Source organism: Carya illinoinensis, chromosome 5, assembly GCF_018687715.1.
Source record: "Carya illinoinensis cultivar Pawnee chromosome 5, C.illinoinensisPawnee_v1, whole genome shotgun sequence".
Taxonomy (NCBI): Eukaryota; Viridiplantae; Streptophyta; class Magnoliopsida; order Fagales; family Juglandaceae; genus Carya; species Carya illinoinensis.
Window position 1 is genome coordinate 33,305,618 of NC_056756.1, and position 71,439 is coordinate 33,377,056.

At 36.2% G+C, this 71,439-nt stretch overlaps 5 protein-coding genes and 1 long non-coding RNA gene across 9 annotated transcripts; 3 read left to right on the forward strand and 3 right to left on the reverse strand.

Moving 5' to 3' along the window:
• Positions 1-12,304: 12,304 nt before the first annotated feature.
• LOC122310272 lies at positions 12,305-13,042 on the reverse strand. Its single transcript, XM_043124157.1, has one exon. It carries the CDS (start codon positions 13,040-13,042, stop codon positions 12,305-12,307), a length of 738 nt encoding a protein of 245 aa, XP_042980091.1.
• A 2,382-nt stretch (positions 13,043-15,424) lies between these two features.
• On the reverse strand, positions 15,425-18,638 carry LOC122309271 (probable polygalacturonase At1g80170). 2 transcript variants are annotated; one of them, XM_043122673.1, is made up of 9 exons: positions 18,265-18,638; positions 17,940-18,068; positions 17,597-17,767; positions 17,474-17,503; positions 17,149-17,356; positions 16,817-16,898; positions 16,525-16,633; positions 16,146-16,262; positions 15,425-15,907 (listed from the first exon to the last, which is right to left on the reverse strand). In XM_043122673.1, the coding sequence occupies exons 1-9, from the start codon at positions 18,511-18,513 to the stop codon at positions 15,578-15,580; spliced, it is 1,425 nt and encodes a 474-aa protein (XP_042978607.1). In that variant the 5' UTR covers positions 18,514-18,638; the 3' UTR covers positions 15,425-15,577. The 2 variants fall into 2 exon arrangements, with proteins under 2 accessions (XP_042978607.1, XP_042978608.1); XM_043122674.1 differs by having other exon boundaries at positions 17,474-17,494; positions 18,265-18,637.
• Positions 18,639-27,679: 9,041 nt separating this feature from the next.
• LOC122311596 (cytochrome b-c1 complex subunit 8) lies at positions 27,680-31,018 on the forward strand. Its single transcript, XM_043126201.1, has 2 exons — positions 27,680-27,978; positions 30,747-31,018. The coding sequence occupies exons 1-2, from the start codon at positions 27,809-27,811 to the stop codon at positions 30,793-30,795; spliced, it is 219 nt and encodes a 72-aa protein (XP_042982135.1). The 5' UTR covers positions 27,680-27,808; the 3' UTR covers positions 30,796-31,018.
• A 3,041-nt stretch (positions 31,019-34,059) lies between these two features.
• On the forward strand, positions 34,060-36,897 carry LOC122311909 (RNA-binding protein 48). The gene is made up of 9 exons (XM_043126679.1): positions 34,060-34,501; positions 34,666-34,749; positions 34,832-34,912; positions 35,087-35,226; positions 35,357-35,474; positions 35,557-35,614; positions 36,039-36,101; positions 36,215-36,431; positions 36,599-36,897. The coding sequence occupies exons 1-8, from the start codon at positions 34,440-34,442 to the stop codon at positions 36,284-36,286; spliced, it is 678 nt and encodes a 225-aa protein (XP_042982613.1). The 5' UTR covers positions 34,060-34,439; the 3' UTR covers positions 36,287-36,431; positions 36,599-36,897.
• Positions 36,898-39,826: 2,929 nt separating this feature from the next.
• LOC122310890 lies at positions 39,827-44,737 on the forward strand. The gene is made up of 2 exons (XR_006242698.1): positions 39,827-41,739; positions 44,251-44,737. It is a non-coding gene; the product is annotated as an uncharacterized LOC122310890 (long non-coding RNA).
• Positions 44,738-45,785: 1,048 nt separating this feature from the next.
• Positions 45,786-51,945, reverse strand: LOC122310889 (probable BOI-related E3 ubiquitin-protein ligase 2). Of its 3 annotated transcripts, XM_043125127.1 has the most exons (5): positions 51,711-51,945; positions 51,525-51,584; positions 48,980-49,158; positions 46,987-47,348; positions 45,786-46,440 (listed from the first exon to the last, which is right to left on the reverse strand). In XM_043125127.1, the coding sequence occupies exons 3-5, from the start codon at positions 49,077-49,079 to the stop codon at positions 45,889-45,891; spliced, it is 1,014 nt and encodes a 337-aa protein (XP_042981061.1). In that variant the 5' UTR covers positions 49,080-49,158; positions 51,525-51,584; positions 51,711-51,945; the 3' UTR covers positions 45,786-45,888. The 3 variants fall into 3 exon arrangements, with proteins under 3 accessions (XP_042981061.1, XP_042981062.1, XP_042981063.1); XM_043125128.1 differs by lacking the exons at positions 48,980-49,158; positions 51,525-51,584; positions 51,711-51,945 and adding an exon at positions 48,691-48,941; XM_043125129.1 differs by lacking the exons at positions 48,980-49,158; positions 51,525-51,584; positions 51,711-51,945 and adding an exon at positions 48,038-48,647.
• Between the last annotated feature and the right edge of the window lie 19,494 nt (positions 51,946-71,439).

The following is a 71,439-nucleotide window of genomic DNA, read 5'->3' on the forward strand; positions in this document are numbered from 1 at the left end:
TCGTATGATCAACTCATCATCAACTTAACCAACAACATTGAAGTTCTAGTCTTCGATGATATTGCAGCTGCAGTTCTTGAAGAAGAAAGTCGGCTCAAAAGCAAAGAAGATAGACCAGGAGGTTCACAACAAGCCGAAGCTTTGGTAATGACGAGAGGGAGATCAACGGAACGTGGCCCCAGTGGGAGTCAAAATCAGAGTAGATCAAAATCTAGAAGTAAGAAGAATGTCAAGTGTCATCACTGTGGCAAGAAAGGACACTACAAAAGGGAGTGTTGGCATCTCAAGAAGAATGAAGAAGCTAAAGGAAAAGGCCCTGAGTTGTCAAAAGCTCAGGGTTGTGTAGCAAGCACCTCAGATGATGGTGAAATTTTATACAGTGAGGCAACAACAGTTACTGAAGGTAGAAGAAGATTCGCTGATGTCTGGCTTATTGACTCAGGAGCAACATGGCATATGACTCCCCGGAGAGAATGGTTCCATCAATATGAACCTATCTCAGGAGGATCTGTGTTCATGGGAGACGATCATGCCTTGGAGATTACTGGTATTGGTACCATCAAATTGAAGATGTGTGATAGTACAGTTCGCACCATTCAGGAGGTACGACATGTGAAAGGCCTGAAGAAAAATCTATTGTCTTTAGGACAATTAGATAATAGCGGGTGTAAAACCCATATTCAAGATGGGATCATGAAAATAGTTAAAGGCGCGCTTGTAATGATGAAAGCGGAAAAGATAGCTGCAAATTTGTACATGCTTAAAGGAGAAACACAACAAGAAGGAGAAGCATCCACTGCGTTGGCAAGTTCAGCAGAAGAATTAACAATGATGTGGCACTATAAGCTTGGCCACATGTCAGAACGAGGTTTGAAGATTCTTGCTGAACAAAAGCTTCTTCCAGGGCTCAAAAAGGTTTCATTACCCTTTTGTGAGCATTGTGTTACTAGTAAGCAGCACAGATTGAAATTCAGTAGTTCCTCTGCTAGAAGTAAAGCTATCTTAGAATTAATCCATTCTGATGTTTGGCAAGCACCAGTTTTGTCCGTAGGAGGAGCAAAATACTTTGTATCATTTATTGACAATTACTCCAGGAGATGTTGGGTGTATCCAATAAAAAATAAAGCAGATGTATTTCCAGTTTTCAAAATATTCAAAGCGCGGGTTGAGCTTGAATCTGAAAAGAAGATCAAGTGTTTAAGGACAGACAATGGAGGAGAATATACTGGTATTGAATTTGATAGCTTCTGTCAACAAGAAGGTATCGAAAGGCAGCTCACGGTGGCATACACTCCACAACAAAATGGAGTAGCAGAGCGGATGAATAGAACCTTGTTAGAACGAACAAGAGCGATGTTGAGAACTACGGGAATGGCCAAGTCATTTTGGCAGAAGCAGTCAAGACTGCCTGTTATATGATCAATCGGTCACCATCAATCGCAATTGATCTGAAAATGCCGATGGAGATGTGGACTGATAAGCCAGCTGATTATTCTCACTTACATACATTTGGAAGACCTGTTTATGTTATGTACAATGCCCAAGAAACATCAAAGTTAGATCCAAAATCTAGAAAATGTATTTTCTTAGGGTATGCTGATGGAGTCAAGGGGTATCGCCTGTGGGATCCCAGTGCCCGCAAGGTGCTAATCAGTAGGGATGTTGTATTTGTAGAAGATAAGGTACAAGAAAAAGAAAATGATAGCGCTTCAAAAGAGAAACCAGAAACTACTACAGTTCAAGTTGAAGAAAGACAAGAATTAGAAGTTCCAGATTCTTCTAAAGCAATATCAGAGCACGAAGAACAAGAACAAGCTGAGTGTGCAATTCCACAAGTTCGACGATCAACTCGGGAGAGAAGAGAACCAGCTTGGCACTCAGAGTACATCATGGAGAGAAATGTCGCATACTGTCTACTAACAGAAGATGGAGAACCGTCAACTTTCCATGAGGCTACAAATAGTCAAGAAGCTTCTCTGTGGATGGTTGCAATGCAAGAAGAAATTGAAACTCTCCATAAAAACAAAACATGGGATCTTGTACCACTACCACAAGGAAGAAAGGCCATCGGAAACAAATGGGTTTACAAGATCAAACGAAATGGCAATGACCAAGTGGAGTGGTATCGTGCTAGATTGGTGGTGAAAGGATTCGCTCAGAAAGAAGGCGTAGACTTCAACGAAATATTCTCTCCTGTTGTTCGACTCTCAACGGTTTGAGCAGTCCTTGCGATGTGTGCTACATTTGACTTGTACTTAGAACAACTGGACGTGAAAACTGCATTTCTTCATGGAGAAATTGAAGAAGAAATTTACATGCTCCAACCAGAAGGTTTTGAAGAAAAAGAAAAAGAGAACTTGGTTTGCAGGTTGAACAAATCTCTATACGGTCTCAAACAGGCGCCGAGATGTTGGTATAAGAGATTTGATTCCTTTATCATGAGCCTTGGATACAACAAACATAGTTCAGATCATTGTGTTTACTACAAGAGATTTGGTGATGGTAATTTCATTATTCTGTTGTTGTATGTTGACGACATGTTGGTAGCAGGCCCCAACAAAGATCGTATTACAGACTTAAAGGCACAGTTGGCTAGGGAGTTTGAAATGAAGGACTTGGGACCAGCAAACAAGATTCTAGGGATGCAAATTTACCGAGACAGAAATAATAGGAAGATATGGCTTTCTCAGAAAAATTATTTGAAGAAAATCTTGTGACGCTTCAACATGCAAGATTGTAAGTCAATTTCTACCCCTCTTCCTATTAATTTCAAGTTATCCTCAAGTATGAGTCTTAGCAATGACGCAGAGAGGATGGAAATGTCTCGAGTATCGTATGCATCAGCAGTGGGTAGCTTAATGTTCGCTATGGTTTGTACAAGACCAAACATTGCACAGTCAGTGGGAGTGGTTAGTCGATACATGGCGAATCCTGGTAAAGAGCATTGGAGTGCTGTAAAGAGGATCTTAAGATATGTTAAGGGTACCTCAAATGTCGCATTATGTTATGAAGGATCAGACTTTACTGTCAGAGGCTATGTTAATTCAGATTATGCAGGTGATCTTGACAAGAGCAAGTACAACTCAGGTTATGTGTTTATACTTGCTGGAGGAGATGTAAGCTGGGTTTCAAAATTGCAGTCTATCGTGGCTACTTCTACAACGGAGGCAGAATATGTCGCAGCTACACAAGCTAGCAAAGAGGCAATATGATTGCAAATGCTACTGGAAGAGCTCGGACACGTACAAGAGAAGGTTGATTTATTTTGTGATAGTCAGAGCGCTTTGCATTTGGCAAAGAATCTAGCATTTCATTCAAGGACAAAGCACATACGAGTTCAATATCACTTCGTTCGTGAGAAGGTGGAAGAAGGAAGTGTGGATATACAAAAAATCCATACAAAAGACAACCTAGCAGATATATTAACAAAGCCAATTAATAATGACAAGTTTATCTGGTGTCGATCCTCCTTAGGCCTAGCAGATATGTAAGCGGCATAGAGATGGAAAGTGTAGAAAAGATAGAAGGATTACAAAAGTGACTTTAAGTGGGAGATATGTAGCGGTAAAGCCACTTTTATGGACTTTTATGGGTCAAAAATGGTGGCTAGTTGAGTTTGCATTCACATTTGTTTCCGCCATCTTCCACCTTCTTTAACTCCTATAAATACATGTTTTTGCTTTTAGAAACCTATCCCATTTTGAAAGAAAAATTTAGAGAAAGAGAGAGAGTTTTAGAGAGAAAAATAGTGAGGTTTCTCCTATATATTGTCTCTCTTTTTATAAGAAAGAGTTAGTTTTCTCCTTTTATAAGAGAGGATATGGTCAATTGTGCTCTCCTTATTCAAGAGAGAAATTCTTGTAATCCTTTTGCTATAAGTGAAATTCTTCTACAATTGGAGTTCCTTATTATTTCTTTTATTCTTTCTCATTTCTACTTCAGTTGTAATTGTATGCCCCATACCACAACCGCCTAACACAAGTAGTACTAGTCCAAGTACGTACTATTAATGTTGCTAACAACCAAAATTACTCATGATAATGCTAATTAATTGGAGTGCACGCACGGTGCTAATAGCTAACAATATTTTCGCTAACAGCCTAACGGATTGATGGCATATGATCCAATTTTTTAAATGAAAAATCTGGGTTCGAAACCTCCCACCTCCTGTATGAAACAAAATAATATTTTCATATAAATTAATATAGATTATATATGTTAAAAAAATGAGTGCAAGATGAAATTAAATTGGTCGATTTATAATAATTATAATTATTTAGACCTGCTTACAATATAAATTTAATTTCATTCTTGTCTCAATTAGTCTTTAATTTTTGGGTTTTTGTGGATAAATTAAGGCAATCCGTTAGCCTATCTTAACATTCTCTTGTATTGTATAGGTATCGATCATAGGAAAATATATATATATATATTTGTATATGATAAGTATATCTTCCTCATGTCCTGCTGATCATGATCAGAAGAAACCACGACCATACAAATTAATTCAATAATTCCCAAATTAATCAGCATCCAAATAATTAACTGAGATGAAGTTTGAACTAGTACTGGTCCTAGCTACGTACCATTCCCTCCAATAAAACATGCTATGAAACATGATATCATGATTAGGCCTGTTCAACCGGGTTCCAACCCGGGAACCCGGGTACACCCGGGCCGGGAACCGGGTCTCAAATCCGGACCGAAACCCGGCCCGGATTAATCCGGATCAGACCCGGTCCGAAACCCGGATGTATCCGGGTTTTGAAAAAACCGGATTCCGGGTTCCGGGTTTAACCCGGTTTCTACAAACTTCAACTTCTCTGTCGACGACCCATGCCGCAGCAGCAGCCCATATACCCCGGTCGAAGGCCTGCCCTCCCCGTTCGACGATCCGGGCTCGAATCTTTTGGACTCCGAGCTCCGAGAAACTGCTTATGAGATCCTCGTCGCCGCGTGTCAGAGCACCGGTACGCGGCCGTTGACCTACATCCCGCAGTCGGAGAAAACCGAACGGGCTCCTGCGATCTCGCATTCGGCTTCGCTGCAGAGGTCGCTGACTTCGTCCGCGGCCAGCCTTCAACTTCTCTTTCAACGACCCATGCCGCAGCAGCAGCCCGTATACCCGGTCGAAGGCCTGCCCTCCCCGTTCGACGACCCGGGCTCGTCTTTCGGACTCCGAGCTCCGAGAAACTGCTTATGAGATCCTCATCGCCGCGTGTCAGAGCACCGGTACACAGCCGTTGACCTACATCCTGCAGTCGGAGAAAACCATTGAGAGTGGGCAGACGCTAGGGTTTCGGAGTGACTGCACTGACTGGAAGAACTCTTTCGGCGCAGAGATAAAGAGAGCGGGAGAGAGAGAGTAAGAAAAGAAACTAAAACGAGCCCCGTTTTCGCATTGGACCAAAAAAACCCGGGTAACCGGGTTGTAAACCCGGGTTTCGGATTTAAACTCCGGTACCCGGACCGGGTTCACCCGGTTTTCATAATTTGGGTTTCGGCCCGGTTTTAATCTTGACCGAAAACCTCATCCGGAAACCCGGTTATCCAGGTTCCGGGCCGGACCGGTTAAAAACCGGTCCGGATGAACAGCCCTAATCATGATCATATATAATATGCTTCCCCATTGGGAGTTTGTCGTTGTTGCTTGCTGCTGATGTTAACAGTTGTATTGTTCTTATGCATGTGAATTTTCAGTTGGAAAGGTGACCTTTTTGCTGATTTGCATGATCCCAATAGATTCGTCAATTTTAAAAAAGAGATATGAATTTGTCCCCACCACTTTGTCTGCATCATATATTACACAAGCTAGAGTTCCCTCAATTCATGGCCAACAAAAATTGATCCTTCCAAGCAAGCTGCCATATCACTCACGGATCACTTCGAACGTACATGACCTAGCTTATAAAGTATGTTTGCCTCATTTGTTTTTAGATCGATTCTTGGCTGCTGTAATGCAAACTATGTATAATACAAATGCTTCTTGACCCACACCTGGCCATATTATATGCACGTATGTACATATATAGCAGCAGCTAGCTAGCTAGCACGCACGTACAAGATCGATGGAGCAACGTTTTTCCTCTTCCTTTGTTTGAATATCTCTTTTGCCAGGCGTGACCCGCAATCCGAGGGGCTCTGGGATCATATATGTGTTTGTATGTTGACCGTGCATGCACATGATGATGTTACTTAATTAAGTAATTAGTAGCAGTTTTTCTTCTTAACGATCAGATCGATCGATGGTTGTCCTTTCAAGTACCATCTGTACAAACCCACCACAGAGAATCCGCCAAACACAAAATGATAGGCTGCAATAATAATAATAATAATAATAATAATATATAATTAATAAAGCTTGTTTCATTTCCAATTAATTAATAGATACAATCGATCGCTGTTATTACATAATTTATATATAATATGCATGTATGTATTTGTATATATGTTCGAATCTACCGTAGATCAGAATCGGCCAAACATAAAACGAGGCTTCTTTCTTTTTCTTAAAAGATACATGAATTGTTATATATACGTTAGCTGTATCTGCTTCTTTAATCACTACAACAAATGCTAGTATTTGCTGCGGTCTAATTTCGTAGCAAAAAGTCTTAAAATCACAGCAATGCTTATTTTACTGCGATTTTCAAACCATAGGTGAACTGCCGCAATTTAAGCGTGACTTTTGCCAAAATTTTTGCAGCAATGTAACTGCCAGAAAATTGGAACTATTTCCAGCGAAAAATAATCGCTGAAAATAGGTTTAAAACTCAGTAAATTATTTCTATTTCTGGCAGATGAAAGTCACCAGAAATAGTCCCTTAACTATAAAAAATTATTTCCCGTGAATGTTACTCGCGGGAAAAGTTTTTTTACAAAATAAAAAATAAAAAAAAAATTGCACTAAACAAAAGATATTAACTTGCAACCGGAGTAATACAAGGTTACTAAAGATATATATGTACCATCATATACAAGGTTACCAACTTACCACAGATATACATATATATTATGTCCAAGTGTTATCAATATGCCTAACACAGAGGCCAGAGGTTACACCTAAGTAGGGGTGTAAAAAAAACCGATAAACCGGTAAACCGGATCGGATCAGACCAGACCAAACTGGTGGCATCAGTCCGGTTCTAAGATTGGTTCGGTCTGGTATCGGTTTTAATTTTTTTAAAACCGATCAAAATCGGTCCTGTTCCAATTTTCTTTTTCTAAAATCAGACCAGACCGGACCGAACCGATTTATATATATATTTTTTAATTTTTTATATTGTATATAATATTTATATATAATATATAACTATATATAAAATAGTTTTATACTATATAATAAATTACTAATTAATATAATATTAAATTTTAAAATCTTATATCATTTTGCTTATTGTATTAATAGTTATACTAATATTATATAGTGCATATTAATAGTTATACTTATACTATATCACTATATATTATAATATAATATAATATATCATTATATTATATATTATAATATGTCATTATAGTCTATAATACAATTATAATATATATTATAATATACTACAATATATTATCACTATAATATTATATACTATATTATATATATTATATAATATATAATATAGTACATTAAAACCGATAAAACCGAACCGAACTGGACCAGAAACTGGTAAAATCGGAAAACCGGTTTAGGAGGGTAATCGGTACGTAATCAATTTTGAAAAATATAAAACCGTTATATACCGGTTCGGTCCTAAATTTTGTTTAAAACCGGACCAAACCGAACTCGTTACACCCCTACACCTAAGTTTATTAGCAGTAGGGAAATTGTCAAGGAAATTGATTTTCACCACTATGGCTTGAAGATAGAAATACAAATAACTAGAAACATGCGTCTCAACTCACAATAAAGAAGAGTAAATATAATTGAAATATTATTAGAGGAGACATAAATAACCAAAAACTTATGGTAACTACTTACTCTCGGCAGCACAGAAAGTACTTGCTAATATTGTTACAAAGAAAAGGTGAGAAAAATTATTAAAATCTATTAATTGTTAAAATGAGGCAAATATCAATCTTAAAAAAAGAAGAGAAAGTAAAACAGAAAAGCCAAAATCCAAACCTAGATTTGGTCATGCAGACAGTGTGTTTCTAATAATAGTCTAACCATGGAGAAACTAAGCTTTCTACTATACAAACTTTGCTATTTTTACTCTAAAACATAGGATGCCCATGAAGATAGAGAAAAGAGCATGGAATCAATTGCAATGAATCTAAGTACATGTAAAGTTGCAAAAAAAAAATTCTCTGGAAGGATAGGTTAGTTATAAGGGTAGGCATGCAACCATGGAAGAAGAATAGGTTAGTTATAAGGGTAGGCATGCAATGGCTTTGTTATGAAGTTACAATAATTTTACTTACGAAAAATTATTGCTACATCATGTAAGCTAGCAGCAGCTCCAAAAGTTTGATAGAGAAAGACAAGTATAACTAGAATGTTTGGAAACTCAAAATTAATGGGGTTCTCTATATATCTAATTAATTGGGACTTGTAGCTAGCAAGCAAGCTATAAGCTGGCTAATGCTCATTATTTGTGAACATGAAACTAATAACACTACTCTCAAACCGACTTGATTTCATGCTGCACTCACCACCAAATTTATAAGTTGGTTGAGTTACAATTTTAAGCTACAGTCCACCTTTTTTCTACAAGAAATCTTCTACTCAGCTCTTTATCAACAGTCACATATTTTTCTTTAATTTTGATAAGAAATAAAGAAATATATATATACATACTGAATATATAGGATGTGTGCAATATCCTTTAAAAAAACTACAAACATTAAAATTCAAAACAAAATAAAATCAAATACCACTCAAAGAAGACCCCAGGAACATAAACTTAAGAGTTTCCATTAAGCTTTTATGTCATTAAAAAGTGCAGTTACTTATCAAAAGGAAATTCAAACCAAAAATAAAAAATAAAAACTGCAGTTATTCCCTCTCACCAAATCGTCCACATAATGCAAAGAGGTTGAGTTGTAACCTCTTTTAACAGTGTGATACTTAGGCTATTATTCTTGAAGAGAAGTGTTAAAAAAATACGTTCTCATCCCCACTGGTTTAACACATATAAATAAATGAGAACAGGGCAAAAAATAGGCAGTTAATTCTATTTCATTTCTGAAATGAAAATAAGGCAAAAAATTCCTTTTCACCTCCTCAATGGTTGCACGATTTTTTACTCTATCCACATTTCCTCTACTTGGTTACACACCCAACTAAACAAGTATCAAAGGAAAATAAATGAGAACTCGAATTTGGAAGCTACTACACACAGTCAGCCAATAGCAGATTTTTAGAAAAACAAATAGCATGTCACGGTTTGCTTAAGCATAAATCCAACCACAAGAGGTTTTTAGGAATTAAGAGTGTTACCTGACATGTTCTTCTTCTTCCCAGGGTGCGAATTTAAGCATCAAAGCAAGGGAAATAGAAGTGTGTGATCTGAAGGAATGGAAGAGGACTCTCGGCTGGAAGGAAAACAAAATTTTCAGAGCAACCCTAGGTTGCCATTTGGTGTAGAATCAAAACGCCCAAAATTTAGAAGCTTACATATGTTTATGCCTCTCCTTTAGGAGATTTACGCTAGGGTTCCACCCTTTGGAAATGAAGAGACGAGCTGGAAAGAAGGTCAAGGGTTAGGGTTTGGGCTCTCTGGAAATGGGGAAAAGGAACAAAGCAAGAGAGAGAGGAGTAGAGCGCGAGAGAGAGAGAGAGAGAGAGAGAGAGAGAGAGAGAGAGAGAGAGAGAGAGAGAGAGAGAGAGGAATTCTGTGGTTTAGGGCTTTCTGGAAATGGGGAGGCCGAACACAGAGAGAGAGAGAGAGAGAGAGAGAGAGAGAGAGAGAGAGAGAGAGGAGTAGAGTGCGAGACAGAGGGAGAGAGAGGAAAAAGAAAGGACGGGTTATTAATTCCTTTTTTATTCCGACGACACATTCTCGCCGCAAAAAGTCCTAAAATCGCAGTAAAAGGTTACGACAATTATATTCCCGCCGTAAAATTTGTTAAGCTGATTCATTTACCGGTAGATTTATTACGGCAACATTTTGTTGACATAAAAAGTTGCGAATTGTGGCGATTTTCCTCTCTTAGATGAATTGAAAATGCCGCAACAGTGCAATGATTTGTTGCGACAACAAAAACTGCCACAATAGGTTTTAAGTCGTCGTAAAAAGATTATACAATAAATTTGGAATTTGCATTTCTCAACTTTGAAATGGAATTATGCGGCGAAATGAAAAAAGTCACAAATAAATGTCTTTTTGGGGTGATTTCTTTTGCGGCGAAATGAAAATCGCTGTAAAAAGATTATACAATGAATTCTCCATCAGTATTTCTCAACTTTGAAATGAGAAACATCCAAATAAATACCTTTTTACGGCGATTTTAATTGCTGCGAAATTAAAACCGCCATAAAAAGCCCATTATGTTGTAGTGTTTGTCTAAGCCCAGATACTTTGAAAATTCAATATTATTTCCTTCTAGATTTTTCATGATCATGAGTTATACCCGTTAATGTGTGTGTATACACACACACATACTTTTAAACGAAAGTTTTTTAAAATGTATTATATCAATCTGTGTAATCGTTAAACAAGCTGACTAATGAATACCTAAAATTATTGATATCATCTTTAGCTTTTATGCAAGGCTACCCTGATAAGACTTCCAAAGTGTCTTACAACGGTCAAGTCAATATACATGAAAAATAAGACTGATGCTTTCCTATAAGAAAACTACTTATTTGTTATTAATTATTTTTTTTAAAAATAACTATTTATTGTCAAAATAAGTCTAATTATTGTTATAAATAGTCATTTTTATTGTAAATAACTCGTTATAAATACTTATTTTTCTTGTAGTGTACACTCCAAGAAGTATCAAGACGATGATTATGAGCATGTATGAGAATAGGGTTGGCAATCTTTAACACAATATTATGGCATGCACGAATTCGACAATAATTAGATATGAAACTCTTGAGAGGTTAGTGTAATAAACTAAATAGGTTGGGATAAGGTTGACTCATATATGACCGAAACTCAATTTTACACCACTCAAACTCAATATGAGACATTCAAAGGTGACAATTTTTGTCACAACTTGGGTATTGGGCACGAACCCAGTTTGAGTATAGCAGGCAATAATGGAGAGAATTAACTTGTTTAATTAAACATGTTAGGACGTTAGAATCAACTCATATATGATACAAGTACTTTGACGTGATAAAAACATGGAAACATGAATTACCAGCTAACCCTATATATGTGGGAATGTGTAAATTAATGAGGCTGTTGCATATTCAGTACGATATGCACTTATAAGCTCCATGGAGAGTTGCTATTATAATGTCAAGTGCTGCCATCTAGTTGGAAGGACCCATGGATAGTAAGACTTTTTTTATACAATAATTGGGTATACTGCAACTTTCTCCTAAATCCTATCATTTTCAATATGCAGAAGTGCCTCGTACATATTCTATGAGGCATGCAGCCGTTAGTGATCATGTGGTAGCAAGGTGAGTACGTCGAAAGTTATCATCTACATTCACAGTGGGAATACACCTACCTGATGGCCTGTTTGAACTTATCTTGTGAATAGCGTAGTACTCTTGCCTTGATCAGTTGCTTCGGTACTGTCGAAATGGTTTGGCACATTTCATCATTAGATTAAGCCTAGCTAGGTACGTAGGACTAGATGGCTATTTTGGGTACCACGTACATATATGTATTTTCATTCTTGGTTTGTGTTGTTTGTGTTAAGAAACTTTTTTTTTTTTTTTTTTTTTGGGTTTATGGTCCGGAAATCATGCACACATGAAAAACTACTAAAAATGAAAAGAAATTGTACTGTGGAAATTATACTCTTCTTATAATTATACATAAAAAAAAAATAAAATCAGGGAAAAAATATTTAGATTTCATTTCATCAAATATTAGGTCATGGCAGCCACTTAACGGCTGCTTCTTCCACAAACTAGTACTCTTTCGGAATAACGTACAAACTCTAAAGCCGCTAGCTGTCTAATTGTATGGTCTATTTTATACTCCACATGCATGCAATTCAAATAATTAATGATTCTGTATTCGAACCATCAACCATATTATATGTAAGAATCGAGGTAGTTATAGCCTGGCCACCTGCATGCATGTCCTCGGGAAAAGAGCATTGCCCTGCATTACCCAGGACTATTTTTTTTTTTTTTTTGAAATAAACTTGCTAGTTTATTGATCTTCAAATAGAATTACATCATCTCACTGAGAACAGTGGATAAGATACAGTTAGAAATTTCTTCCAACTCACATAGATCCTCATACAACACGAGAGCATTTCTAGCTAAAGAACTGGCTGCTTTATTGGCCTCCTTGTTGACTAAGTTGGCCGACCATGATAGACATGAGTTGAGGATGGCTTTTGCTTCTTCAACAAGAAGTCCTCCTTGACTCCAATCAGTGGCTCCACTCCCTAAGAGGTTTAGTACTTTTTGAGTTTCTCCCTCCACTATCACTGCTGTGGTACCAATTTCTTTGCTGAAAGTTGTAGCTATCAATAGAGCATATGATTCAGCAGTAAATTGGTCAGATGTCAATTGTCTTGTAGCTTGCAGAGATCCGATCACCTGGCCATTTGAGTCTCTTATAATAGCTCCAATTCCCACTTTTGCTGCTCCTTTATCAGTGGCTGTACCCCAGTTAAGCTTATAGAAATTCTCTGGTGGCTTCTTCCATAAACTGAGTGTTTGATCTGAGTTGTGGACAAGGTTGATCTGTGGCTTACCCGTGGCTTCCTTAAAGTCCTTCATTTCCTTTTTAGCCGCTTGAATTATTAGCCCAGGAGGAGAGTAGGAGTTTTCATGGAGCAAATTGTTTCTTCTGAACCAGATTAATCTAACTATGAGAGCTGCTTCTGCTAGTTCCTCTTTGTTTAATATCTCTATCATTTGTTTCCAAACCTCACTGAAAGAGATTCTATTTCCTGCCATTTTCTGAACTTTGATACATCCCTGTCCCCACACATCCTTGGCTGCTTCACAGTTCCATAGCACGTGAATCCCTGTTTCAGATTTCTGCTTGCCATTACCCAGGACTAGGAGTTCTTTAATTTGCAGTCTCGTGCCTAGCTAAGGACTAGTACTCACTGACCTAGTTACAGGGCGGGGGAATGCAGTCCCAAATGAATGATCGATAAAAATTCAGACTAAGATACAACCACTAGATAATACAAACGGTTATGATCTGGCTTAGCCCCCCTCCCCTAATTGCATGGCATTCATCGATCGATCTCTGTCTGGGACTTTTGTCTATGTCTTTCTGAGTCCTCGGCAATTGGCATGCAATTCTAGTTAGGAAGGTTGTCATTAATTAATTAGATCTTTATCGTTTTATCCTACTTATATTATTAAATATGCTGTATGCAGGTTGAGCTGATCATGAGCACATCATCAAATTCAGATATCTTTTGATTGTATTTCATTTTAAATTAATAGTATAAAACAAAAGCAAAAGAAAAACAATTAATAATGTTTATTAATTAATTAATTAATATATATATATATATATAATATATATAACATGTTCCAGTACGTAGTACTACTAGACCGACCACGTATGATTTCTTATAATATTACAAGCTGTACGTACGTTTGAATTGCAAATTAAATTCAAGCTTTTGTCACTATATATGGAAAGAGACCATACTAATGAGTCTGGTCGTTCTTCATAACTCTTTGCTTGTATTTCTCATGCATGTTCTTCTCTGGCCTATTCCAAACGTAGCTGTTGAGGAGAATTTGTTCGTCTTGGGATCTAAATTTATTGTACCAATTTATCGCTTACCATGGACTGGACTCAAAATGTCTCAGTGGTCCCCAATTGTCCTATATTATATATTATCCAACTGATTATATACATATATATATATATATATAAATATATATGTCTATATCTATGTGTCCTCAGTCGGTTTACAAAAACCAGCCATTAATTAATATTGCTTGTTATTTTCTACCAACTTTGAAGACGTAAAAGATGGAGAATTGTATATATATGCAGTGCTGCCAAAACAACATTAATTTGTTCCTGTTTGTGAGAATTATTGAGGAGAATATCTCGTTGGCCTTAAGAGAATATCTAGTGTAGTAGACGACAGTACTGTTGATGGCGTAGGAATACTACAAGTTTTTAAATAAAATTAATGATGAATTTGACTAATTAATCTAACATATCTTGAGCCATCATCTTTACCCATGATGGAGTATGGGCTTAAATATAGTTCTAGTTAGGCCCTCCCAAAGTGTGGGACTTGGGTCATGACTCATGCTATTCATGATGGTCTGACCCAATGAAAATGCCGGGAATTTAAGAGAAGAGATTGTGACATTGACAATATTAAGTATTGACTTATGTATGTAAGTGATATATGAAATTTTACATTACTTAGAAGAGAAATTATTATGCTTTATTATAATTTCAATGAGGCTCCAATTATACTATTAACCAATCATTTTGGAATATAGGCTCAGGTGTGGCTAAGACCTCTCATGGGGTGTTACAATCTTAATTTTTCTTTATTTGTATACTACTTACAAGAAATCTATTTGAGTAGATTAGAGAAATTAAGAGGCTCTTTATAGACTTTTATCCAAATCTCCATATATAGATGATCATAATGCTTCCAAAATGACATATTGCATGTACTTGATAAATAATAAACTGCTATTGGTGTACTCATAAAATTTGAAAAATTATCTAGTTGAACACAAACATGACACAATTATGTCATCAGGCCTTTATGGTTTAAGGCTGGGCTGGGCCTTTGATTTTGGATTTGTAGCAGAAACCTGAGCCTGGCTCAGTGTTGCCCAACTATATCTCTTATTATTACCATGTTCAATTTCCCTTGGGCCTGAAGCTTTCAGGCTTGCAGAATGTTTTCTTTTTTGTGAGATTCTCTGTTTGGATCAGTAACCTCTTGACCTTGGAGATCAGCAAATAAAAGTCCAACTTGATTTTTCTTTTTATTTATTTACTGAGAAATAATAATACCCATTGTGATGAGTAATTAGGTTTAATCATTTATATTTGTCTTAACACTCCTCTTATGTATAGGCTAAACTCTCCCTCATAAGTGGGTCCAACACATAAAATATTTAATTTAATAAATGAAGTATAAAGTCAGAATGTGAATTCAGGATCTCTACTCTTATACTATGTCAAATTGTCACTAATCTCAAAAACTTGAACGGATGAAAAGAAATAGATTTAATCATTTATATTTATCTTAATTGGCAGCGAACTCTCAAATGTAAAAGAATACATAACTCAACATTCTTAAAATTGACAATGTCTGTATTTTGAGTATAAACTTTATAAAACAAATTCTTTCTATTTTTTTTTCTGAAGTAGTTTCGCTCACAGTTTTCGATACCATAACTATATATGAATATTTACGTGGTTTTGGTATATGCTATGGTTGTACGTCGTTATTTAAATCCTATATAATTTAGGGATCCAAGCGATCAGAGCTCAGTGTGAACAATGTCATGATCCTCTGAAGATGATCTGCTGGTTTCCGCAACTTGAACATCTTCTTGCTGATTGATAAAGACGTATTCCTTGTCACGGGAAGATAGGCAGTCAGCCGAAGGTTGTACAACTCCGTAGCCAAAGCCTTCGGCAGAGTTGCAGTAGGTCTCTACTGTGCCATCTTTCTTCTCTAAGTTGATGTTGCTAAGGACAATGTTTCTGCATGGAACTGTGTCACTGCAAGCAAATTTCATGGCCTTTGCACTCTTTGTTGTCCCTCTAATGTTCCGGTAGACAATCTGGCTTATATTTACAGCGGACGTCTGAAATTAAATGATTGAAAAATTATTTATATGTAAATGACATGAGATCTTGACACGATGAGAAAATGATAGTTAAAATGACTACAGAGTACTATTTTTTAAACAAGAATATGTACAAAAAATCATAATTTCCAAAGATTTTGGTTTGGTTGTCTTAGTTCATTACATGCAAGACATCGATCACAACAGGAGATTTCACATGATCATGCGATGAAAGGAGATTGATGACTGTTATAACCTGGTTTTGACAAGCGGTTGGAGAATCGCAGTAGAACTGATCAATAATGATGGGATTTGACACATCTTCCATCCTCACATTTTGGAAACGAACTCCGCGAACATAACCAGAACCTCCCTATTCCAAACGCCACAGTAATGAGATCACCTCATAACCCAAAGAATTATAGTCTCAAGAATGAAGAATTTAGCCCGACCAAAGGTCTTTGACTTCTAACAAACTCGCTAGAATTTTGGGTCTAGCGAAGTCTCAACTTTTGCATATCTGATCCAATTTAAACTCAGCCTATACTCAAATCTATTCGTAACTAAATGAGACTAAGTTTTATCATTGAATATGCATGCCAACATGATAATTTTTAACTTAAAACCAGCTTTACCTGCCAAGTTTTAATCCTAAGGCCATTGGTAGTCTCCTGAAGGAATGCTGTATCCACGACGACCTTCGAGACTATACCGGTAGAGTTGTCTTTCCCAAGGCTTCCAATGCTAAGAAGAACAATTTTGCAGAAATATAAGTATCGTACAAAAAAAGTTCAGTACTTACAGTTTTCTATTCTATACTTTGAAGTGTGATCATATATAATCTGCCCATTTTTGCTAATTAGTTACTCCTTCTGAGGTAATGGGACTGGAAAATTCAAAGAGAGTAATCCCAACTTAAGATGGTACCTGATTCCATGTCCTGGTCCACAGTAGATCCTCTTCATCTTGATTCCAGTGCTAGCATTCACAATTGAGATGCAGTCATCCCCTGGATATTACATGCAGAATCACCATCATGGAACAGAAATTCTTCGTATGTTTCCCTAGCTTGGAGGCTAGGACATCAACGTAAAGTCTCTAAAGACTAATCAAATCGAAGACAACTATTAGTAAAGTAGGTTCCATTATAATGAAAAAGTATTTGTGTTGTTAACTCTTTTATCACTATATTAAATGGTGTATTGATGTACTAAGCTTGCTAGGAACAGAACCCGTATCGGTCTGGATAAGGTTTGAACCTGTTCCAATTTTGCAGTCTTGGAGAGAAACATCAGTTGATGCACTGATATGGATTCCATCGGTGTTTGGACTGTCTCCTGGAGCCGAGATTAGTACTCCCAAAACTCGTATGGAATCAGACCGAGAAATAACAAAATGCATCTGTTGGCTGTTCTGGATAGTAAGGCCCTTTATCTGTACAGCTGAGCTTGAATCTATCGTTAGTGCCTGCAATAAAACTCGCAAGTCAAAATTATATTTGGCAATCCTAGTCCCACATGCATGTTCAGCATGAATTCTAGACCTCTTGCATGTAGAAATGGTAACAAGGAGATAGATTCTTACTGTTGGTGCGCCTCTGCATGGCTGTAAAATCGGGAACAAGCAAAAAGAAAAACAGGGGTTACTGTTATTTGGAAATGATTTTCTTAGACATATATAAAACCAAACTTTATGTTAAAATATTACGTTTGATTTGTTCTTTTTGCAAGATGATGCCCACCATTTGCTACCTGAGCCATCAATAACTCCACCTCCTTGGAAAAGAACTCCATTTAGTTGGTAAAACTCAAGCCATGTTCGTGGGAACTTTGGATCCCAGTCTTTTGGCTCAGCTGGTGCTCTTATTGTTCCATCAATCTGCCCCAAAACAAAATCACGGTATAATTCTGACCATGATGATATATAGAAACACCTAATTGTTGTAAATGGTTTATAAAGACTTTAAACATATCGGTTACAAAGATCATGAGCAATTTAGAAAGTTAATTTTGATATCATGTGATAGAGTGAAAATAAGCATATTAATTACCTGAATAACTAATCTGTCTGAGCATGGCCCTTGAAATCTTGTCGCATTAACTAGATATGTTCGTCCTTGGGGCACCAAAAATACTGATCCTGGCGTAGAGCATGCAATGTCCCACGCTTTTTGGAAAGCCTGATTGTACAATAGGATTAGAACAGAACAATCAACGTACATCGATCATAAAAATATATATTTTCATTAAATAGTAATGGTTGAATATGTTCAAGTCGGGGAGATCGGAATCTGTATTCAAATGATGTTCATTCACTAAATTAATGCATCTGAATCCAATGTATGAATGTTTCTTAATTAACGAACACAGATTTACCTGGGTGTCATCAGAAACTCCATCTCCAACCGCACCAAAGCTATCCACATTCACAAGAACCTTGGAACCTCGGTCACTGGTCCATGAAGATATTGGGGAAGATTCCATCTCATTCTCTTCTTCCATTTCCCAGCAAATTTGATCTAGTTCTTCAAGCATGCCGATGTCGTCAATCCCCACGTTTCCTGCAACTCCATGATGAACAACTATCAGCATACCAAGAAAGGAGAACAATAGGAATTTGTCCATGTTTTGGATATATTTTTGCAAGACTGATTTATTTGTATAAATTCAATGAACACATTGGATTATAATTTATATGCACAGATTAGTGAAGAAAATGAAAGGTTTTGTGGGATATATGGCTTGGCTTGAAAGTAGATGAAGGTGTTGCATTTTTATACATGCCCATACTTTAAGTTCAAGGAATTTTTTTTCCCCTAGTTCTTTGCTTTACTCTTCAACCAGTGTACAAGCAGCCTTTCCCAAGGAAAAGAAAATATAGAAAACAAAGAAATAAAGAAAGGGTCGATCGGTTAGACCAAACAACAAGCACTCCGAATACAAACCCAGCTGTGCATTTCATGCTCTCCGAATTCTTTAAGCAAAAAGAACTATTCTTTAAGCAAAAAGAACTATATGTTCAATTATTATACTAACATTATTTTAGTTGAATAATTACAAATTTACTTGGGACAAAGTTAAGCTATCATTGCTCGACCAACTATATATACGGTTGTGAATATGAATATGTATAATTAATATTGTTAATGGCATGCTTCATACGCCTTTAGGCCAGACTATGGAGCTTGAGTCTTCACTTACTTGCACACACAAAACCACTTCCAACTCCAGCAGGCTAATGGGTCTCCGGATGGAGCCTGCGATACTTAAGTCAGTTTCGTTTAGAGGAAAATTCTCAAAGTATGGGAGTATCGTTCAGCTTACCTCCCTCTAGTGTTTGAGGGGGACACTAATACCCTATCCCCAAAGCAGCTCCATCCCCTTCCCTCCTTGAGTGGCTTTTGCTAGAGCCCCATAAATGCAACTTGGCTTGAGAAAGGGAGAGGTCAGATCGTACTATCCCATCGAGGTGACATGCTGCTCCTTCCCTGATGGTAGAGGCGCTGAGCGTCTCTTGGGTCCTGGCCCACCCGACCTGTCGGCTTGATCTAAGTCCTCCTGAGCTGGGGGGTGCCTGTAGTTATGTGGCCTGGAGTTAGATGGGCCTAGGTTTGGCCTTGGGCTGGATGGCATCCCGACCTGGGTTAGGCCAAACTCTTAGGGTAAATTTTCCCCTAACAGTTACCCCGCCAATTCCTATAATAAGATTTCGATGGGAATTCCAACAATTAATGGCTCTTCTACTTCTGATACGACTTGGCCGAAATCATTTTCCCTTCCTCATTGCTTGATCCCCGAGGCTAGCATTGATGGCCCCTCGCATGGTTGGGTCCTCAATCGGGTGGATTGGCCATTCATTTTCCTCCCGAGTAATATGCTCAAATAGCCTTCCTATCACACCCATCGTGATCCACTTCGTTTCGTGTGCTCAGTGGTTTGAAACTGCCCTTTCCACATTCCTTTTCTGTCATTTCGAATTCGTCAAGATTGGGTGACTACTCTGCCCCTACCTCCCAGGTAGGCAAACCATCTCTTAGGTCGCGTGATTTGGTGGCAGGCCCTAGAAGAAGCTCGCGATACTTGGCCCGACCTCACTGGCAAGGATTTCTTTCTCACTCACTCAGTGTCAAATAGGAGGTGCAACCTTTGTGATTTTGTTTTTGCTTCCCCCTTAGTTTGCCTCGAGCCGGAATATGACAAGAGGACCTTGGGCTTCAAACAATTCTTTTTAGTTTCTGGTCCCGGGTAGGAGTACCTCCCGGGGTAGTCTGCAGGACAAAGCTATCCCATTTGGGTGAATTGGGAGGTGGTGTTTGAAAGGAAGCTCCCTAAGTCGCTGTCAACGCCAAAGGAGGCCCGCCGCATCGAGATTGTGCTAGAATGGGTCGCTACCCACTCAAATGAAGTCTGGTCCAGCGCACTGCTGAGAGACAGCAGTTTGCGGCAATACCTTCCCGTGCATTTGGCTTTGCACCTAGTTGGGTCTTTGACCCCGTTGGGTCCACCAATCGTTCGTCACGTCAGCAATCAATCAATCCTCCAATGGAAGGAAATGGAAAGAAGTCGCGACAGAGCTCCCCGGACGAGCCAAATTCTGATGACGGTGATGCCCCCAGATTCCCTGGTCAATCTTTAGTAAGGACTTCCACCCACCAGCCCCACCCGCGAAGTGGTTGGGGAGGGATCACCTCTCTCCTGCTTTAGGGAGTGCTGCTTCGTGCCCTATAGACGATTGGAGGGTCAGCATTTCCCTCGCCTAGTCACGCTTCTCCCTCATTTTTCGCGGTTGCAGGCGACATGGCCTTGCTCTCCCCAGAAGGAAGGCACCTGGCTGCCTCGTTTTTCAATGTCTCCCGAAACTACTCATCTAGGAGTCAGTCGAGCTGGAGAGAGGCACCTGAGGTGACCATTGTGGGGTGACCCGAATTTGGGCATCCTTTGGTCGGTGTTTTAGGTTCTCTAGGTCAGATCTGGTCCTAAACTCAGATTTTCTTTTTCCAGGACTCTTTCGATACTTTCCTTACAATTTTACTGGGTGTTTGCTTGACAGGTCACTAGCCGGCCATTGACCCCTGTAGTGAACGATCAGGGTGGGCCCGGCTCTAGGGATCTCCAACCTCTTTTTGCAGTTCTTGCAATCTCCCCTCAACCCACGGTAGACATACGGCTCCCTGAGGGTGACACGAGTCTCCCTGAGAGTGACACAGGTCTCACTCCAGCCTTGGTGGAGCAGCTGCGAGATGCATAATCTAAGTTGCAGGGGTCCCAGGAAGAAGTCACCATGTGTTATCTTGATATGGTGCGCGAGTCAAAGGTACAAGAGACCCTGGAAGGGGTGCTCTTTCATAAGACGGAGGAGCAGGAGGAACTTCGAGCAGCGCATGTCTCTCTCTACAAAAAGTATGATTCTGTGGTGTCTTCCCATAAGTTTTTCAAAGACAAGTTCCTAAAAATCAGCCAGGACTTCTTCAAGCGGGTGAAGACCATCAAGGCCTTGAAGGCTAAGAGGGAAGAGCTAAGGTCGACGCTTCAACAACAACGGTTAAAGCTGTCAAGAGTGCGAGGGGTCAGGGACAAGGCATGGCACCACGAGTTTCTTTTTGGTAGGGAGGCGTTGAGGGTATATCTGTTGACCCCGATGTGAATTGCTTTTGCTAGACCCTGAGTTCTCGGCTCCGGGCCCTGTTGCTTTAGAGGCCGAGGCTCGAATATAGGTGGACCTAGTCCCTAGTGCATTTACGGATGCGCCCGAGACTCTAGCAACAATCAAAATGCCTCCGGAAGTGGACCCCCCGAATTGGGGGAGGAGCCATAAGTCAGCTCAGGAGAGGGGGGGACCCTTCGCTTTGTTACCCCCTTTTTTTTATTCGCATGTATATATGCATTGAATCTTTACTCTTGATATATTGGTGACTATATAGCCTTAGTTTGGGCTGATTTATTTAATCTGATTATGTTTGTGGTGTATGCACCCCCTTGACTCATGCCCTGGACTTTCATCTTTTACTTCCTTTCTTCTTCTTCTCTCTCTTTCTTCTTTCCTTTTCTATGTTTGTTGTTTTTTGTTGTTTTTCTTTAGGCCGCGTTGGAAGCAAACTCCACATGTTTCTTTGCATACGAATTAACCAATAAAGACACGCGTCTTTCTTTTCCAAAGGGACGCTTCAAATTCTGCTTTTCTGTTGCCCTTACTGTACTTGCCTTTCAACCTTCCCGAAGTAGTGAGTTTATGGCTATCGTTTCTTCTACAAACTCGGAAGGATTTTGAATAGTCAGTCATTCATAGCTCATATGTTGGTTGTCCTGCCTTTATAGCATGGATGCCATTTTCCCATGCGTGCCACAAAATATGCTCTGGTGGTTTTTGCGAGATTCGCGTCTCATCTGATAGAGCCCTTCAACGTGCATATACTCTGAACCTCAGGATGTGAACCGTCATTCCCAGCCTATCTTCCCACCAAATCTTCATTCCTGCTTCCTCAAGCGTTCTGAAAGTCCTGCCTTTTCTCTTTCTCCCTTACACTCATATTGGTTGCTCTTAGCTTCGATGGGTACCCTAGTTCAGAGTTGGTCTTGCGATGCCGAATCCTGTGATGAGTTTTATTGAAACACAAGCATGGCAGCCTCCTTGAGACTCTCATGGATGCCCCTCCCAAAGTTATGTTGTTCTTCATTACTGGGAGATGTCTTGAACAGACAGCATGGCCCCCCCAGCTTCACGGGACGGTTGTTCAATGGGTTTCTTGGCCTCAAGACTCCTCGTGCAGTTAGCGGTTTTTCCTTACATCCCAGTTGGCTCCTTTGGTAGGGCGTCTTCTCCTACTCCAGGCCTTCATCACCTAGTGTGGATGAACTCTTCGAGTTGTTACTTCTCTCGAGGGTGGACTCATACCCGCCGAGCCTGGCTTGGATTTTCTTGTTGGCCTTTCTCTTTTGTATCTCTTTGCATAATTTCTCGTTGTTGTGTCGTGATCTTTCGGTTGTAGTTTTTTTGACAATTGATGAATAAAATTCTTTATGTATGTATTTTTGCTTGACTGCCCGTACTTTTATTGCTTCTCATTACGCATGCCTTTCATGGGCAATGATGAATCGTTCGCTTTCTCTCATCATGGTGAATTGATGATTATCCTGCCAGTACCCCGCCAAGCATAATTGACCTTCTACCTTTGCTAGCCTCTGAGGCCATTTGTAGTGCAACCGGCTTGCACATAAGGTTCCCATCTTGCTTGAATTATGCCGCATAGCTGAATTCGTAATGGAAATTCCCTCGATGTGTTGTCATGTAGACTTGGCATATTTTCAATAGGTGGCCGAGGAGCGCGTAATCCAAACTCAACCAAGTTTGCTGCAAAAGTCAATGCACAGGTGTATATATGTAAATTTGACTTGACCATCACCAACCTATCTTACCAACTCAACGCGGCAGGACATTAGGGCCTCTGCGAGCTTAGCTGGTCTCCGGACCATCCACATTTCTCAGAGGGAGAAGCATATTTATTCCCTCGGAGAGCTTTCCCTTGTCAGGGAGGCTTCGTTCATTCCCTCATGGGAGCATTCCCGCTCAAGGTGCGTGGCCTCCAAAGAGGTTCGTCATTCTCTCAGGGGAGCCTTCGTTCATTCTCTTATGGTAGCTTTCCCGCGTTGGAGAGCATTCTTGCTCAAGGTGCATGGCCTTAGGGGAGGTTCTATGGTTGAGTTGGGTAGTCCAAGGACTATCCTTCGAAGGAAAGGTAGGGACGCCTCAAAGCGCACCCTCCTCTTATAGCCCTTTGGGGAGGTAATCGTCCTTTTGCTGCAAAAGGATGGGGTACCGTTCTGGTAGCCTTAAGGTTAAACTCGCGCTCATGCTCAGGGGAGGTTGAGATGGCCCAGAGTCAATCCTGCCTATTGACCCACATGCAGAGGGATTTCGTTAGGGCAATTTGTGACTGGACCCACTCCCATCCATTGACATAGCAAGAAAGTAGAGCTAGGATCGGGTCGGCACCATGTCCACTCCTCGTCATGATAAAACCAGGTAATGTTCAGACAACCTCAGGGCTAGACCTGCTCTCCTTCGCAGGGGAGGCGGTCTAACTGGGGTTAGTTCCATTTGTTGAACTATACATAGAGGTAGTTTGTTCAGGCAATCCCTGACTGGACCCGCTCTCATTAGTCGACACTCATGACGATGGTCAATTCATGCATCGTCTGTTAAGGACAAGTCACTCTCTGCCGCGGGAGGGATCGAGCAGCCTTTTGGCATTATACCCGTCTCTTTGATACCCCATAGGGAGGTAAGTTGGAAGGCCTAGGGCCACTCTTTGTCGCGATGGGGATGGGGTCAATTTGGAATTGCCTCAGGGCCAAGCTCACACTCCTTCGCAGGGGAGGTCGGGATGGCTCGGAGCCACCCTGCCCGTTGACCCATACGAGGAGGGACTCCTTTTGAGCAGTTTACGACTGGACCCGCTCCCATCTGTTGACATCGCAGAGAAGGTAAGTTTGGACCGAGCTGGTGCCGCATCCACTCCTCGTCATGATTGAATGGGGTAATGTTCAGGCAACCTCTGGGCTGGATCCACTCTCCTCCACAAGGGAGGTGGTCTAACTGGGGTTAGTTCTACCTGTTGACCCATACTTGGAGGTAATCTATTTCAGTAGTCCCTGACTGGACCCTCTCCCATTAGTCGACACTCATGACGAGGGTCGCCTCATGTGTCGACTATTAAAGACAAGCCACTCTCCGCCACGGGAGGGATTGAGCAGCCCTTTGGCATTACATCTGTCCCTTTGGTACCCCACGGGGATGTAAGTCAGAAGGCCAAGGGGCCCCCCGCTCTTCACCTCGACGGGATAGGGTCAATTTCGAGTTGCCCTAGGGCCAAACTTACGCTCCTTCCCAAGGGAGGTCCAAATGGCTCGAACCCATCCTACCAGTTGACCCATACAAGGAGGGACTCCATTCAGGCAGTTTGCTATTGAACCCGCTCACATCCGTTGACTTCGTAGGGAAGGTAAGTTTGGACGAGGCTGGTGTTGCGTCCACTCCTCGTCATGACGGAACGGGTAATGTTCGGGTAGCCTTAAAGCTAGACCCACTCTCCTCTGCAGGGGAGACGGTCTAACCGGGGTTAGTTCCACCTGTTGACCCATATGTGGAGATAGTCTATTTGGGTAGTCCCTGACTGGACCCGCTCCTATTAGTTGATGCTCATGACAAGAGTCTCCTCATGCGTTGACTGTCGAAGACAAGCGCCTCTCCACCGCAAGAGGGATCAAGCGGCCCTTTAGCATTACACACATCCCTTTGGTACCCCACGGGGAGGTAGGTTTGAAGGCATAGGGGCCCCATGCTCTTCTCTGCGACGGGGATGGGATCAATTTCAAGTTGCCTCAGGGCCAAACTCATGCTCCTTCACAAGGGAGGTTGAGATGGCCTGGAGCCACCCTGCCCGTTGACCCAAACGAGGAGGGACTCCGTTCGGGCAGTTTGCGACTAGACCTACCCTGTCCGTTGACATCGTGAGAAGGATTATTCATATGAACAATGGGATCGAGTTCTCTGGGGCACAATCATTGAAATAATCATGCATTTCTCATTAACGAAAGCTATACTGGTATCCGTGGGTCAATAATAACAAAGAAATATAAATGCATGTTTTGGGCATTATCGGTAAAAAATTCGTAGATGTTCGATATTCCATGGGTGTTGCAATTCGCTCTCGTAGGAAAATGGCAACCAATACGTCCCAAGGCGGTTGCTGGCGACTACCACATAAGGGCCTTCTCATTGTGGTCCAAGCTTACCTTCTTCTTTGACCGCTACCCCCGTCTTTTTTAGCACAAGGTCCCCTACCTTGAATGACCTAGGACACACCCACCAATTGAAACAACACTTTAACCTCTTTCTATATGCTGCCATCGTCATCTCTGCTTCTTCTAGAACCTCCCCCACCAAGTTGAGTTGCTCCTCTAGGCGTCGATCATTGGAGTGTTGCTCATAGTGGCGCACTCAGTGAGTTGGGATGTCGACTTCCACTAGTGGCATGGCCTCATGACAGTATGCCAAGGTGAATGAAACTAAAAACTTCAAGTAAGCGGGGTTCCTATGCTAAGTTTTACACAAATTATTGAGACTAAGGTTGACTTTTCTAAAAATTTTGCATGCTTTGTTATAAAATGAAAGCTTGGAAAAACAACATTGGTCGTTTATTTGCATTACTCATGAAATCTGTATTATAAAGGGAAAATATTTTTCTGACATGCATTATGTGGACATGAGCTATATGTTGTCATGCTATCTTTGAAATGTAAAAAAGAGAGATATTAAAAATTTGGAAAACTGTGCATTGATTTAGAAAGATACTCCAACTTTTGTTTTCAGAATGTGAGAATGATCTGAATATGCTTTGGTACTATGTTTTCTTTTGATATGGCATTTGAAAAAAAAAAAAAAAACCTTTGGCATGGTGTATTGAATTTGTATCTGACTCTGCTCTATTTGGGTTGATATCAACTTCTCTATCTCTGAGTGCACCCACTTTGAAAACAAAATGGTTTTTATATGGTCCTTTCCATGTACACAATCGAGACTCTGAAAATAATAAAGGAAAAATTTACTTTTGTCTCTGTCCGGTTTGGCCACCAATGATAGCACAATCTTACCACAGAGGTTAAACATGGTCTTCATTGTGTGAGATGCTCTGTTTTGATGTGATGATGATACTCAGGTTATGTTATGCCAAAATACTCTGGGTTTGATGGATTTTAAAACCCTCGCTCTATTACATTTGAAAATATGTTTTGTTCTGTATAATAATCCCGGAAGATATTTTGTTTTATATACTGTACTCTGTAAATGCTCATGTTTGCACGTTAATATATGTCATATGCTTACTGAGTTGTTGATAACTCACCCCTTTATCTCCATAATATTTTTTAGATATTTTTTATGATTTAGCTGAAAAACACGAGTAAGAAGTATTGGAAAAGTTCAATAATCATATAGAATAGGTGTGAAAGGGTACAAGTATTTTTGGGGATCATGCTTTGTAAGTTTCTCTTTGGTGGCTATTTTGGCACATCAAGTTATGGATAGTTCGAGTCTTTACAGAGTTGTTACTCTATTTTATTGAAGATTTTGGTTAATATTTCTGTGAGGGAATAAGGATTTTGGATTAAGCAAATGAATTAATATGTTATAAAATTTTCAGATTTTATAATTATGATATTGGAATTGATATTTAGTAATAATAACTAACTTTTCAGACCTACAAGACTAGTGTTACAACACAAGCTAATCCCCCAAGTTTCATCCCTCATTCTTTCTCGAGAACCTCTCTCTCTCTCTCTCTTTCCGCACAAAATATAAATAATAGTATTTTTCTTCATTCTAATCTTTGACATCCTTAACCTTTGGACCGATTAAACTCGCATTTGGTTTGATTCATTTATTAAATAAAATATTTAGGAATACAAAATTATGATCAATTAATAAATAAATTTGTAGAAAACTCGATCCAATTCGTATAAGCTCAGCAAAATTTGGTTTCTATGAGAGATATTTAAAAAAATTATTTTTACATTACTGAGGTATACAAAATTATTTTTTATCCATATGAAAAAAAAAATCTTTTTTAATAATAAATTCTAATTCTTTCCAAATGAAATGTACGAGGCGTACAGATTCTAGAACTCTATCTAATATTATTTAAAATTAAGAAAAAAAATAAAAAAACGGGTGGGGAAACGTATTTTTGCGATGGCACGTGCGACAAGAAATCTCCGTGTTCGGTCATAGATCGAGCATCGGACTGATTAAAATCGGGTTCTTCAGAAAGGAGCCCCCAAACTCTCTTGACCTAATTACTCCCAGAAGGCAGACCCAGAAGAACACCATCGTCTCGTTCGATCAAACATTTTTGTTGAGAGAACAATGGGGAAGCAGCCAGTGAGGATGAAGGCGGTTGTGTATGCTTTGTCCCCGTTCCAGCAGAAGATAATGCCTGGGCTCTGGAAGGACCTGCCCGGCAAGATCCACCATAAAGTCTCCGAGAACTGGTTCAGTGCCGTCCTCCTCCTCGCTCCCCTCGTCGGCACCTACACGTAATCTTTGTTCACCTCTCCTCTCTGTCTCGTTCTCTAATTTTCGAGATGAACGTTAGAGTTTCTCTTTTCCTATTTTAGATTGGTTTTATTTTTCTATACGAAGTTTTTCTATCTGTGACTTCGATTAGACTGTGGTATTAGATATATGATTCGGAGATTTTCTTTTGTTGTGAAAACTGTGATTCGAACTTTATACGAGGGACTGGTATTGGATTGAAATATGATAGTGGGAGGCTTGTTATTTGGGAAGACTTATTAAAAAAATTTGTTCTTTGGGAATACATAATTTTCACTGGTAGATTCGAGATGTTTATGGCGTTTTAAGGTTATTTAGATAGTTAGATGAGTCGAGATGATTTTAGATTAAAATTGAAAGTTGAATAAAATATTGTTAGAATATTATTTTTTAATGTTATTATTATTTTAGAATTTGAAAAAGTTAAATTGAGATTTGAAAAAGTTGAATTGTTTATTATATTTTGTGTAAAAATTTAGAAAAGTTGTAATTATGAGAGGAGATGAAATGAGATAAGATGGGTTGAGAGTGTTTCTCAATCCAAACGGCCTCTAGTCTCTTTTTCATTTAGATAGACTAAGGAGAAGACTGTTAAATGTATAACTAAACTTGCTTAGAACTTGAACCTACATATTGGGGGAGTATCAGTGGTGGGTGGGATCCTTTTTTTGAACCTCCCCCACCAAGAACATTTTGAAGGCAAAGTTGGGTCAGAAAAGAGAGTTTGATCCTTTTTTTGACAAAGAACCACCTATTAGATTTATTTAAAAAAAAAAAAAAAGAAAAAAAAAAAAAGAACCATCCTACTAGACTAATTTGAGATAGGAATGGCTAAACATTGTTCTAGGAAGCAAGCTAATGAAACCAAAGATCAAGAACATCTTTGTTTAACAAATTTCAGTCAAACAATCTCTTTTCTCCTTTATCCATCATACTATGATTGCTAGATGGCATGTCAAGATCCTTATTCTGGCATGATCCGGCAATTGAGCCTGCCATGTCAAGTCAACTGTAGCCCCAAGGTTACTCATATCTAGGACAAAAGGGTAGCACAAGAAATAGATGAATAGGAAAGGAAGTCAGCTGGTAAGTAGCTCCTGTGGTCTACACTCATATTTATATCGCTGTTCGTCATTGTTGGTAAGGAATGGGCTTCTTACTTGAAGAAACTCTGACTTCTTTGTGTAAATAACCCAACCAAACGTTTCCATCTGAAGTTAATAAAAACGGTTAACAAGTTAAAAAGGAAGGACCCAATGCCATTCACGGGCACTCAAACATATCATTGTGATAGGGTCTGTCCTAACCAGTGATTTGATTATATATCAGGTGTGGGAAATAATTAGTTCAAAATCATTGCAGCTATTGCAATTCTCTGGTATGCTACTTATATCCAGTATACTTTGTTTACCTGAAATTGAGGTGTATATCTCATTGTGGTTGGTACTGCTTGGGAGTTGGTTATACTGGGTTTTTAATGAGCATCTTCTGAGTCTACTGTTTTCTATTGCGGGATTTTCCACTTTAGCATCTTCAGAATCTGCCTTTTTCCAAATATTATGGGTGTATGTACACCAAAATAGCCATATGTATCTGGTAAAATCCTTGTATGAATCTTCAATGGACTAAATGTCCATGATTTTCTACTTTCGGTTGTAAACCCAAGTTAGGTACTTCTCTTGTATACTTCCTATATACTTGGGCTATGCCTTTTTCTCTTATGAATAAAACTTCTTGATTACCTATCCAAAAAAAAAAAAAAACGTGTATGGATCTTGCTTGTTGGAGGGAACCTCATTTCCTTATCAATAAGGTGAACTGGTGTTTAAATGTGGGGTTTGTTGTATCAACTTTTTTTGCTTCGTTCAGATGGTTGTCTGGGGTTGGAGGGTTTGAGTTGTCTGTACACCGAAATTGTCTCGTATGCTTGTGTGTGCATGTGTGTCTGTGTGTGCTTGTATTTGTGTAATCATCCCCCTCCATGAGCTATCGGGTAGTGGTAACAATGGCTCATGTTCACAGTATCAGCCTTGAAGTTTGCAATGTGATCACATAATTTCTTTTCTACTAACAGGTAATAGAAAATGTTGTTTGACATTCTAGGGTGCAAGGTAGACATTTTTCAACTTAGTGGTTTATAATGAGAGAAACATTTCATCTCCCTGCAGTACTTCAAAACTGAAGGTGAATTAGTGCTATTTGGTATGATATATATTTTGTGATTATGTTATTGATTGTAAAATGAATACTCGAATTCGTATGTTGCTACCCTAGTGGATGTTGACGGTGAGGAACTTGTAGGTGTGAGACAAGTTTCTTTGAGATTGAATTGGGCAGAAGTTTTTCATGATGTTGTTCATGAAAGATAGTTGATCAATGAACTGTCTGGAAGCATAAACATATTTTGCACCATTTTAGTGGCTCATGCACAAAGTTACTGCTTTTCTTCTGTCATGCATCATTGTACCATATGAAACAATGCTCAGAAACAGGGAAATGAATATGGACGGTGTGTTTTTAAGCTCAGCTGTTGTTGCGATCTGTAATTGCCTTACATTATTTTGTAATAATATTCATGGAAGTTGATTTAGCAGTGGATTTTGCTTGGAAAATGGACAAACTAATATGCTTCCTGTTCTTCCCCTTTTGTGAATTATATATCTTTTGATAGTAAATTGTGCCCATTAGCTTCCATCTGGTATACCTTGCAATCGGACTATTTTTCTCAGTTTATATCGATTGGATGCAGATATGTCCAACATTACCAGGAAAAGGAGAAGTTGGAGCACCGCTTTTGAAGTGCATAGATGTCCACTTTCACAGTAAAGCTCCTCCTCGTTTTGCTACAACTTTGATGAAGTTGTGTCAAGTGATTTGAGTTATTGGGAATTTTTCGGACAATGTTTGCCTACTATTGCTTGTTAAAATAAATTGGTGGATTCGGTCACCAAGTGTACGAGTCTGATGTAGAATGTGGAACTGCATAATTAGTGAGAGTGCATCTTCTTTAATAATTTCTAATCGAGCCAGTCATCATCAGGTCAATACTTTATATTTCATGCAGCCGGAAAAGTGAGATTCATAAGATGTGTTAGCTATAAAAGAATAAAAGATAATTTGCATTTCACTTACAAAAAAATCACTACATTTGTGAAAGAACACAAATGAAATTTGTAGTTGTGAAATACGTAACGGCCGTGCAATTCCTTTAAGATGTAAGCTTTATAGCACTTGTATCATGTATGGTTTTCAAACTCTCGTACTTTGTTTCTAGTTTGATGCCTGGTCTCGTTTAATAAACAGACCATTTTGAATAGATAACTTGGTTGATCCAAAATGTAGCAGAACCCGAACTTGACACATGCTTGACTTTGGGTCGAGTGAGAATGTAGGAACTGATGCTCAACATACGACTCTGGGCTAGGGTTAAATTGCAATAATTACATTTCTAATTAGATTTTGAGGGTTTAGAGAGAAACCATAAAAGCAATTCTTACTGCATTCATGGAATAAAAATAATTCACAAATACTGAGCAAAGCTGTAGTTTCTCTCTTCACCTTTATGATCTTTTAACCATTGTGTTCTTGGGAATTGATGGTGATATGAGTTGGGAACTCTTCTTGTAAAGCCATTCAAAAGAGAAACGAATTTGACTCTTTGTTTTAAAGGCGCGTACATGTACAGCTTTCCTTAAAATAATTTTTGCCCCCACCAATTTAGATCCATTGGCATGTACTATGTTAAGGAAAAAATTGTATCTAGGAAACAATGAAGTCCATAAGAACTATGTCGTTTTGGTTGCGTTATATGCACTTAATGAAATCAAATTAGAACTCCAAATGTTATTATATTCTGCCAAAATCTAATGACCATTAACTCTGCTGAGTAAATTGGAAGAGACAAACACTTAAAAAAAGGAAAGAAAAATTACTTTTTATCTTGGATTATTATATAGACATTAAAAGCACCTCTCCAATCAAGATATGTGACTTTGGATAAGTGGTTAATAATCGTTAGTCAGACGACATTTATTGTCTGTTGAGCAGTTTTCGGCAATTAAAAATAGTTTATGACGGTTTATAAACGTTTTTTTTTTTTTTTTTTTGAATCTCAACCGTCGAATCGCACTAGGAAATAAATGTCATTCAATATTGACTATTAGATCTGGTTTTACCGGGCAACCTTCATTGCTCGTCCGAGATTTCTCCTCATGATTATATTCACTTTGCTTTATTTACTTCCATGTGAAAGGTAGATTAAGTGCATGTTTAGAGTTGCGGTAGAAAATATTATTTTTTAATTTCAAATTTATAACTTAAAACTTAACGTAATAAGTTTTACTATTAAAAAACTATTTATTGTTTAGAATCTGTATGTCTATAACACTTTTAAACATACTAATTTGTTTGGAAACAAATTTAAAAAGTAATATTTGACATAAAAATGACATAAAAAGGTATATACTTGATAAAAATAAAATATTATAATAAAATAATAATGAAAATAGTTTAATAGATTTTTCAATAATTATAATGAAAACGAAAATTTCTTCAATAATGCATAAGTGATAGGAGAAGAATGAACAATATTGATAGGCAAAGTCTTGAGTAATTATACGGGAATATTAAAAAATATAGATTGGCAAAGTTGTCATTGTACTAAAATGATGAATGTCATTTTCGTAATGTACATAGCACGGTTTAATAAGGATTATTTTTTCTAAAGTGTTTCTGACAAAAAGTATCACTTTGGTGTTTTTGTTAAAACTTAATTTTCTACTTTCTTTTGGTTTAGAAATACTTTAATGTAAAACTATCAAACGGATAAATTTTATTATATAAGCATTTTATATTATTTTACCGCACTTTTTAGACCTCTTACCGCAATCCCAAACAGGCCCTAAAAACACTACTTAATACCGTTATTTCGACTAAATAAAATCACACGTTTGTATTCACATATTTATATGTCAATATAATAATTTTGAGAATTATAACATTTTTAAGTTGTCGTATGCCTTTTATTTTCATCTATCTAAGTTTCCATTTCAATTCAAAGCGAGTGATTCATTTCATATTCAAATTAAGTAATTTGACATTGAGGAGTATAATTGAATTGGTTCGGTCCAATTTTGGACATACCACACCGATTATATTCCTAAATCGATACTTTCGATTTTATCGATTCTAATCCGGTTCAGTCTAATTTTATCGGTATATTATATATATAATTTATATAATATGCTATATATTATAGTATATAATATAATGATAATATCTTGTAGTATATTATAATATTTATTATAATTATATTATAGACTATAATGATATATTATAATATATAGTAACATTGTATTAGTATAACTATTAATACTATCTACTATTATGATAATATATAGTTATTTATATAGGATTTTAAAATTTAATGTTATTTTAATTAGTAATTTATCTTATAATACAAGATTATTTTATATATACTTTTTATATCTAATATATAAAATTTTATCTATATAACATAAAAAATTAAAAAATATATTTATATAAACCAGTTCGGTCTGGTGTTAAAAAATAAAAAAATAAAATTAAACCAATTTCGACCAATTAAAAAAAAAATAGAATCGATATCAAACTAAACCAATTTAGAATTGAACCCAACTCACTGAACTCACTAGGTAGCTTCGTTCGATCTGATTTACCAATTCATCTGTTTCTTTTTCATCCCTACTACAACGTTGATCTACGGGCTACAGGCAAACAAACAAAGGCTAGGTTAGACTACCGCGTAGTAATGATCGTTAGACGTGCCGTTTAGCATAATTTTATATTTTTATTTTTATATTATTTTTTTAATATATTTAAATATTTACAAAAAAAAAATACACCAATATATTAACCATTACTTTTTTAATTATTAATTTTAAAAATAAAAAAATAAAATGAGCGTTCATTCAGAGCGAAGCGGCATGGTAAATTTATTCAACGAACGGAAAATACCATTCCTAGCCTGGTTTTTAACACAGCGACCACGCCTCCACGCTGGTAGTACGTGAAATGACCAAAAGGCCATAAATTGTAATGTTGCAATCTTCTCTCCCCCGTGACCCAGCCTTCCTCGACAAACAAACTCATTTCTCAAAACAGAACTCTGCTCTCACACTCCGTTCGACATCGAGGTTTGGACGACGGCGACTCCTTCAGCTTGCCGCAACCCATCACTCAACGTTGACTTCCTCATTCAACGGCTTTCGTTCTTCAATCCAAAGAAACCCATCACTCCAAGGCTAGGTCACTCGACGATGATTTCCTCAAACCGCACCAACCCATCACTCGACGGAAGAAGGACTGCGCAATACTCATCAGCTTCTGAACTCGACGATTAGCTCTATACAGAAACGGCTCCGCAGTTTCGGAATTCGGGAACCAAAGGAAGAAAGTAAATAAGATGCCTCGTTACAAAGACGAGCCTCCGGCTGTTCGCGTCTACACCGTATGCGACGAATCCAGGTCAGGCTTTTCTTTCGAATATTCTCTTTTTTATTGTTTCTGTGTACCCCAACCCCACCAAAAAAAAAAAAAAAACTGGGGAATAAACGAGTTTAGGGAGTGAGCGAACCCTACGCATAATTTTTTAGTTCCATAAAATTTCCGTCGTTTTGGGATTAAAATAGGTACCTGATTGTGAGGAACATTCCGGCCTTAGGATGTGGTGACGAATTGCTCAAATTGTTCGCTTCATATGGAGAAGTTGAAGAGTACGTAACATTTTCTCCCCCCTTTTCTTTTTTAAATCAATGTTAATTGCCTTGATTTACTAGTTTTACTCTGGTTATTCAGGTGTAAACCAATGGATGAAGAAGAATGTGAGCAATTCACTGATGTTTACTGGATCAAATTCCGTCTGGTCAGCAACGCCAGGTGATAGATCGTATAGTTTCTGTGATGCTCTCATTTTAATGAGTAAAACCCAGATTAGGAACATCACTAGAGGATTTTTTTTTTTTTGTTAGCCTGCACAATAAGTTTAGAATGATATTTGTTTATTAGGTGTTGAACTACTTTTTTTTTCCTTGGTATTTTTGGGGTTCAAAGGTTTGCGAAAAGAAAATTGGACGAGTTTGTTTTTCTCGGAAATCGGCTGCAGGTTTCGTATGCTCCACAGTATGAGAGTCTTTCTGACACGAAGGATAAACTAGAAGGCAGGACAAGGGAAGTTCTGACTCGATTAAATCGTAAGTGTTAATGCCATATTAGGAACATAACTGTTTGTGTGCTGCATACTTGGGGACATCTTCATCTTTCAGAAATGAATCCCTTGTTGTACAATTTTGTTTCTTGTCTGTGTTGTCGTTCTGTTCTCAGCCGGGAGATCAAAAGGGATCAAGGTTTTGGACCCCAGTGTTTCTTCCACTGAGAATTCGTTGATTGTAACTCCCTCACAAATGAACTGCCTCCCCCAAGTGGGACACTCTAACCGAAGGTAATTTCATATTTCCAAATTCAAAAACCTTATGCAGGTGTTTCTGTTGCAGTACTGATGATTTTTCTTTTCTTTTTCATAGGGACTCTGGAAATTCTGTTAATAATTCTTCTCCGCTCACACTGGTTTCCTCTGACCAGGTTTGTCACTATTGACAAACCTCTATTGACACTCTCTAATTTACATTTTTTAACTAATGGAAATTTTTTTTAACCACAGCAAGAAATCCTGCTTGAAATAGAATTTTTATGATTCGCACCATCGTATCCTAATAAGAACATCCATTTTCTGGTATCTCCCTCAGTCAGTTAGCGACTTAAAGCATTTGGCTTACTGTATACTTTGCGGTTGCAGTTTATCCCTCTTAAAAGAAAATGTGTTTTCTTTTGCATCTATATAGCGAGATACCACACATAATCTTTTGTGAATCTATGTTGGATTTTATATCTGGCTCCTATGTTACTAGACTGTTAAACTTGGGTCGTTTCATGAAAGTTTGTAAAAGTTGCCTGATGTACATGCCCCAAGTCTGAGATTTGATTCGGGTCTTATTTTTTACTTCAGGATTATTTTGCATCTCAATCGATGAATCACACAGTTCAGTTGGTAAGAGAGAAGCTCAATAAGGTGATAACCCAATCCATATACTCATGCCTTAAGAAACTTCTCATCAGTGTGGAGTTTTGGAATATGATTTTTGTTTATTTGTTTAATTTGGCAATCAACTTTTTTCTGTTTAGATTCAATCAAGTAGTGAGCATCTACAACCTGCACCAAAGAAAACACGAGTAGACAACAGAAGAAGAATCTAATGGATTGTGAATGGTGGTCAGACTGATTAGCATCCAGAAAAATGTTTTTCTATTTTTTGTTTCACCTCAGCTTTTTGCCTCCCACATGTGCACGTGTTGACTGCACCTGCGAGCAACCATCCATCACATCTTGATAATGTAGATGGTACTTTCTTTCTTCTTCTTCTTCTTCTTCTTCTTCTTTTTTTTTTTTTTTTTTTTGAGTTTATGAGGGTTGTATTACTATCATTTTGGTCTTTCTAAGTGTATTTAGTTATGTAATCCTTGTATTCTTTATGATATATAACGTGGTAAAAATCTTTTTTGTTATAGGTACATAAAGATAGTTTCACATAATCGTAGTATTTTGCTTTTGGTAAGTCAAAGGAGATCATATATTGTCTACAATTTATTCTATATGGAAAATGAAGAGGAATCACCAATTCTTCAGATGTCTCACTTGCTCGAGTCCTGCCTTTAAGCTATATTTTAAGTTCCTAGCACACCTAGAAACTCAGGTGCCATAATCTTTGGGATGAATGCTGTAATTGATTGGCGAAGTTGAATGGTATTTCTCCGGAGCATTTGTTTTCCATTAATGACGTCATGGTATCTGTTCTTCAGCTTTCCTATTTTTTGGTTTTCCCTCTGCCCATCTCTCAGGACTTCATGTTATTACTGTTAAAAGATGTATGCAGAAGCCTAGATATAAGCATAGCTGGAATGCAATTGGAACTGTTATCATGAAAATTATAAGATGTATGAATGCAGATGCCATGATAAGTTGCTTGAGTATGACCTTACAAAAATGGCTGCCAGACTCTAATGATACAAGCACCATAGTATGCACAAGAGTTGTCTAACTTCAACGTTAACTGATAAAAAACAAAATTCTTTACACATGAACCCTAAAAAAAACAAAATTCCTTACACATGAACCCACAAATAATGCAAGAATCCACAACATAGGCTATGTTTCCCTTTATCTCTGTCACACGAAGTTACGAACACTGTATTCTCTGATAAAAAGCACCAAACGTATGCACTTGTCCCTTTCTTATCGTCTCCTTGTTCTCATCTCCCTTCTCTTCTCCTTTTTCTCTTTTTCTCCCTTTTAGCTCATATTCTTGGAGGTTAGATCTACCACTTTCTGTCGTCCTCGCGGCTCACAAGCACCATTAAAATGGATTGATTCCTCACTCTCCATCCAGGAGACCCTCGTCTCTAGTTGCATCTTTCAACCTATTTTGGAGAATCATATTACAACTTAGAATAAATAAGACTATCTTTATTTCACACATGTACATATATAGGAAGTTAATTATCTTTCTATTTAAAGTTTAAGTCAATATAGTTGTCGTGTTTCTTTAGCTTACCTCAACTTTATATATAAAGCAGTTTTGTACTGCAACAATTCAATTCAATACAAATGAATTACTTTTATTTGGAAGCTGAAGTATTTTGACATGGTATTAGACAAAAATTAGGTATTCTCTCTCCATTTCCTTTCGATCATGGCTGATCCTGTTCCTCCTAATCCTTCCATTGCTAATGTTGAATCCGATCCAAGTAATCCCTATTTTCTCATAATTGCTGATCATCCTGGTATTCTTTTAGTTAGTGAAAAATTAACTACCAACAACTATCATTCATGGTTGCAATCTATGTTTCTCTCTTTGAAAGCATGCAATAAGCTAGGTTTTATTGATGGTTCTATTTCTATTCCACAAAAAGATGATCCTCTGTTTTCTCCTTGGAACAAATGTGACACAATTGCTCTTTCCTGGCTTCTCAATTCTTTATCTTTGAAGATTGCTCAGAGTGTCATTTATATTGACTCTTCTCGTGCGATGTGGCTTGAGTTGAAGGAGAGATTTTCTTAAGGCAATGGACCTCGAATTTTTGAATTGCAAACTGCAATTTTTGCCTTACGTCAAAATCAGAATGATGTTAGCACCTATTTCATAGATTTAAAGGTGCTCTGGGATGAGTTTTGAATTATCAACCCTTGCCTGTTTGTCATTGTAGAGGTTGCAAAGTGATTCTTCAAAAACTTTTGTTGCTTATCATCATCAGCATTATGTGATGAAATTTCTGATGGGGCTTACTGATGCTTTTGATTCTGTGAGGGGTCAAATATCGATTATGGATCCCCTTCCATCTGTTAACAAAGTTTTCTTTCTTGTTGTACAAGAAGAGCCTCAAAGGCTCGATAGCCAAATATATACATCTTCTGCCTCTGTTGAGTCTATAGCCTTAGCTGCTAAACCAAATAATTCTTTTAAGAATCTTAAGGCAAACACACGTAGCAAAGTTTGTAACACCTCGTTCCCGTATGTTAGAGACGTTACTAACATATACGAAAAAATGCCCGATAAAGAGACTCATTAATTTGAAATACCTCATTTATTGAAAAACTTAAATGAAAGGATAAAAAAATAATCTTGAAACTGAAAATAAAGTAAAACATGAGCTAGTATAAAACAAGACTAGTTATTGAAATGACGTAAAAGAAAGCTTAATCCTTATGTAAAAGACACTTATTCCTCTCTAAGTCTTTATACTAGAACTACTCCTGGCCATCCATCTTTGCATCATCATAATCACCATTTGTGGCAATCAACATAAAAGAAAATAGAAAGACAAACAACAAAAAAAAAAAAAATGAGTCGAATACTTAGTAAATAGCACATTATATCGTAAAATATTATTTAGCTTAGCATAAACTTGATTTTTAAAGCCTCATCATAACTTACATATAACATTCATAGATTCTTATAACATGTCTATACTTCATTAAAATGAGCGGAAACATACATAATCATGACAAACATGAATCGTGAATGCATGAGTAACTTGTTTATCTTGAATTTTACTTATTACATGGTGAATCACTCTTGAGTTCATGGCACCACATAACTTGTCATGTAGTGAAACACGCATGAATCCGTGTTTCACTTATCTTGCATAACATGGAGTGAAACACACTTGAGTCCGTATTTTACTTAACTTGCATGGCATGGAAAAAACATGCTTGAGTCCATGTTTTACCTATCCTGTATAACATGGAGTGAAACACGCTTGGATCCATATTTCATCTAACTTGTATAACATGGAGTAAAACACGTTTGAGTCCGTATTTTACTTAACTTGTATAACATGGAGTGAAATACGCTTGAATTCGTGTTTCACTTAACTTGTGTAACTTATACAGGGTATTTTCTTGTACCTAGCATAGCATAACATGACATGCCCTAACATGATCAAACATTTTATAACATTTCATGGCATGCATCATCTGAGAACTACATGAACATGACATACATGATATAGCTATTTATTACATAGCATGCTCGACTTAAGTTATTGCATGAACAATACATGGCATGCATGGTCTAAGTACTACATGAATATAGCATGCATGATCTGGCTATTTTAATTCATAGCATACTTATCTTAAATTATAATATGATCATATCATGGCTTCCATGTGATTTTAGTAACATTCAATCCATCAATCAACAATCCATAATAGCATAACATATATAAGCTTACTTTCATGTAATCATCGTAATTCATAGAAGTTTGTGAAAGCGGTCTAACCTTGACTTGGCTCTTAGCACAACGTAGATAACCATCAAAACCATATCATATTATCATACCCAATTATAATATTTACATTACGCATACATTTATATGATTATACTATTTACCTCTTAACACTACTTCCGAAATCTCACGTCGTAGCTCGTGACCTATACGAGGCACTAGACGTTACTAAACTTTCTAGAAAACATGTCTTAGCAATCTAATTACTTAAAATCTTACCATAGAGATAATTTAATAAATATTCAAATATAAAAATATTACATAAAATAATATTATTCCAAAACGCATATCATAATCTTAATAATTTTATAAAAAAAAAAAAATTAAAGGTCAATTGGAATATTAACTAAGATAATAAGCTGTAACAATATAAAAGAATACTTTAAAATATGCTTAAAAGCCCTTCAATATTTTCTATAAAAGAAAGAGTCTAAGACTAATATATTTATTTAAGTAAAACTTTGGTCTGATTTAAATTTCAACCCAGCCCCAATTACATAAAAATCCATTTAAAGTTACTAAAACAGTTGCTGTAAATACAACCAACCCAATAAAATAATCAAGTCTACAAGAAATTAACTCATTTAACTATTAAGATAAATTTTTGAAATATACTAAAATCAAACCCAATTTAAAATAAAAGTTCATATTAATGAAACATGTCTAATTAACCTCAAGCCCAGCCCACAAGGAAAAAAAATAACCCACGTATATAGGTTTAAAACATAAAGTCGGTCTAGTTATTAGAGAGTAAAGAGGTAACCTCACCAAAAGTTCCTTTACGAGGCAGTTTACAGAAAGGTTAGGTATAGTGGGTTGGAGGGTATTTGTGTAGTAACCAAAACTTGCATGTGCCTTTCAGTAAAGTAAAAGAAATAAAAGGACATGAACAAAGGAAATAATCATTTGCTAGAGAAAGAAGGCCATGCGATGGGATTTGAGGCTTGCTAAGGAAAAGTAACGTGCAACAAGAGAGAGAAAACTGACAAGCCGAGAAACACTAGAGAGAGAGAGAGAGAGAGAGAGAGAGAGAGGTGGCAGACTGCAGTGGCTTACTAGATAGTGGGGTGTTCGACGAAGTGGGCTGACTGGCAGTGTTTGTGCACAATTGAAGGTGCTCCGACAAGGTGGCTGGGTTAAAAAAAAAAAAAAAAAAAAGAAGGGGTTGCACAAGTACTTTCTTTTCTTTTCCCTCTTTGTCGATTAAAATTCTGAATGATTAATCTGAGGGTTTGGTGGGATTTTAATGAGGGAGGGTTTCTTACTTACGTGGTTCATTAGGAGATTAGCTAGATCTGATTTGATTCTGATCTTAAAATCTTTTCAAAACAAAAAAAAAAAAAAAATTGAAACCCATCCAATAATAATAGAGAATACAAGATAAAGGAAACTACCTTAAAAACTCTAATTAATCTGGTTTATTATCTCATTTAACAAAAAATAATAATTATAAGCATCTGATAAAAATATAAGTAAATAATAAAATGAATAAATAAAATAATAACATAATAATTATAATAATTAAATAAATAAATAAATAAATTCTAACTGAATTAATCTAAAGTCTTATTCTAGGTTCGTATGTTACAAAGTCACCTGTAGTTACTGTAGTATTCTTGGACATACAGTTGACATATGTTATAAACTCCACAGTTATCCTCCAAACTATAAGTTTTGAGACAAGGCAAAATGTGGACCTGCCTCTATTAATACAGTCCAAACCACTGAGGGTTCATCTACTCTGCCCCTGACTATGGAACAATGCCAATAACTGCTGGCCTTGCTAAAACCAGCTTCCTCTCCTGCCAGTTCTGTCAACAATGCCATTCCCTCAGTCAACATGGCACTAGTTCCAAACTTTTCAGGTAACAACATTTGTGCTACTACCAGTTTAGTTAATTGCTGTTCTTTGATCATTGATAGTGGAGCTTTTAGATCACATGGTTTTTTCTCCTAGTTTTTATACCAGCATACCTACTGTAGTTTCTACTTCAGTCAAGCTACCCAATGGTACCTATGTTGAGGTTTCACACATTGGTGATATCATCCTAAGCCCTTCCCTCATTCTAACCAATGTTTTGTGTTCCTACTTTTTCTTTCAACCTTCTCTCAGTCAGCAAATTAACCCAAACACTCAACTGTTGCTTACTTCTTCAAGCGTATAAATGTTTCTTTAGGACCTAGCAACTTCGAAGATGATTGGGATGGGTGAATTGCAAGATGGTCTCTATAAGTTGATTGTTCCCAGCTCATCTGCTATTCCCAGGGATTCTTCTTTCTCTACTTGCTCTTATGTTCAATCTGATGTAGCCTTATGGCACTTTAGATTAGGGCATCCCTCTTTTTCTAGATTACAACTCTTACATAAACACATTCCTATTTCAAATTCCAAGTTTGATTCTTGTACTACATGTCCTCTTGCTAAACAAAAACACTTATCCTTTCCAATTGGTAATCATACATGTACTACCTCTTTTGATTTGGTGCATTGTGATATATGGAGACCCATGACAACAACTACTTATGATGGTTTTAGATATTTTCTTACAATAGTAGATGACTTCTCTCAGGCAACTTGGGTATATCTCATGAAACTTAAATCTAAGACTGCTTCTCTTTTGCAGTCTTTCTTCTTTCATGTTGAAACTCAATTCAGTGTCAAAATCAAAGCCCTTTGGTCTAATAATGGCCCTAAATTTGCTCTAAAAGCTTTCTATACTTCTAAAGGGCTCCTTCACCAATTGAGCTGTGTTGCCACTCCACAACAAAATTATGTTGTAGAGCATAAACATCAACACATTCTCAATGTGGCAAGGTCTCTCTTATTTCATGCTAAACTTCTTCTTTGTTATTGGGGTGACAGTATACTCACATCTATTTGTCTCATTAATAGAACCACGAGTATTCTTCTTTTGAATAAGACTCCTTTTGAGCTTTTATATCACAAACTGCCTTCTTTTCACATCTGAGAGTGTTTGGCTGTTTGTGTTTTAGTTCAACACTTTCTCATAATCGTTCAAAATTTTCTCCAAGAGCTATGAAGTCTGTCTTTCTAGGATATCCCCTTGGTGTTAAGGGTTATAAGTTACTAAACCTAGAGACCCAGACTTGCTACATCTCTAGAGATGTAGTATTTCATGAAGAAGCTTTTCCTTTTGATTCTTCTTCTTCAACACCATTATCTGCCCAAGATCATTTCCTTTAAATTTCCAAGAACAATTCTCTTAGTTGTTCTCTTCCAATTCCTGCCCCAAACTCTGATTTTCCAATTTCTGTTTCCCTTCCAGAAACTAATCCTATTTCTACTACTTCATTTCCTTACACAGAAAATAGTCCTCCCAGAAGATCAACTAGGCCTAGACATCCTCCTTCGTATCCTCATTCTTATCATTGTTAATAGGCTACTTTGCATTCATCCCATTTCTCTGATTAACAAGTTGTTGATTCATCAAGTACTTCTCATCCAATCAGCAAATATTTGACCTATGACAGATTGTCTCCCTCTCATAAGTCCTTTGTTCTTGCTACTTCTATCATAATTGAACCTAAAACTTACTCCCAAGCCATTTTATACCCTGAATGGAGAGATGCTATGTAGCCTAAAATATCAGCTTTAGAACAAAATGGAACTTGGGAATTAGTTCCTTTACCTAATGGAAAATACCCTGTGGATTGTAAATGGATGTACAAGTTGAAGCTTAAATCTAATGGCAGTGTGGAGAGGTGTAAGGCTTGATTAGTAGTTAAGGGGTATACTCAAATGGAGGGGTTTGATTATGATTACTATGAGACTTTTATTCCAGTTGCCAACCTTACAATAGTTAGGATTTTTTTATCCATAGCTGCTATCAAAAGTTGGCCTATTATTCAATTGGATGTGAATAATGCCTTCTTACATGATGGTCTTCAAGAAGAAGTTTACATGTCTTTGCCATATGGTTTTAATAGCAAGGGGGAGTCAAAATTGGTTTGTAAACTCAAAAAGTCTTTGTATGGCTTGAAGCAAGCCTCAAGACAATGGTTTGCAAAGTTTTTCTCAACTTTGTTGGCATTTACTCAATCCAAGTCAGATTACCCCTTTTCAGCAAAGTAGAAGGTGCCTCAGTTATCATGTTTCTCATTATATGTTGATGATATTCTAATATCAAGTAATGATGCCTCAGCTATAGATTCTTTAAAGGAATATCTGAACGTTCATTTCAAGTTGAAAGATTTAGGACCCTTGAAATATTTTTTGGGCCTTGAGGCTGCCAGAAATTCTAACGAAATTCATCTTTGTTAGAGAGAGTATTCTTTGGAAATTATAGATGATTATGGTTTAAGTGGTTGTAAACCAGAAAGCTCTCCAATGGAGCAAAATCTAATTCTAAGTGCAGGCACTAGTGAGGAGTTGGCAGATCCATCACAATACAGAAGGTTAATTGGCAGGTTGATATATCTAATCATCACAAGGCCAGATATTGCCTTTTCTGTTCAGAAATTGAGCCAATTTATGCATAAGCTAAGGCGACCACACATGGCAATAGCTCACAGAGTTGTTCAGTATGTCAAAACCACAGTTGGTTTAGGTTTATTTTTCTCCTCTGCCTCAACTGATTTTCAACTGAAAGTGTATACAGATTCTGATTAGGCAGCACCCTGATGCCAGAAGGTCTGTCTATGGGTATACTATTTTCTTGGGGGACAATCTAGCTAGCTGGAAGTCAAAAAAGCAGCATACCATCTCTAGATCCTCTGTTGAGTCGGATTATAGAGCAATGGCAGCAGCTGTTTATGAGATAACTTGGCTGAAAAACTTATTGACAGATTTTGGCATTGTTCATTCTCAAGCTGCTCTAATGTATTGTGATAGTCAAGCTGCAATCCATATTTCCTCTAATCCAGTTTATCATGAGAGGACAAAACATATTGAATTGGATTGTCACATTGTAAGGAAAAAGTTACAAGCTAGAGATATTAAACTGTTTCATGTGAGGTCCAACCATCACATAGCAGATGTTCTAACCAAGTCACTTGGTTTGTATCAGTTCAATCATCTCATTAGCTAGATGGGACTAATAAACATATATAGTCCATCTTGAAGGGGAGTATTACAACTTAGAATACATAAGACTATCTTTATTTCACACGTGCACATATATAGGAAGTTAGTTATATTTCTATTAAAGTGTAAGTCAATATAGTTGCCGTATTACTTTAGCTTACTTCAGCTTTGTATATTAAGCAATTATGTACTGTAACAATTCAATTCAATACAAATGAATTACTTTTCTCTTAAAACTGGAGTATTTTGACAAATCAAGTCATCAACCCTAGCCCACGGGACTAGATTTTTCTTTTGCTAGAATCTGTCCTTGGATTATACTTATCCAAGGACGGAGAAAAGAGATATCTTCAGAACTGCCTCGTCACAATCACTAATATAGTGCATCTTCTTCTTATAGAATTCAACTACAACAAACATCTAAACAATCCTTCCGTTGGATTGCTTTAGAAACCGCATCCAAGACAGCGTTCTTGACACTTGATCATGGTATAATTTTCTATATTTGTTTTCCTACATGTAATAATTTTGCCAGGGAATTGTTGGGGTCCCTCGTCTTCTCTTGCACTTTTAGTTTTGAATAATATAATCTTGTTCCTTACAAAAGAAAAAGGGAAAACATGAAACACGGCATTCAAGAAATCTGCCGTCTGAGTTGTCTCTATGTTCGAAATAGAAGAAATTACTTTTTGTCATTTCTGTCGCCTTGGTGGTCATGATGGACCGAGTTTTTTCTAGTTGGTTCCATTCCAATTTCCATGAGATGTCCAAGCACTCCGGGCTTGACCATTACCATACGCACGCGCACAAACATGAGAGAGAGAGAGAGAGAGAGAGAGAGAGAGAGAACCCCATCACAACCGAGTATACATAAATCACACGGTTTCCTTTTCATGATTAATAAATTTTGAGATATACATTTAAGAAGAGTGAATGATTTTTCATTTTGTATGGAAGTATGCTTCATAAATTAGGACAGATACACTTGGACACTGCCAGTTTTCATCAACTGGCATACAGGACAAACACTAACCAACCCCTCACAGTCCTTGCATAAACACAGGTGCCGACAAGGCATCAACAACATGGAGACCTCCTTTGCCCTGCATGCTCTACAAGCCACGTGCTCTTTCAACCCTAGGTTATTCCTGGGAAATGATTTTGCAGGTCCACCTGGAATGCTCAGGAAGTTGTTTGGGTCGATATACGAGGCAGTGTCATCGACTTCACTGTCTCCGAATCCTTCCTTACCTTGTTCAGCACCCTGTGAAATTGCCTGCTGGAGGTTGCTCTTCAAGACATTAACAATTGATTCATTGTACTTTGCTCTATAGTGCCAATTCTGGGCTTCCATTGCCACCTGCTTTATTCTCTCTACCAGTTCCCTGTTCTTACGGTTCATGTTCTCTATCTCAATGTCTTTCTCCCGTAGCTTTTTGCTTACACCTTTCTCCATAGCAGCAAGGAAAGAAGCAATGTGTTTCTGCTTCATGTCCCTCACCCCCTTTGCTAACTGTTCCTCCTGATTCAAGAGTGATCAAGTAATTATTCCACAGGTGCTAGGTACAGCATAAAATGATCAATTTATATGGAATTAGCTTGAATACTGTTTTCAGCGGAATATGAACTTCATAACCTTGAAAACTACCACACATAATCCCGCGCTAGGTCTCCGTGATACAGCATCAAAAAACAGTGATCCCAAGTATATATTAGCTGTAAAACTACCAACTAATAGGCCACACTCCATTTGAAATACTACTGTCATATTCTTGATAATCATATTAAAATGGAAGGATTAAGATGATCTAATGAAATCATTTTCTTTCTTTCGAGTTATAAAACAAGCATGGTTGTAATTTGTAAATAAACTGGAACTAATGAATTGTAGCAAAACAACACCCCCCCCCCCCCCCCCCCCCCCAAAAAGCAAAAACAAAGCCAAGAGGAAGAGAATCTTACCGATTCTTACCCATGTGGTTCATTTGAGCTGGCTAGCAGCAAACTGAAATATCTACCTAATAAATTTTTGATCGGGAATATCTACTGAATAAAGTGGAAGGAATACCTGAATTTTGATAAAATGGTCAAACTCTTCTTTCTGCCTATCAAGCTCAGTCCTAATATTTTCACCAAGGGACAAGATGATTGAAGGTGTAGCCGTCATACTTCCACTAGCAGAAGTAACTGATGAGTTACGCTCATCATCATCATATGATAGCCTTAGCCCTGTCGATACCGGGTATGCGTTTGGAATGCTTGCTGAACGATCAGCTTCATCTTGACAGGGATTATAATTCAAGGATATCTGAAGTTTTTGCTGCCTTGAGATATCTTCCATTTCCCTGCCTCGTTTGCTTGGCCGAATAATAGGAGTAATATGCTCATTTCCAAAATAATTTACTGGATCGGCATTACATCCAGCTGGCACTGCAACAAAAGTAGCATACATGCTCAGAAACCAGATTGACTACAGAAATTTAAGATGATACAGAAAAGGAAAATAGAATATAAATTCATACAAAGCAAGCGCCCCTAATCACTACAAATTTCCTCTTTATCACATTCTCTGTTATGTTGAATAATGGGTTTCATCCCAGCTCAGCTTTATCCAAACATCGGCCATGCTATGCTTCTAGCTGTTTAGATTTAGGCACTGGATAATGATGATGAAATATATAACTAGAATTCTTGTGTGGTAACAATACAAGATAGTACCCAGATTTATTCCTGTTAAGAAAATTGCTTAATGTCTTGCTAATTTTTTGTGTCCCACTAATTAGTAATTAGTATTAATTTATTTCCACATGAGTGAAATTCTCTAGAATACCTCTAAAAAGTGGCCTCTGCAAATGCTGGTATACTGGTTTCGGGGAACCCATGATCAATAATTCATAACCATATTCAAATTTTTTCCACAAGATGACAACAATTATACAACTGTAATTACGTGCAATGAAAAAGATAATTTTTTTTTTTTGATAAATAAATAAATTATATTGATCAAAGAATGGCAAGGTCAGTACACAACTCTAATGCCCTAACTAGGTAGGCACATTAGAGACAAGAAAATCATGAAGGGCCATGCTATTAAAATATGAAAAAGATAAATTATTCACCTTAAAGACTGAGAAGGGGAGGAGCAGTTGTTATGTAATTACGATCCTTGTTAATAGTCGGTCCATTAAGAACTCTCTCTCCTTTGTACAATCCATATATCCAAACAAGACTGAATGACCAAGCTACAAAGGGTCGTGAAGTTAGACCAGGCATGAAGAATTAATCTAGATCTGTGTATGTGTTGCTGGCTGACGGCAAGTCACGTGTTCGAGCACTATACAGTGGTGTTATTACCCATTCTTCTAAAGTTGACTGATCCTGATTTTTAACTCTATAAGATCATTACTCGCCGTTATTTAATCTCATATCCTTACCTCAGAAGTTAATAAATCTTGACCACATGTTACACATCATATGCAACTATTTGATAATGTTAAGAACTTATTTAACAAAACAACAAGAATGACTACAAAAGGAAATAAATATCTAATAGATCTGAACAATATTTTGTATTTTAAGAGACACATAAAAGACTTGGGGAAAAAGGTTATTAGCGAAAAGAGAAATCATATCATAATGTATCAATAACAGAAAACCTAGAACGCAACGGAAGAAACACGCAAAAAAATCTAATTAGCATAAGATATGAAACAGAACAAACAGACAAATGAAAACACTCTGAATATATAAATATATATATACATAAATTTACCCAATATGCTGCAACTAAAAGCTAATATAAGAAATTTATCTTCTCCTTGATATCCTCAAATGAACTATTTTCTGAATTTGCCCCACATCAAATATGCTCAAGCCGGACAGCAAATTATCCCTCACAAAAGCAGAGGGGCTCAGTGAACAAACATAACACTATGAGCAACACAATCAACAACAAATAAGAAGAATAAAAAAATAAATAAAAGACAGTGTAAAGGGTTGTGATGTAAAAAAAGAAAAAAATCTAAAAATTAATGTGCTAAGACAGGCAGAAGAGAACTCACGACTCCCAAATAACTGCAGCTGATTCGATGCATTAGCCTGATACGGGAAATGATTCTCATCCAAGAAAGCAGGAAGCAAAGGATTACCATTGTCCAACATTTTCCTCGAAGAAAAATAAACTTCCTCTTTTTCTGTTGCTTCTGAAGAAATTTAGCAAAACAACCTGTGGGAATCCTACCTGCCAGAAGCAATAAAAAAATTAATAAATAAATGAATGTTGAGAATTAGAAGTTACAAGACAACAAGCAAGCACAACCAGATATCCAAAAAAGATATTCAAACAAAATAACTGGTCTCAGCTTGAGAAATGATACTTTTAAAAACCTGCCAGCCCAGCCCTCTAATGGACAAGCATGGAGAATGAGATGAGATGATAATTTTGTGAATAGTAGTAAGATAGTTTGAGAATAATAATGAGATAGTTTGAATTAATGTTTTATGGGTGGGAAATGAGAGAAAAAGTTGAATAAAAAATATTATAAAGTTAAAATATTATTATAGTATAGTTAAAATATTATTATAGTATAGTTAAAATATTATCATATAATAATTTTTTAATATTATTTTTGTTTGGGGATTTGAAAAAATTGAATTGTTTTCTATTTTTTGTTTGAAAGTTTAGGAAAGTTGTAATGATTAGTTTAAAAAAGTTGCAATGATTAGTTTGAAAGTATTTGTGTTTAAGTGATGTTTGGAAAGGAGATGAAATGAGATGAGATAAAAAAATTTTCCAAACAAGCCCGCTTTAGTCTTGATGAAGGATTGAAATAAAATTTCTAGAGGATCAAACATGGGACTTTTAACTCCTTGCTGAGGCACTCCCAAATCCATATCTCATAAATAATCTCAGGCAAGTCTTTCAAGTTTATCAGGGGAGAACAAAAATATTTTCGATGAGTAAGATAAAATTTTAATAATGGCGGAACGGGTTGTTATCCCTATATCTGCATTATCATTTTTACTTCAAGAATCTAGAATAAGTGCGATTTAGCCTTCATGGCCAACATGAAAAAAGATGTAGCTTGAACACCAATGAAAATCCTAATGTTAAAAAACCAATATTAGGATTTAGGAAAAACATAACAGAATTCAATATTTAACTTCACTGCAATCAAATGTGGTGCTTTCAAAGATATAGTTCACATGAAACACTTTTTTTTTATAGGTTGTTCACATGAAACACTTAAAGGCATTGCCCAAGAAATTCAAACAATACATAAGCTTTAAAAATAGAAATCAACTAAACGTTGGAGGCACGATTAATTATAACGTTGAGAGTTCTTTTCAGCAATTGTAATTTAAACCCTCCAAATGCACTGTTATATTTAATTTTGAGTAGTAATACGGTGTGACTTAGCTCTTGAAGGCAGTCATTCTATGCTAACCAACACTTAGATGAATAAACTTTCAATTTGATAGCACTGTATCAACTCTAATAAGTTTAAAATAGTGCAACATGTCTACCATATATGCCTTCAGGAGAATACAATCGTCCAAAAGCATGAAGACACTTCCAATTGAAGGCCTTTATAAGGAAAGTAGGAAATCAAGCCTTTGGCAGGCCATCATAGGTGTCGATATCTGGCAACAATGTCTCAAAACTAAAATCACGTGGTAAATACACTCTGGATGGAATCAATTACTATTAATAGGCTTTAATTTGTGCACAACAGCACAAAACCGGGGATTCCATAAGTCCCCAGATGTTGATATGGCACACGATGCAAGTTGCACTGCTATAAGAACAAGTTTTATGTAATGACTTCTCGGTAGGAATGGAATGTGCCAAATAGAACTTTTACTTTATCACTTTATCACCCAATAAAAAAATGGAAGTTTTAATGACCATATCAAAAAGGAATTATGAGGTTGGCCTTATGAACACGGTAACATAATTGCCATACTGTTCCAAGAAAAAACATTTCACGTCTATGAGAAAATGTGAAAAAAGATCTATAGAGTCATAGACACTGATCATAAATTGGCACTATCAGAACCAATAAAGAAGTTTACAGTTAACATCCTAAAAAAAAAAAAACAAAACTCGTTTAGTTTCTATAAAATCGATGAAATCCCTTGAACAACTGTGAAAACGGCAAAAAGAAAAATATAGCCTATGCAACATTAAGCAGATCACCCATTGACGTAGAACGTAAAATAAAATAAAACAGATAAAAGCCTATGAGATTGAATAAAAAATCAATTGTGGCAAGAAAACCAGATGCATCGAGGATAACCAAATTGCAAGATTAATGCAAAGAGAGCGAGAAAAACCTCTCGTAAAAATCGAATCATAACATTATCTGTTTTTATATTTACGTATCAAAAAATCAGGAAAGAAAGGGGAGATAAACAAAGAAGGGAGCAGTTGACAATATATATTTTTAACAGCAAAGATGAAAAAGCCTTGAAGTTTATAAAGTAAGATTGACCAGATTTTGATCCGATGATATAAACAGACACAAGAAAGGAAAGGGAAAATGCATAAGAAATCCGATCAAACAACAAAAAAAATAAAAAATAAAATAACAGAATCCGAGTTACCTGAATATGTTCAAACAGAGTCTCAAGAGAAACAACGGCTGCCACGGATCCAACACAACTCTAAATCCAACGAACAAACAAAAAGAAAACCGCTTTCTAAGATTTATTTTCCTTAAGAAAGAAAATAGGAAAAACTAAATCAATACCCAAAAAATGTAATGCGTTGTAAAGAGAAATTAGACAGACCAATGATGGAGGTCGTTCTACCAAAACGATCGGAGAATGTAAGAACACGGGATGAGGGTTAAGGCTGATGGAGGTAAACAGGGGATGGGATGGGGAAAAGTAAAGGGAAAGAAACGGAAGATAAATAAGAGAGAGAAAGAGAAGGACGAGGATGATGAGGTGGGGAGGGAGAGGGTGAGGAAGAAGATGGTGGTGCGGTGGGAGGGAGTGGGGGAGTAGTAGTAGCAGTAGTAAACGACGAATTATTGTTATTATTATTAATTTATTATTCCCAAGGAAATTGAAGTTGATCTGTTGATGACCGTAATATTGTTTTTTTTTTAATGAAAAATCAAATAATAATTTTAATATAATAAATATTTAACATATATATTTGTGTGTCAAGTGTTATTATTTTTTGTAAGTTCTATCTTTTTATTTTTGTCAAGTGCTCAAGTAGTGTTTGTGTTTGGAAATTGATAATTATGTAAGTATTACGTAATTTATTTTTAAAAAAATAAAAATATATATAATTAATATAAAAAATTAATTTTTTAATAATAAATTTTATAATTTTTTAAAATAATTATACGATATTTATACATTTTATAATTATACATTACATTATTCAAATATTATCATTCCATATGCTTTTTAGGTGACACGCACCCTTTTTTCTTTTTTCTTTTTTTTCTTAATTTTGATAAGAGATAATAAAAGACTAAAAAGGAATATTTGTATTTAATTCAATAATGATAATAAAAGGAGCGATCGGTGGTGGGTTGGGAAAAACGTCAGAATTTAAGAGAGGATAGCGGACCCTACGTACGGGTAATAGAGAGGAGTCAGAGGCCGAAGAAGGATCCCGCTCTTTTCTATATATATCGTCAATAATGACCCCCACTCCACACGTTTCAACCCCCACGCATCCATCCTGGTCCTTCCATCCATCAATATTACCCTGTTTTACTGTCTCGCTGACGTATAAATGTGAAATAATATTTATAATTTTGTACTATGCAAAATTAGCGTAATTTTTTTAAAAAATTCAGTATATAAAAATTTAATTATTTAATAATAATTTTATTATTCTTCAAAATAATTATACGATATTTATAAACTTTACGATTATATATATATAATTACACGTTGCCTTTTCTAAAATTAGAAAAATGTTATTTTATTTTTTGAGTTTGATAGTTAGTACATTTTATTTTTAAGATTTTTTAAAATTATAAAAATATTCTTCTTAAAATGATATATTTTTCATTTAATAAAAAATATATACATACAGTCTCCAAGCAGGACTGTAAATAGAATTTCTTTTTATATAATTTATCTCATTTTTTCAAAATTTAATCCTTTTTTATTTTAAGCTATTTTGATGAACGGATAAAACTTCCTCCTTTTTTATAAATAAAAAGGGAAAAATGAAGCGTCTAGGAGGAATTGAACATCCATTGAGCAAAAATAAAAACACAAACCTTCTTAAATTCTAATCAATTTACAATCACATCTCAAACTATTAATTTCATTGATCACCTTTCAAAGTATCAAAAAATTACAATGCAACCCTTTTTTCTTTGAGGATACAAAGTTATCCCTCAAGGTTTTTAAAGAAGAGGAAATATCATATTAAATGAACAAAAAAATATGTTGAGATTAATTATTTAGAATACTCTTTTGATACATATCAATAATTAAAAATATGCTATTATTTTAAAATTTAAAAAAATAATAAAAATGTTTCTTTTTATCTCTTATTTTTTTAGTTTTCATAAAATAATTTAATTTTATGAAATTTCAATATTTATTATTCTTATATAATAAATAGTTTTATTTTTTAACTTTTTAGTTTCTGTATCAAGGATATTTATGTTAAGTTTTTTTAAAAATGATACATGCAGTCGTAATTATGTAAGTATCGTATAATTATTTAAAAAAATAAATAAATAAAAGATATAAATAAAAAATTAATTAATTTTTTAATAATTGATTATATATTTTTTTTAAAATGATTCCACGACTGTAAACAGCATTACTTATACTCGAGGGTGATTAAGAAAAGTTTGTGTATTATTTATTTTTATAAAAAAAGAGAGAAAAGATATTGTCCAATCCACAAAGGAAGATGAAACCCAATCGAAACGTCAAAGTAAGCTGCGAGCACGACGCCAATAATCATCAAGAACATCAAACTGGACTTTGAATAAATTGATGCTAACTTGGAATTACCGCTTTTATTATTTCATTACAGTAATAATTTCCTAAAATTTATGTTCTTTACAGCAGTCTACGTCGTAAACACGTGTTCATGACATAAGGCTTACGTAGTAGATTGTTCGCAAAACAGAGGGGTACGATCGTCATATTACTCTCAATTTTCAATTTTCTTTATTTAACAGAAATCTTTTATTATTATTATTATTATTTTCTGCTTTAAAAACGCGAGTCATATGAGCAGTTTGTCGATGTGGTCGGTACAAGGGCCATGCATAGGCAGTAGAATTTTCAATATAAAACCCGGAAAAGAGGTTACGCGGTTGGCTTGCCTGCCTCACTCTCTCTCCACTGGACCCACTCACCCTTCTTCTTGTTGTTGATGGAGGGTAAGCAAACGACGAGCCCGTGTGTCCCATAATTCACGGGTTTGGATGGATTTTTGTACATATACTCACGCCACAAATTTCGTTATTTATTTTAAATTTTATTATTTAAAAATAATAAAATTTAAAATAAAAATAACTTTTGAGAAAATTTATTTATAAATCTTATTTTTTACGCTAATAGTGCTAAAAGATGATTGGTATTTTAATATTTTTAAATTTACGATAAGTCTCATTATAAATGGTGAATTAACGCGCGCAATACCCACGAAAACACAAACGAGGGCTTAACAACAACAAAAAATAATGATCAAAGTAAAGATCCAAATAAGGAAGCACCAAACCATGTCGGGCTGTCCAATCAATGGAGAAATATAAATGAAGAAATGGAGGGGTGAGATGAAGTTTCGCAAGCTTCTTTCCTTGTCATCATTGCGTCAATTCCCCGAATGAAAAGCGGGCATAGGCTAATGCCTCTGCCTAACACCTACCATGATGAGAACCTTCCGTGAAGGGTATTTGTAGAACGTGGATTGGGTATTGATCACATGGTTAATAGATCAAGTTCAACCCTTGTAAGTTATAAAGTAAGCTTTTCATTGTCTTCCCCTTTAATTTGTTTGTCTTGGAAGCTTGGCCACCATGACCAATAATTACATGGACTTACCTATAACTTTCTTTCTTCCATGAAAAAGGATAAGACACATGAGCTTTCGCCATGTGAACACAAAAACCAAATTATAAAAAGAAAAACGTTTGGAATGGACCAAAGTCCAAAACTTTATGATTCGAGCTAATGGTCTTTAGGATCATAAGCCGGAGGATTTGGTCAAAAACGTGCAAACCAATAGTTAGTAACCATAGACATTTATGTTTACACCTCATCCCTTGGCATGCGCTTCAAGATTTTTTTAAGTGAAAAGAGAGACAACATTTAATACTTGGTTTTTTTTAATAATATTAAATGTTTGCTAAATATTAATGTAAGATCAATTTCATGTATACGTTTCCCTTTCACTTAAGCCTCAAATTTGAATAAGAACCTGAAAATTTTCTATTTTTCGAATGTTGGGCAAAACGGGTCAAAGTTAGGTTCATGAAGAGACGCATTTTCAAAATCATTTTTGTAAGCAAATGATTTCATTATAATAATCCAAAGTGCAGTACCATAGGTGGAAGTTGGGGATTCTACACTCACTAAAATCTTTAAACTTGGGTGCTAAACAGTCAAAGAAGTGTATAAAAAATTATGAGGAGGGAAATTGGGACTAACATAGTAGCTAGGTCGAATGCTATTTTAGCCAATATCCTACAATATAGTTTAAGAGAGAATTGTAAATGTTATTTATGTTTAGTTAAAATTAGATGAGTCTGTATTTAAATTTGAATCATAGATAAATGTAAGTTTTAATAGGATGTTAGGATTGCACCCGATAAGGATGAGTTTTGAATAAGAGGGTATTCGATAAGGATAAGAATTCGGAGTGTAACTCTTATCAAACCTTGTTTAAATTATAAGATAAGAGTTTACAAGAGTTTACATATATACTTACATATATTCTTTTATTATATATATTTTATATGCTTTATATATTATTTTTGATACTTTGTATAAGTAATATATGTTGTTATTTTAAGTTTATATATAAGGAACATGTTTTATTATTTTACAATAATAATGTATTAAGTTCATAAAAGAATTATTGAGTCAAATATAAAATGTTAATAAAAATAAACAACTCTAATTGATTGCAACACTTTCTTAACTAATCTTATTTTGATTATTTGGCCATATTTAATATTATATCAAGGATAATTGAATATTTCAATATTAAATTAATAGCTTTATTATATAAGTTTTTAAATGACTTTAATGTATTAGGAATTATTGATGCCATATGTATTGGAAAGTGACAATGAATCAATGTTACATTGATATTGGATAGGCTTATATTTTAGTATATATATGTAGCTCATATCAAGTGAAACATCAAACATGTCACACGTGTATAGATAAAGCAATGCTAAGGTTATAACTTACAACTTACATCCATACAACTAGAGTTTTTGTTTTTCTATTAGTTTGGGGGAGGGGGGTTCGAACTCCATACATCCATTTTGAAAAGTCAGTTTGGAAAGTTGGAGTTCTGCCAATCAGGCATAAATAATTATGATGTAATCATGTAATCCTATTTTTGAGGTAATTCCTTGACGTTTTATAACAACTTATTTGTTAGTAGTTACTACTTCCTGGCTCCTACTATCTCGATTCTTTTTACTACTCCTTTAAAATTTTTTTATTTATTTCACTATTAGTAGTGACTAGTAGTGAAAATATATAGTTTTTTAATATTTTTCTTAGTGATTATATATAATAATAATAAATACTTGGCAAAAATAAAAATCTCAATTACATTATAGTTTGTAATATATGACTCCATAGAATAATAACATAGTGCAATCTCAAATATATTATAATTTTTTTCCTTTCCTTTTAGGCTATTTAGTTTGTTTATTTCCTTTCTTCTGGTTATTTGCACAACTCCCACATGTCCCTCCAGTCCCTTGGTGGGACGTTTTTGGCTTGAGAAGATGGATAACCGTCGGCCTTCTCAGAAGTCAGAATTTAAAGCGACGAAACTTGCCCAATACTCAAGACATTCTTAGATTAGGTGTGTTCTAGTTTGTTCCATACATGAAGTGACGCATTTGAGTCTTTTGGACTCCAACCTATTCCAAACATCCAGTTCCTCAGCTCATCAAGAAAGGCATGAACCAGGACAACTGAGTTTTTGAAAGAGCAAATGTCGGGCACGCAAATAGCAAACAATGGAGAGAAGAGGAAGAATCGAACTCTCTCAAAGGAACTCAAACCAGTGGAGAAACCCTAGTTCTCGAAGGAATGGCAACCTTACTAAGAGTTATTTTAATTTTTGGAAACCCTAAATTTCGAAAGAGGGAAGCCCTATTACTTTAGTGCTCTGTTTCTTCAGTAGTTTCCTCACATAGATTGGTAAGAAGTAAGCTGTAAGATTAAAAAGCATATGTTTGGATTTTGTTTTAGTGCTCTGTTTTAAGATGATATAGCTATAATGAAAATGAAAGTTGCTCTTTAGTAATTCTCATCAGTTACTGGCTTGGGGCCCTTATTTTTTCTTCCGTGGAGTTTGAACAGATTCATATAAAATTGTAACTTGTGAATTTGTAGATGATTGGGAGTACTATATAATTTTTCTCCCTAACAATTTGTGTTCTTTTGATTTTGACAATAGTAATCACATTTTTGGTCTTTCTTTTGAGGCTGAAGATACTATTTATAAGCTAACACATGAGAGGGAATTAAGCATTCAAAATATAGAAGTCTTGAAGGAGAAACTTGTAACTTCTTGAACCATATTCTTCTCTTCTCTAGTGTTTCTTTTGATATGCTTAAAGTTGGCATATTTGGCCATAAGCATGGAAATGCTTGTGGTTGTTATTTTGTACAAATGATCCGCGCAAAGCTGCTAGTATTGTATTGACTAAGTTTTACATTCTAGTTCTTACCGTAGCAGACGAATGATTCGTCTCCTTGAAATGCCTTTTTCCACCTCCAGTAAATGCCTTCTTTTAGGATGATATTGCTATAGATGCCTTACCTCAAAGGAAGAACGAATTTAATGGAAGTAAATAACTCTTAAGATCTAATTGGGATTATATTTCTCCTGGATCTGAGTTTAATTTGATTTTTTTCCCTCTTATGGTGTCCGAGTCTTGGAGTCGAAGAAACTTATAACAACTGTGGGTGGGAAGAAGATCCCTATTCTTGGATATGCTTAGAACTTAGAAGACAACTGTTTCCTTTTTTTTTTCTCATTTCATTTTCTCTTTTGTTGGGGTATTAAAATTCATTTACGCTACCATTGGAGCTTCGAGTCGTTTGTGAGGTTATATTAAAAATAAAGTGATACATGTAATTGAAGGAACCACTATAAAAAAACTAAAGTGATAATTAATAATGCATTGGTGTGCTCATACTAATAGTCATATGTTAATTTGTAATGGATGTTCTCTTGAGATCTTGATTGGGGTGAACTTTCTTATACTAGAAGTTTTTCACTGATTTGCTGGATTTTTTTTAATATGCAATGCTGAACTCTTTGTGCATCTTTTCTCTTTTCTTTTCTAGTTTTGCACAGTAAAACTTCCATAATGCAGAGTGAAAGAACTTGACTTGTGTTCTAATCTAAAATGCATAGCACACCATCTATCCCACCAACAACTAAAGTTAATGTGTCATTTCGTAGGTGTTGCAAAGAATATACAACATTCAGACTCACTCGTGTCTCCCATAAAGATCTCATTGTCCTAAAAGGTAAGATAATTACTTTATTGTTAATAGGAAACGTAATTCACCAACAAGTATCCATGATGGAATTCAAAAAAAATTTTTGAAATTGAACTTTTTGCCTATTTATGTGAAAAAAAGATTTAGAATTGTTTTGAAAAAAAACAAGCAAAAGCTTATTTAATGATTAGCTAAAGCTTATTTATGTGAATTTGCTGAAGTTTATTTATGGCATGGACTGAATAGTTTTTATATGTTTTAGAACTGTTTCTTAATAATTATCTATTTGTAGCTGCTTTTTCTTCTTAAAAAAATGTTAACATTGCTCACACTAACATTCACATGCTAATTTATAATGGATGTTCTCTTGAGAAGATTCTCCTTCTTAGATCATTGAATTATAGCCCAACTCCACAGCCAATTCTGCAGCTAAGAGAGCTCCTTGTGGTTGGACTCTTTAAACTCTTGGAGCAGCTTTAAGTTGAGTTTATTAGTGTCTTGGGATGTGTAAATGAGTTCTAAAAAATAATCTGATGTTTACTAGTGTCTTGGGACTTTTAACTCCCATATATGAGTCCAAACAAGCTCATGTAATTATGAGTTAAAAAGTCCTATCTTCTGTCATTATCATTTTCACATATCTTTCCTTGTTTTATAGTTAGGAAAAATTGTAATTTATTAAATAATTTTGCTAAAACTTATTTTATGGCATGGACTGCATGGTTTCAATATGTTTTAGAACTATTTTTTTTTTTTGTTACTTTAGCTATTTCTAGCTGCTTTTTCTCCCTAAAAAAGTCAATCTACGGAATTTGTGTCTAACATTACCGCTACTTGTCTAAAAATATTTTTTTAGACATGTTTGAACAAGTACCAATTGTTGAATGTTCATATGCAAGTCCATTAGTGGATTGAAGTTGATGGTATTATTGGTAGAGAAGAATTTAATGCTATAGAGTGTGATAGTGATGATGGAAATAATGAAGTTGATGGTATTATTGGTGGAGAAGAAAACCCAAATGCCTATATGGATCCCCAAAAATATGCATACCAAAGGAAGTATAGGAAAAAAACTTAGACACCATCTTGAGAATCTTACATGAGTTGTATGATGAGTATGCTGAATATTGTAATTTAGCTAATGTGGAGTCAAGTGGACATGAAAATGCTCAAGACATAGGTTCTTCTTGTAGTGATTCTATCAATGCTGTGAGGAAGAATATGATGAGTGGCAAGTCTGTTTGAATTATTTGTTAGAAGGAATGATACCATTCATCCAGTGAAATCTGATTTGGATGTTTACTTAGAGGAATGTGTCTATATTTGTAATGAGGATTTAGATTCATATTTTGATGCCTTAGAGTGGTGGAAGGTCAATGATCTAAAATGCCGCATTTTATCTAAGATGGCATGTGATATTTTATCAATTTCAATTACTACAATGGCTTCAAAATCTACAGTTAGTGTTAGTGGTAGAGTGATTAATCCTTATCATGCATCAATATCTGTTGAAACAACAGAAATGTTATTATGTGGAGCTAATTGGGTTCGGGTAATTCATGGTTTGAAAAAATCATCGAATGTAAGTATAACTATATTTAGTGATTTTTCATTGTCATCTAGAACTTGTCTTAATTTATTGAGAACTTGTCTTAACTAATTTTTCTCTTTTATTTTCTAGAGAGAAGAACCAACTTATGAGGAAATTTTACTACCTTGATGGGAATCAAGTGGCAAGTTGTATATTTTTGCCTTATGGTATAATGCTATTTATTTTTTAATTGTTATTTTGTTATATTATGTTGCTAATTATATTGTATGTGTTTTGCATTATAGGTTGATGGTGATTGACATTTGGCTGGTTTTTAATCTTTTTTTTTTTTGTGAATTGATATACTAGAAATACTACAAGGAAAATTGATAAGATATGGTTTTTAAGACAAAAGTTGTAATTATTTTTGTGGAACAAACTTATTAACTTATTGGAGGTTGGAGGCTTGGAGCTGTCTAGTTAGACAATGTTGGAAATTTGAAATTTTTTTTAAAGTTTGGATCTAGGTAATTTCATTACTTGAATATCTGACTTACTTAAATTGCAGCCCTAATTTTTTTGTAAAAGTATAATTGTGTTTAATGGAGAAATATGAATAATTATAAGGAGATTTTTTTGTGGTGTTTCTTTTTGTACTTGATGCTCAAAGAAATGATATTTACTATTTACTTGTCATGTCTACTCTGTGGAGGTCATTTAGATTATATATGATCATCAAATTTTATCACTTTAGATTCTTTTAAGAGGAATATGAAAGGTAGAATGAATACCATGCATATTGGTCCAGGTGTATTTTAAATGGTATTTTATCACTTTAGAATCAGTCCTACTTGTGATGTTTGCCAGTATGCATGTTTATTTTATCGCTTTAAAATAACCACTTACTGGACAAGCGATAAATATTCAAACATGTTTTCTTCATCGCTTTAAATGTTCAGACAAGTTTACAAGGACTGATACTACTATTCTAAATGAAGGATCTTACTGGATAAGTATGCATGGTTGTTTTAAGTGGTTAGTGTAAGGGTCTTATTCTAAGTGGTATTTTATCACTTTTTGGTTATTTTAAGTAGAGAAGAATGCAGGTTTAAAGGGTTTTACTGGACAATAGTTATTGATGTATATTAATATATGAAAGTTGACTTGGGAGTAGGGAAAAGTAGGACTAAAAATGGTCTACAAAAAGATAAGGACACCCATTGTTCTTATTACATGGTGCATATGTTTGATCTTACTATACAACTAACAAGGGTCTTACTGGACAATGTTTGAAGTTTGATAGAGATTTGTAAACAAGGGTAAGTGGGCTTGTTTTTTGGATACTTTGTCCAATTTTTAGTCAGATTTCTGAATGTGTGTCACGGAGGCTTTGATGGTGTTCTATCAATCTACCTATGCCTTTTGTGATAATTTTTGGTTTATTATTATTGAAAAGCTCTTAAGCTACTTAGCACTAAGTTATTGAATTGGGTTATATTTGTAATGGGCTATATATGTAAGTTTGAATTAGGTTATATTTGTCATGAACCCTAAACTTTTGAAGCTACTTAGTTTATCTTTTGTAAGTTTGTTGGAAATTATATTTGTAATTAGTGATTTACCATTTGAAATTATAATTTATTATTTTTTTAAGTTTGCAAGAAATTGTAATTGTAATTAGTGATCTACCATTTGAAATTGTAATTTATTGTGATATGATATCTTAGATGTTAGAATTATTATTTTACCTATTTGTAAGTTGTAATTATATTGTGGCTAGTAATGAATCATTGATTTATGTCTAATAAGCATTAAGAGCTCAATTTAGTATATATTATCTTAATTCTAGTTAAAATTGATTAAGAGAAATAATCTCATTTATTTAATAAAAAAATAATAATAATCTCATTTGAACTTTAGCCAACCAAAAATAAATAAATAAATTGTGGATCAAATTTAAACTAAGCTCAAGTCGAGCTACTCAAGCTTGTATCAATTCGAGTATTTTTTTTACTAGAGTTCAAGTCAAGTTCGATCATAATTTACATAAGACGAATTAAGCTCAATCAAAAATTTCCAATATTTTTCTAGCTCAAGTTGAGTTCGAGCAGATATATATATATATGATAAACGAGCTCTTGACTCCCTATTCAAATTCGACTCGATTTGGTTCTTTTGCAACCCTACTTAGATCCCTGCTTAAAAGATTTCAACCAAAGGTAACAGCTATAGAAGAAAATAAGGATTTAGATACTATTCGGGTTGAAGAACTGACAGACTCGTTGCAAACTTATGAATCTACTCTTCTACAACAAAAGAAAGGTAAGTCCATCGCACTCAAAACTGCTAAGGAAGAAAATCAATCTGATGATGAAGATCTGTGTAATGATAACTTAGTTTTTGTGGCCAGAAATTTTTTTAAAAAAATCATGTTTAATAAAAAGAATTTTGGTAAGATGAAAAAAGGTAAGAATTTTACTAAAAAGAATGAATTTGAAAAGTGGAATAAAGACAAAATCAAGACTAAAGATAAATTCTAATGTCATGAATGTTCTGATTTTGGTCATATAATAATGGAATGTTCAAATTTTAAAAGAAATGCAAAAGTTTTAAATACTAGTCTGAGTGATGATTTTGATTCTAAAAGTTCAGATACATCATTTGAAAATGAAACGACTTTTATTGCCTTTTCTACTTCTGTTATTGATTGTGTTGATACGAGCAAACAACATGCTGATGTTAACATAGTTGTTTGTGATACTGATTCTGATTTGTCATAGAAGTTGCTGATCATGATTTAAGTGCATAGGAAGCATATGAAGATTTATGTGAAGAATTTGTGAAAACTCAAAAGGTAAATAAAAAGCTGTACAAAAACCTAACCACCATGGAAAATGAGAAGAACAATTTGGTGGAGACAGAAATTAACAAAAATAGAAGTGACAAGACTGCTTGCACAAAAAGAGGTGCTGGAAAAAAGGTTGACAGCGTGTCAAGAAGTCAAAGAAAAGACTCTCACTCAAAAATTCAATGAACTACTGGAAGTTCAAAGAGACAGTTTCGATCGCACAGGGTTGTGATATAATACTTCCAAAGATCCACATATTAAAGCATCCATTACCTCTACATTCAAAGGAAGTAATGTAAAAAATGTGAAAGGAAGTAATGTACAAAATATTTCAAAGAAACTTGTGAACAAAGGCAAGTCAACAATAACTTCTCCAAGTAAGTCCAAATGTATGTTTCTCCCTTCTTGTAATTTTTATGGAATAATTGGATACACTAAGACAAATTACTTTAGATTTAGAAAAGAAAAAGGAAAAATAAATATAAGTAAAATTTCAAGCAAGGATAAGAACTTAGAAATTAAGGTGGACAATTTGAACAATCAAATAAATACTCTAGGTAAGAAACTTGGTGAATTATCCAAATTGTGTTTTCCTAAAAATATCAAGATCAAGTGTGTAGTGAAAGAAAAGACCGTATGTCTAGTAACACACACAGCACTCAAAGCTATGGACACTAGCATATGGTATTTGGATAGTGCTTGTTCTAGACATATGACAGGAGACAAATGGTTGTTTAAGAAGATTGAGTCTACCAGTAAAGGATCTGTAACTTTTGGTGATGGAAGTACAATGATAATGGAAGGAAAGGGAAGTGTAGATGTTCCTGGTTTACCTAATCTTCATAATGTTCTTTTTGTTAATGGCCTCAAGGCCAATCTGTTAAGTATTAGTCACTTCTGTAATGATCATCTTTCTATGAAGTTCTCAAATGATGAATGCAAAGTCTACAATAGTACTAAAAAATAGATCTTGAAAGGCATCAAAATTGCTGACAACTGCTATGGAGTCTCACTTATGGAAACAATACATTGTCATAAAGTAAAGTTGGATGAAACTAAGTTGTGGCGCTACCATTTAGGCTATATCAATTATAGGAATATGCAAAAGATATTTAAGAATGAAGTTGTACGTGGACTGCCCAAAATTGTGAAAAACAAGAAGATGGTGTGCGGATCTTGTTAGGAAGGAAAGCAGACCAAGGCACAACATAAGAAGATGGTTGATATTCTAATCTCAAGACCACTCGAACTGTTACACATGGATTTGATGGGTCCTACTCAAAATGAGAATCTTGGCGAAAAGAAGTATATATAGGTCCTACTCTAGATATACATGGATCATTCTATTGAGAGACAAAATAGAAACCTTCGACCTTGCGAAGAAACTATTCGGACAACTACAAACTGAGAATAATTCTTCTATCTCTCGTATTTGTAGTGATCATGGTAAAAATTTTGACAATACTAATTTCGCTTCTTTTTGTGATGAACAGGGAATACATCAAGAGTTCTCAGCTCCAGTCAACTCCACAATAAAATGGAATTGTGGAAAGGAAAAATAGGACAATACAAGAAATGGCTTGTACCATGCTGAGTAGCAAATAGTTGGCATTGTATTTTTGGGGAGAAACTATCAACACTGCTGGACACATCTTGAACCATGTAATCTTTTGGCCAAGCACCAAACTCACACCTTATGAATTATGGAATGGAAAGAAACCCATGGTAAAATACTTTAAGTTGTTCAGGAGTACTTGCCACATTCTGAGAGATAGAGAGAATGCTCACAAATTTGATAGCAAGAGTGATGAAGGAATATTTATTGGATATTCATTAAGTAGCAAAGCTTACAGAGTTTACAATTTACAGACTAAGACAGTGATAGAATTAGTTAATGTAGTTGTGGATGACAACTCTAAAGAGATGACCAAGACGGAACTTGACAACCTTGTCGTAAAGGTTGAAGAAAACTCAATTGATCAAGAGGACACAAATCCAGTGGAACCTGCTACACCAAGTTTAGTTTTGCATAATGAAAAAGAGCCCTCTGTAAGGATCAGCCACAATCATCCAAAGGAGAACATCCTTGGTGTTGGGAGCTGTTCTGACACAGAGACGATTCTAAATAAAGGAGGGACGAAATTTAACGTGGTTCGGCAATTGCCTACGTCCACAGCTGCTGTAATTTCACTATAAAAAATGATTTTACAGAAAAAATTTTCTCTCTGCTCACCCACTCTCTTCCTCTCTTCTTTCTCTCTTCTGCGCTCCTTTGCTGCACTCTCCACATACTTAAGCTCTCCTATTTATAGGAGAGCAGATCAGTACTATGCAGCAATTTGCTGCATGATTTTAGGGAGGTGGGGAGGTGCCTAACAAAAGCACCGAACGGTGCCTTCGGTGCCTAACATGCCAAAATAGTAAACGGTGAGCCATGCACCGTTTACTTCTTTGTCTCTATCTGCAACAATCTCCCACTTGGAGACAAATGAGTCTACATATCTTCATAGCAATTATCACGGCAACTTCAAATCATGCCTTTAAGTACGGAGGCCAACTGAAGCTATACACAGCTTCAGTTTGTCAGCAGTAACTACTTTTGTAAACATGTCTGCTGGGTTTTCTGCTCCTCGAATCTTCTCAAGTATCAGCTGTAATATAGAGATGGTGAGAGCTACAATGAATGCTGGGTTTTCTGCTTCTCGAATCTTCTCACCATCACTGTAATTCTGTACACCCATTTATTGTGCAAAACCTTCTTGCCTTTTGGAAGCTTAGTTAGCTCCCATGTCTGATGTGACATCAGTGACTCCATCTCATCTTGCATGGCTTTCTTCCACTTGATCGAATCTTCAATTTGTAGAGCTTCATCATAACTTTCCGGTTCACCACTATCTGTTAGCAAGATGTAGTATAGAGATGGTGAGAACCGCTGTGGTGACCTGATTGTCCTTGAAGATCTTCGAATAACAGTGAGTGGTGTACGTTGTTCGATCTGTGGATCATCATTCTCTTGATCCTCGTTCTGATCAGTGTTGACTCGAGTAACATCAAAGTCAACAACCTCAGGTTTCTTTGGCTGCTCCTCAGGTTCAGCTTGTGACCTAGCTTTGTACAGAATCTTCTTTCCGCTCCAGACTTCCTCTGGTAGATTGAACTTTAAGGGAACTGAAGGTCCCCGATTAATCAAATAGGCTGCAGTGTTAATTGCATCAGTCCAAAAACATTCAGGCAATCCTGAATTCAGCCTCATGCTTCTAGCACGTTCATTGAGAGTTCTGTTCATGCGTTCAGCTACGCCATTCTGCTGCGGTGTCCCGGGAATAGTCTTCTGAAATCTAATCCCATTTGCAGCACGGAATTCTTTGAACCCTCCGTCGATGTACTCTCCTCTATTGTCTGACCTCAAACATTTTAACTTCAAGCCTGTTTCATTTTCAACCATGGCTTTCCACTTCTTGAAAGTATCAAATGTGTCAGATTTATTTTTCAAAAAATAAACCCATACTTTCCTGCTTGAATCATCAATAAAGGAAACATAGTACCGTGATCCTCCAAGAGAAGCGACTGGGGATGGCCCCCACAAATCTGTGTGCACTAACTCCAACTTTGTAGATTTTGGAGTTCTACCATTTTTCAGGAAACTAACTTTTTTCTGTTTCCCAAAAATGCAACCTTCACACATGTCGAAATCAGTTGATTCCAACTTTGGTAACTTCCCCTTGGATAATAGTACTTTCATTCCTTTCTCACTCATATGACCAAGCCTTTGATGCCATAGGTTGGCATTTGCATCAGCAATTGCAATAGTATCTCTAATACTTGACGTCATGTATAGAGTACCTGTTTTTGTGCCTCGAGCTACTACCATAGCTCCTTTTGTTATCTTCTATGTGCCACCGGTAAATAGTACCGAATGCCCATCAGCATCAAGTTGTCCTACAGAAATCAGGTTCCTCATGAGCTTGGGAACATCTCGCACCTTCTGTAGCAACCATACACTTCCATTGGGCAGATTGATTGGTACATCTCCCATGCCTTCGATTTCCAACGCTTCACCATCTGCTAAGTACACCTTCCCGAAATCACCAGTGACATAATTCTGCATGATTTCTTGGTGTGCTGTAGTGTGGAACGAGGCTCCTGAATCTAACACCCAAGATTCAATTTGATTGTCGACTGAAAGAAGTAAGGCATCTTGGAGATCTTCTGTTGTGGCATTAACAGAGTCATGCTCATTCTTCTTCTTTGCTTCTTTGCAATTATTTTTGAAGTGGCCAATCTTGCCACAATTCCAGCACTGTACTTGTTTTCCGGACCTTGATTTACTTCTGCCTCTTCGGGACTTCGATCTGCCCCGATTTGAACTTCTACTAGCTCCTCTACCTCTCGTCTCGAGGTTTAAGGCAGAACTGGAAGTTGATGCTTCTCCCGTATCTCTTCTGTGAACTTCCTCGCTAAGAATATGGTCCCGGATATCTTGATACTTCATCTTTGTTTTGCCATAAGAATTGCTGACAGCTGTTCTCATGGCTTTCCAGCTCTTTGGCAATTGAGCTAGAGCAATCAGTGCACGTACTTCATCATCAAATTCAATCCCCACTAAAGCTAATTGATTGATGATGGTGTTGAACTCATTCAGATGCTGAATAACTGGAGTTCCTTCTGCCATTCTCAAGTAGAATAGCTTGTACATCAAATGCACTTTATTATTGGCTGATGGCTGCTCGTACATGTCCGATAGAGCTTTCATCAAATCCGCCGTGGTCTTCTCCTTTCCCACATTGTGTGCAACTGATCTTGACAGTGTTAGTCGAATGACTCCCAACACTTGTCTGTCAAGGAAACTCCAATCTTCATTGCTCATGTCATCTGGCTTTCTTCCTAGGAGTGGAAGATGTAGTTTCTTCCCATAGAGATAATCCTCTATCTGCATTCTCCAGTAGGCAAAGTCTGTACCGTCAAATTTCTCGATACCAACACCTTTAGCTTCTTCTCCAGCCATAACTTTACAAATGAGTTCAAATTCAAACAAAGAAAGATCACCGTTGCGTCCGAAACACTCGAATTAGCTGGAAACGAGTCCGGAATGATCCAAATAGTTTGTCAGCACTATTTGATCGTTGCGATGGAACTCCAACTGGCGTGATCTAGCCCAAATTGATCTGCAACACGTCGATGGTTCAGATCTAATGTACTGATGCCGAATCTCAAAATTTCGACCGTACGGATGAGTCCGGAATGATCCAAATAGTTGGAAAGTACTATTTGATCGTCGAAATCGGACTCCGAATGGCTTAGATCTAGCCAAAAACAGATCTGAAAAAATGGACGGTTCTGATCTGTCTGGCGCGTGAGATACACGCGCTGTACAGTGCACGTGGGCAAGCGCGTGGGCGCGTGTAATACACGCGCGTACAGTGCTGTGCGCGTGGGGGAGAGTGAGGCGCGTGTCGAACCTCTCTAGGGCGCGTGGGGGCGCGTGTCCTTCACGCATCTTCAACCTCTCTAGGGCGCGTGGGGTGCGCGTGGGAGCGTGTGATGCACGCGTCTTCAACCTCCAGAGCGCGTGGGGCGCGTGAGTTGCAGCAGATGCACGCGCCAATCTTCTAGGGGCGCGTGTGGCCTCGTCCGACCTCCGTTTTCGATTCCGTTTGCGGCAACGGATTCATCTCGATGCGAGGAACACCTTGGAGTTGTCCAAAATTGATTTTGAACAACTTGCATTTTCAGACAGCTCGAACCGGTGCTCTGATACCAGTTGTTGGGAGCTGTTCTGACACAGAGACGATTCTAAATAAAGGAGGGACGAAATTTAACGTGGTTCAGCAATTGCCTACGTCCACAGCTGCTGTAATTTCACTATAAAAAATGATTTTACAGAAAAATTTTCTCTCTGCTCACCCACTCTCTTCCTCTCTTCTTTCTCTCTTCTGCGCTCCTTTGCTGCACTCTCCACATACTTAAGCTCTCCTATTTATAGGAGAGCAGATCAGTACTATGCAGCAATTTGCTGCATGATTTTAGGGAGGTGGGGAGGTGCCTAACAAAAGCACCTAACGGTGCCTTCGGTGCCTAACATGCCAAAATAGTAAACGGTGAGCCATGCACCGTTTACTTCTTTGTCTCCATCTGCAACACTTGGAGCATTGGATGAAGGTATAAGATTAGGAAAACATGTTTTAAATCAAGTCTTATATGTATGCTATCTGTCTCAGGTTGAACCAAAAAATGTGGAAGAAGCTTTACAAGATGAAAGCTGGGTCAACGCCATGCACGAGGAATTACATCGGTTCATTCGAAATCAAGTATGGGAGCTAGTTCTAAGACTAGAGGATCACAACATCAATGGAATAAAATGGATATTGAAAAACAAGACTAACGAACATGGAACTATTGTTCGAAACAAGGCCAGACTAAAAGCACAAGGATATACTCAAATAGAAGGAATTTACTTTGATGAGACCTTTGCACCAGTAGCTCGTTGGAATCTGTTCGCATATTATTTGCAATTGCAAGCCATTTAAATTTTAAGTTTTATCAAGTGAATGTTAAAAGTGTTTTCTTAAATGGCATACTCAATGAAAAAGTATATGTAGAACAATCGAAAGGATTCACTAATAACTTGTTTCCTGATTATGCTTTCAGGTTGAAGAAAGTTCTTTATAGATTAAAGCAAGCACCTCGAGTATGATATGAAAGACTAACGGAATACTTGCTTGAACATGAATTTATAAGAAGTCAAGCTAACCGAACACTATTTTTAAGAAAATCTTATAAGTATTTACGTATTGCTCAAATTTACGTTGATGACATTGTGTTTGGTTTCACTCTTGACAAACTCTCACATGATTTTTCAAAAGAAATGAAACATGAGTTTGAAATGAGTATGATTGGGGAATTAAACTTCTTTCTTGGAATTCAAATTAAACAAACTAGAGGATGGATTTTTATTTCACAATCTAAATATGCAAAAGATCTTGTTAAGAGATTTGGCATGGAAGGGAAGACAAATGCTCGCACTCTGATGAGCACCTCGGTTAAAATATGTCTAGATTCTATAGGTAAGAGCATTGATCCTACAATGTATAGAAGCATGATAGGAAGTCTTCTTTACATTACTGCTAACAAACCTAACATTGCTTTTAGTGTCGGTGTTTGTGCAAGATTTTAGGCTAATCCTAAAGAATCACACCTCACAGCAGTAAAAATAATATTGAAATACCTAAATGCTATTGTTGACTATGGTATATGGCATTCAAAAGATTCAAATATGAGTTTGGTTGGCTATTTTAATGCTGACCGGGCTGGTAGTGCTGACGATAGAAGAAACACCACAAGTGGTTATTTTTATGTCGGTAACAATTTAGTAACATGGATGAGCAAGAAGCGAAACTTCATCTCATTGTCTACTGTTGAAGCCGGATACATTGCGACTGTCAGTTGTTGCACTCGATTTCTTTTGATGAAAAAGATGCTTGAGAACTATAGGTTCTCTCGAGAATCAAGCACATAGATATAAGATATCACTTCATAAGAGACCTGGTTGAAACAAAGATAATGTCTATGGAACATATTGATATTGAATGTCAACTGGCTGATTTGTTCACTAAACCTTTAGATGGTCTAAGGTTTGAATTTTTATGAAAGGCCATTAGTGTGTGTGACATGCCCTAATTTTTTTAATAATAATAATAATAATAATAATAATAAGTATTTCTTTTGCTTATTTCTTCAAAAACACCATGTAACTATTTTTTTGCAAGGTACAAGCTTTATGCGTATCTCAAGTCTTTGGGCTTTGTGACTCCATCAATTCATTTTTGCTAGAATCGAGGTAGATCTTGTTTGGTATGTATTTTTCACTTTTGATGCACACCTTTAAAGAGAGACCGTACAAGGATTATATTCTCTGCACTATGAGGAGTTTCAATCTGACCTCCTAACAATTTGGTGACAACATACTCAAACAATGTATAAAAAAATGGGGAGTCTATGTATTGAATTGACTAAAACTAGTTGAACCTAGTACCAAATCTAAAAATATATCCTCTTGCCATGCATTAAGTTCGATCTTTATAGAAAAAGTCGAGTATTCAAAACTCATTGCAGAAAAAGACGAACACTCATACATGGATATAAGCTCTAAAAGTCCTTGTAGAAAAAATTGTTGCATCAATTATTGTGGAAAAAGATGTGCAATACAAACTGGGCATATAGAGTGAAGGTGGCTTTATACTTGGAGAGAGTTGCCTTTTCCAGGTATCTAGGCCCTAGTATAAGGTTTAACTTTCAAGAAAAGATCACCTCTATTGATATATATATATATATATATATAAATGAATAAATAAATAAAAACTGAAAAATATATATCTTCTATATATATAAAAGACTATGAAACGAAATTTTCTTGTTTTAACAGAAAATCTTGTTTTACT

What these genes read in the sequence shown, in the direction of transcription:
- LOC122310889 (XM_043125127.1), bottom strand. Translation starts at nt 49,079, where the DNA reads ATGTTGGACAATGGTAATCCTTTGCTTCCTGCTTTCTTGGATGAGAAT. An exon ending in GCTGCAGTTATTTGGGAGTC is followed by an intron (nt 47,349 to 48,979) that starts GTGAGTTCTCTT and finishes CTTTTGTTGCAG; the next exon opens with TGCCAGCTGGATGTAATGCC. An exon ending in ACCATTTTATCAAAATTCAG is followed by an intron (nt 46,441 to 46,986) that starts GTATTCCTTCCA and finishes CTCTTGAATCAG; the next exon opens with GAGGAACAGTTAGCAAAGGG.
- LOC122311909 (XM_043126679.1), top strand. Translation starts at nt 34,440, where the DNA reads ATGCCTCGTTACAAAGACGAGCCTCCGGCTGTTCGCGTCTACACCGTA. An exon ending in TCATATGGAGAAGTTGAAGA is followed by an intron (nt 34,750 to 34,831) that starts GTACGTAACATT and finishes CTGGTTATTCAG; the next exon opens with GTGTAAACCAATGGATGAAG. An exon ending in TAAGAGAGAAGCTCAATAAG is followed by an intron (nt 36,102 to 36,214) that starts GTGATAACCCAA and finishes TTTTCTGTTTAG; the next exon opens with ATTCAATCAAGTAGTGAGCA.
- LOC122309271 (XM_043122673.1), bottom strand. Translation starts at nt 18,513, where the DNA reads ATGGACAAATTCCTATTGTTCTCCTTTCTTGGTATGCTGATAGTTGTT. An exon ending in CATGCAGAGGCGCACCAACA is followed by an intron (nt 17,357 to 17,473) that starts GTAAGAATCTAT and finishes GTTTTATTGCAG; the next exon opens with GCACTAACGATAGATTCAAG. An exon ending in CAACCGCTTGTCAAAACCAG is followed by an intron (nt 15,908 to 16,145) that starts GTTATAACAGTC and finishes ATTTAATTTCAG; the next exon opens with ACGTCCGCTGTAAATATAAG.
- LOC122311596 (XM_043126201.1), top strand. Translation starts at nt 27,809, where the DNA reads ATGGGGAAGCAGCCAGTGAGGATGAAGGCGGTTGTGTATGCTTTGTCC. An exon ending in CCCCTCGTCGGCACCTACAC is followed by an intron (nt 27,979 to 30,746) that starts GTAATCTTTGTT and finishes GATTGGATGCAG; the next exon opens with ATATGTCCAACATTACCAGG.
- LOC122310272 (XM_043124157.1), bottom strand. Translation starts at nt 13,042, where the DNA reads ATGGCAGGAAATAGAATCTCTTTCAGTGAGGTTTGGAAACAAATGATA.